At 43.9% G+C, this 72,089-nt stretch overlaps 1 protein-coding gene and 1 long non-coding RNA gene across 2 annotated transcripts; one reads left to right on the top strand and one right to left on the bottom strand.

Moving 5' to 3' along the window:
- Window positions 1–26,214: 26,214 nt before the first annotated feature.
- On the bottom strand, window positions 26,215–34,994 carry LOC123994894. Its single transcript, XR_006831749.1, has 3 exons — window positions 34,715–34,994; window positions 33,589–33,718; window positions 26,215–26,275 (listed from the first exon to the last, which is right to left on the bottom strand). It is a non-coding gene; the product is annotated as an uncharacterized LOC123994894 (long non-coding RNA).
- Window positions 34,268–61,117, top strand: LOC123994893 (bifunctional protein GlmU-like). The gene is made up of 3 exons (XM_046297967.1): window positions 34,268–34,560; window positions 46,312–46,497; window positions 55,974–61,117. Exons 1-3 carry the CDS (start codon window positions 34,558–34,560, stop codon window positions 56,223–56,225), a joined length of 441 nt encoding a protein of 146 aa, XP_046153923.1. The 5' UTR covers window positions 34,268–34,557; the 3' UTR covers window positions 56,226–61,117.
- Window positions 61,118–72,089: the final 10,972 nt, after the last annotated feature.

Here is a 72,089-nt window from a genome sequence, read left to right as displayed (position 1 = left end):
ACCCTAATAATCATTGTTGCACTTTTCGTCACAGATGATAGATGCTTGCTCCCTATATAGGTTGCATTATTGCGTCAATGAGATCATTAATGTTGACCCTTTATACTGGGGGTAAATAGGATGTTTTCGCAGAGGCAACATAACAGGGAACATAAAGCAGTTCATTTCTCCTTTATTACAGCATTTCTACCTCCCTGGCTTGCTTCCCTGCCTGTGTTTATGAGTTCCTCTACCTGCCTCCCCTTGTGAACCTTTGTGTTCAGAGAATCTCCCTGGGGTATCGATGCGCATACACTGAGTGTACAAAACATTATGTTGAGAAGCACCCCCTTTTGCCCTCAGAACAGCCTCAATTCGTCTGGGCATGTCCTCGACAAGGTGTCGAAAGAGTTCCACAGGGACGCTGGCCCATGTTGACTCCAATACTCCCCACAGGTGTGGCACCCTCTGAACGGTACACATACCTGTCTCAAATGTCTCAAGGCGTAAAAATCCTTCTTTAACCGGTCTCCTCCCCTTCGTCTACACTAAATTGGATTGTACAAGTGACAACAGAAAGGGATCCTAGCTTTACACCTGGATTCACCTGGTCAGTGGATGTCGTGGAAAGAGCACGCGTTCCTAATGTTTTGTGCACTCGGTGTAGGTCCCTTTGTTTGGGAGACTGGATTAGTGATGCTCTGGGTGACTCTGCATCACGGAGGGGCAGTTATGGAACTCTGCGACGGTTTGCATGAGGAGGTTCCAATTCCAAACCACATGCCATCCCAGGACTAGCAGACTGGAGCCCCCACTGTCATGGCTGTTAGGCGTGGACACACACACACACACACACACACACACACACACACACACACACACACACACACACACACACACACACACACACACACACACACACACACACACACACACACACACACACACACACACACACACACACACACACACACACACACACCCCGAGGAGGCCCAGGCTATGGGTTTCTAAAGTTACAGTATCTGTCCAAGCCAGGCCAGACTCAGGAGCAGCTGGTCAGTTAGCAGGCCACATCAGCGTCAGGCCGCTTGACTGGTAATGGGATTAGTTTAAGCCATGCAGTGGGGGAAAGCAGAATCAGGGAGACAGACAGGGGGGACAGACAGCGGGGACAGGGAGGGAGGGCAAATAGGGGTACTACAAACCCCCCCATCCACCCATCCCTTTCCCCTTGTTCCATCCCTCTTTCGAAATCCATACCATAACTATACCACCCTGGATTGTAGAGAGACACTACAGGTATGCCAATCATTACCAAGCCCTTTGCGGGGCTTCTGGGGTTCACAGTGATGTGGTGGTGCCAGTGTTAGAAGGTGAGCCAAAAGGAATTGGTCACGCAGGATCAGCCTAATGGCATTTTCACTCATCTCAGATTTACTGGCCTAGAGCAGAGAAGAGCCTCTCTTTCTTTCAGCACAACGATGCCATTTGAACTTGTATTCTACTTTCAAATCTGATATTTGACGTGTTTAGCACGAATGAAACCTGTACATTTATACAACTTCTCGTGTCCTGTTTCTGGTGTCTCCCTTATAAGGGAATCCTTATTTGAACATAAGGTGGGCTGTTTAGACACATAAGGGTTTGTGCTTATATGGTGAAAGGATCAGAGTCATTCCGAACAAAGAGGCGGACCAGCAGACGGACAACATCACATAACCCAGTGGTTCTCAACCAGGGGTACTAGGACCCCTGGGGGTACTTGGCCTATCCACTGTGGGTACATGAGAAGCATAGGTGTACTGGTAAAATACACACGAGGGGGTACTTCAGGGGTACTCCGGGCAGAGCAAAATTCAGTTGTCGGTACAGTAACCAAAAAAGGTTGGGAGTCACTGATCGAACTAACCAATCCCCCCCAGACCCACTTCTCTGTTCTCGCTCTGATTACTACACTACCCTCTACAGGTCAATCTGTTGTTTTTGTAGTCATTATAGGGGTTCTTATGCAGCGCAACGGAGTTTCAACAGACAGGTGAGACTACGAAGTGCTACCACTTACACCCCGACAACCTGTTCCCTTCTTAGTGCATTACGTTTGGCCAGGGAATAGGGTGCCATTTGGAACGCAGCCCCTGAACGTGCTACAAAGGCCCATGAGCCACCGCACCCCGCCCCTCCCTTAAATGAACGACTGCGGTAAGCACTTCTACAGTGGAGGCAGTTCAAACACTTTAGGACTTAATGGTTCTTCCAGCACCAGAAGGTAACAACCACTTTCTCGCTGTGAGGCTATTATCACAACCAATCTCACTGATCCCCGTCCTGATATTCCACGGCCACAGACAGGGTTTTTGATGGGGACGGAGAAAGCCTTTGCTCTCTGCCTGGAGAAGTGCTTGCAGCAGCAGCAGCAGCATTAATACCAACAACATGTTAGCACTGTGAGAAAGCCCTGAAGTGCACAACGCATGATTTCTCTCTCCAGCTATGCGTGTGTGTCTAGACATCTCTCCACCACCACCACTACCGCCTCATAATTCCAGCTAAAAGCCCCAGGTGAATGCTGTGGGGTTGGTGATGATTGTGGAGATCGATCTGTGCCAGGAGATGGCGGTGGTGATGGCTGATGTGGTCGTTGTGGGGGGTGGGAGTGAAGGCCCCAAAGAGCTATCGATCACAGAACCAAGGGAACCTCTATCAACCGAGGTCACACCACCTTAATCCACCACCGTTCAATCAAGAGAGGAGTAGCCTCCATCCATCAAGCCGCACGTACCACTTACTTACAGAATACAGGCTGAAGGACAAGACAGACAACTGTCCATCTACCATTCCTTCTCATCACTACCCACAGAGACTCCAGTTGTAGGATGGACAACTGTTGACCGCACTGGTGGCGTCTGAAAGTCATGTATTATCTCCCTTCTGTAAACATGAAGCTCAGGATTTAGAACCGCTTTCAGAGTACAAAATGAAAGTGGCCCTCGGAACCCAGTGAAACATGCAGAGGGTTGAATCCCTTGGTGTGGAGATTGGAGTCGCCAGACAGAAGGATTGTTTGGAGCCAGTCGCCCGGGTGAGAAGACGGAGGTTCTGGCAGAGAGGGTCCCACCATGGCGATGGCCATCTACTCCCTCCCAGCACAGAAGGTCTGAGGATCCTGTCTTCCAGGCTGATGGCACACACTGATTGAATCCCAAATGGTACCCTAATTCCCTACATAGTGCACTACTTTTGACCAGGGCCCTCTGGTCAAAAGTAGCGCGGTATGTATGGAATAGGGTGCCAGTTGGGTCGTCGCCACAGAAATGAGCAGATAGAGGCCCCTCAGCCCTGCTGGCCGCTGGGGAGGGGCCTAGGACAGAGCTGGCTGGGCGCTTACCTACTGATAAATCACTTGGCTTCCTGTGACCGACAGCTGCCTACACTCCAATCACACCAGAACCCCAGGGGTCCGCAGCAGACAAATGGAACAAGCAGCACTCTGCGCTTACATACAGAACACAAAGCTGAGGGGCCTGTCATATGGGACTATGGGGCGAGAGAAAAGCCCCCACTGATCCAGTGACTTACAGATGAGTCCTCTCAAGCAGAAACAGTCACTCACTCAGTCCCCATTCCATTGAAGCAGAGAATATGATTAGAATTGTCTTAAAACATTGCATGGTGGTTCCACAACCACGTTGGAAATGGAAAGCACCACCCACTCATTGCCATTCACCGTAGCTTTCGCGGTCCCAACCAAGATTGCCGCTAGTCTTATTAGGCCATCTCCTCGTCTCCATTGGCAACGGCCCACCATCCATATCCTTTCCATAATTAAGATGCAAATACATCTCCATTGAGTGATTATATTGTCCTTCAATCCAGGGATTTGCACTGCTGTAATTGGGAATCAACAACATGCCATATTGGTGAAAGAGGGGGTTATTACAGCTATTAAGGGCACTGGAGAAAAAGCAAGAAACACCCAGACACAACACAGTCATAGCTGAGAAACACACCCAACACACACATAGCATTATCTAATCATTCCATGCTTGTGAGCTGCAGATTACCAGAGGCCTCATGGCTTGATGTGTGTCATTCCCAAGAGGAGAACATATTTAAATGCTGCTATCGAAGCGTGTAAATGCATAACACAAATGGCAGAAGCAGGTCCTCTCAGGTGCAACGCACTTTGCCAAATTTCAGATGATTGCCGCTTTCTAATAACAGAATGCAATGTGAGAGTAGTACAAATATGCTGAATACGATTTCTCAGAATTCATAGAGCACGAAATTCACCAAAGTTACAAGGATTCTCTGAACCAAGACATTCAAAGCTCTGTTTCACATTGATTAAAAAAGTGGCGGATGAGACCTTTTAAAGTACCCTGCATAAAGCCATAACACACACACACACACCGCACAGAGTCATAGCGAGAACAAAAGCGTTTTGCACGGCCCTGATTTTTCATTACGATGTTGGACAGAGCAGAAGAGGGAGGTAGTGGAGAGAGGATGCAGGCATCAGTTGAGCTTCCCTGGGATAGGAGGGCAAGACCGGGCACTGTTCTGCTGGCATTACCCACTGCCCCCGCCCTGCCAGGCATCATCCTCCAGGTTTGGCCACGGAGGGAGGGGGGGGGGGCACAGAGGGAGGGAGGAATAATGAGCTCCATGCAGTAAGGGATTCCACTGACTAAAGGCGACATTCACACACACACATACATACATGCACGGACGGGTACACACACACACACGCGGAGGCACACACACACACAAACAAACAGACAGTGCGGTCCTCATCAGGCACTTGACAGAAGCAGCTGTCGCTAACAGTGGCATGTTCATACACGGCACGTCATTCCAACGTGCTGCTGGTCTGATACTGGCAGGTAGGACAAAGCACAACACATTGTCCCACAACAAACACTTCACTAACTGCATTGTTGATAGGGTAGAGAGAAAACACTTTAGAGAATAGCACCGCTTGCCCATTACTTGAGCAGTTTTATTCAATGGGTATGCTGTCGTGTTACTGTTATTATGTGTGCCATTCATTCATTTATTCATAAAACACAGGGTAAATAGGTTAGAGTAAAGGTTCGGAATGACAAATGTCCTCTGCCAACGTACATTTTTTCCCACCAAATCTATTGTAAAACATATAGCCTACTACAAAATGCAGGACTGACGGTCCATTTTAATCCATGCTTACAATAGCTCCACCTATTTGGACCTGGTTCAGAAAGGCCTTTAGGCAGTTGGCCTGAAACCCTGCCCCTGCTGTTCACTATTCATTTCAAATGTATTGGCAGAGATGCTCTGTAATCTATTTAATGTATATTGTCGACAAAGTGGAATTTCTTCTGAATTAAAACGGTACTGATTAAAATACCCCCTACCTCCATTCTCATTCTTTGTTATATCTAACCATAACCTACAAGTTAGAAAATCAAGTTGAAGAATCCACAGCATATTCATGGTCTGGTCCTGCCGTCTTCACCAGAACACGGTCTGCGTCCCGAATGGCACCCTATTCCCTTGGTAGTGCACTACTTTTGACCAGGGCCCATACGGGCTTTGTTCAAAAGTAGAGCACTATATCAGGAATAGGGTGCCATTTGGGAGGCACACACAGTCTAGATGACTTGCTACGGAGCCAGAGAGCCAGAGTCAGACATCCATTAGCAGGCTGGGCCTGGCACTGCAGGAGTTTTGACAGGTCTGCGTGTGAGCATTAGGGCTGGGGATGCAGGGGGCTGCTGAGACCCACTGGTGCCGTGGAGCTGGGCCTGGCCAGCCAGCAGCACTCCTCCACGTCTGTGTCGGACGCAAGCTGCCGTTCGCCTGGGCCCCTGCAGCCCCTCCGCCCCACAGCACTTGGGCATCCACTTGGCCAGCCGTGCCATTGTCTGGGGTGTCCACACGCATCTGTCATGCATGGGCAACATTGGCACTGACAGACAGCCTATTGTCCCCAGTCCGAGGGGAAGACGGAGACACAGTTTGGGGTAGTTGCTGGTCCTAATTAGTCCACACACACTCTAACAAACACAGGGTCGGTCGCTCACACACACACACACACACACACACACACACACACACACACACACACACACACACACACACACACACACACACACACACACACACACACACACACACACACACACACACACACACACACACACACACACACACACACACACACACACACACACACACACACACACTTGAATGGTTAGCATTCAGGTACTGCTTAGTTTCAGATACCACCTTCTGCTTATCACACACACACATACATATAGAGTCATATGGTCTAAAATCTCAAGAACAATACATCCATTTCAAATGATCAGGGAGTAGCAGGGATGTTGCTTCCAGCTAGAAACAGAGTCGTCGCGTTGCCATGGATGTGGTAACCTGATAGTAGGCTGTGGGAATAAACGTAAGCGCCTCCACCTGGCCTAATCAGCAGAGCAGGGCCCTGTTCTCCCTCCCAGGGGCCACAGCTCTATCACAGCCTCCAAAGCCTCAGATTTAATCTGCTCATAATCAGGTGGAAAAATAGCACATACTGGAACAAGTTATAACCAAAGACAAACAGGGACAATGGTCCAGTCTTACGCCATTAGGTTTCAGTATCATATTTGTTACTTTGGTGAACTGGTATACTCCTTTTTCGACTTGTTTTTTTTAAAAGGTGTAATGTGAAGGGAAGCTGTTTCCTTGCAAACCTTGTGGACCTCCGTCTCTAGACAAAAGGTGTGACCTCACAAAACAGTGGTGCTCGGACGTACAGCACACCCACACGTGGGGGGGGGAGAGAGAGAGAGAGAGAGAGAGAGAGAGAGAGAGAGAGAGAGAGAGAGAGAGAGAGAGAGAGAGAGAGAGAGAGAGAGAGAGACTCATCTACTTTTTATGTACATTTGTTACTGTAAGTAAGGCAACCAGCTGTTTGCTCAACAAAATAGCATTAAAGCTGATTCAATGTACAATTGTAAGGCAACCAGCTGCGATAAGAGCGTGAGCTTGTTCAACATTTGGACATGTAGCTAAGCCAACATACATTCTCAAGTTGAATTGCATTTTCACTTAACTTTTAACTTCAGTTCGAGTGAACATACAATTGAACTTGAGAATTTATTCAACCTTATTTGCATATTTCCCTGTGTGCCTATACTTTTCGAGTGAATAGTAGTTACCACCCATGACTGTATTTGTTAGAGACAGAGACATGGTTGTTGTATTCAATGGCTTTCAGTCCTGCAGCATTCACCAAGTGAGTGTGTAAGTGATTATGTTATCTTTAAAATCAAACTCTTTATGACAATACATTACATAAAGTTCCTTCAGAGTCTAAGAGCTTTGCACGCCTGGATTGTGCAATAATTGCATATTCTTTAATTAAATAATTATTCAAGCTCTGTCAAGTTGGTTGTTGACCATTGCTAGACAGCCATTTTCAAGACTTTTCAAGATTTTCAAGCCGATTTAAGTCAAACCGAACTAGGCCACTCATGAACATTCAATGTTGTCTTGGTAAGCAACTATAGTGTATATTTACCCTTGTGTTTTAGGTTATTGTTCTGCTGAAAGGGGAATGTTTGTTGGAAAGCAGACTGAACCAGGTTTTCCTCTAGGATTTTGCCTGTGCTTAGCTGTATTCTGTTCATTTTTAGTTTTTTTAAACTCCCTAGTCCTTTCGATGACAAGCATACCCAAACATGATGCAGCCACCACTATGCTTGAAATTATGAAGAGTGGTACTCACTGATGTGTTGTGTTGGATTTTCCACAAACATAACACTTTGTAATCAGGACATAAAGTTGATTTCTTTGCCAATGTTTTTGCAGATTTACTTTAGTGCCTTATCGCTAACAGGATGCATGTTTTGGAATATTTGTATTCTGTAGAGGCTTCCTTCTTTTCACTCTGTCATTTAGGTTAGTATTGTGGAGTAACTACAGTACAACTCAGTTTTCTCCCATCACAGCCATTAAACTCTGTAACTGTTTTAAAGTCACCCCTGGCCCCATGGTGAAATCCCTGAGTGGTTTCCTTCCTCTCCGGCAACTGAGTTAGGAAGGACGGCTGTATCTTTGTAGTGACTGGATGTATTGATACACCATCCAATGTGTAATTAATAACTTCCCTATGCTCAAAAGGATATTCAATGTCTGCTATTTTTAAATTCACTCATCTACCAATAGGTGCCCTTCTTTGCGAGGCATTGGAAACCTTACTGGTCTTTGCAGTTGAATCTGTGTTTGAATTCACTGCTCGACTGAGGGACCTTACAGATAATTGTATGTGTGGGGTACAGAGATGAGGTAGTTGTTCAAAAACCATGTTAAACACTACTATTGCACACAGAGTGAGTCCGTGCAACTTATTTAGGCTTGCCATAAGAAAGGGGTTGAATACTTAGGGTTGAATACTTATTGACTCCAGACATTCCAACATAATTCCACTTTGACATTATGGGGTATTGTGCTTCGGCCAGTAACACAACATCTACATTTAATCAATTTTAAATTCAGGCGGTAACACAACAAAATGTGGAAGAGGTCAAGGGGTGTGAACACTTTCTGAAGGCACTGTATATCATAAAGGCTTTCTTTGAGGGCCTAGTTACACCCTAACACAGTGGTCAGAAACCCCTGGTTTACAGGTCATATCAAGCCTGCAAGTCACATTATGCTGGCTTGCAAAGTGATGTGTAATTCCCATTGGAATCCAGCCTGAGTGATGATATACAATTGGAACTTTGAATCACCCGTAACCTGCATTGAGAATGACTGCCGGGGTAGGGTAGATTGAATATTGAGACAACCTAAATCATATAAACTGGATCAAACATCTCAGTAACGGGTGCAATATTGGATTAGTTTAGAAAATCAACCAACCAATCATGCAAAACACAGGTATTGAAACAAACAATTGTGAAAATCAACCTGCAATTGAGCATGTTGGGAAATATGATTATGATTGGTGTGGTTTTGAGAGGTTTTGAGCAAACATTAGTTTGTCATTATACTCAACTAGCTTAGTCAAATTCAACTCACTTTGAGAAGAGTTTGCTGAGTAAAAAAACAACACATTCTTGTCATTTTGAAGTACACTCCACTCACAGAATAATGCTCATTAAGCAATTGGTTAAGTTTTTTATACAGTGTGCCCTTGTTCAATGAACCATAAACAATTAATGAACATGTACCTGTGAAACGGTTGTTAAGACACTAACAGCTTATAGACGGTAGGCAATTAAGGTCAATTATGAAAACTTAGGACACTAAAGAGGTGTTTCTACTGACTCTGAAAAACAGCCAAAAAAAAAAGATGCCCAGGGTCCCTATGCATGAATGTGCCTTAGGCATGCTGCAAAGAGGCACAAGGACTGCGGATGTGGCCATGGCAATAAATTGCCATGTCCGTACTGTGAGACGCCTAAGACAGCGCTACAGGTAGCTGATCGTCCTCACAGTGGCAGACCACGTGTAACAAGACCTGCACAGGATTGTTACATCCGAACATCACACCTGCGGGACAGGTACAGGATGGGAACACAACTGCCCTAGTTACACCAAGAACGCACAATCCCTCCATCAGTGCTCAGACTGTCCGCAATAGCCCGAGAGAGGCTGGACTGAGGGCTTGTAGGCCTGTTGTAAGGCAGGTCTTCACCAGACATCACCGACAACAACATGGCTTATGGGCACAAACCCACCGTTGCTGGACCAGACAGGACTGGCAAAAAATGCTCTTCACTGACGAGTAGCGGTTTAGTCTCACCAGGGGATTCGCGTTTTTTGTCGAAGGAATGAGCGTTACACCGAGGCCTGGACTCTGGAGAGGGATCGATTTGGAGGTGGAGGGTTGATCATAGTCTGGGGCGGTGTGTCAGAGCATCATTGGACTGAGCTTGTTGTCATTGCAGGCAATCTCAACGATGTGCGTTACAGGGAGACACCTCCTCCCTCATGTGGTACCCTTCCTGCAGACTCATCCTGACATGACCCTCCAGGATGACAATGCCATCAGCCATACTGCTCGTTCTGTGCGTGATTTCCTACAAGACAGGAATGTCAGTGTCCTGCCATGGCCAGCGAAGAGCACGGATCTCAATCCCATTGAGCACGTCTGGGACCTGTTGGATCGGAGGGTGAGGGCTTTCCCCCCAGAAATGTCTGGGAGCTTGCAGATGCCTTGGTGGAAGAGTGGGGTAACATCTCACAGCAAGAACTGGCAAATCTGGAGCAGTCCATGAGGAGATGCACTGCAGTACCAGATACCGACTGTTACCCCCTTTGTTACCCCCTTTGTTCAGGGACACATTATTCAATTTATGTTAGTCACATGTCTGTGTAACTTGTTCAGTTTATGTCTCAGTTGTTGAATCTTTTTATGTTCGTACAAAAATGTACACATATTAAGTTTGCTGAAAATAAACGCAGTTGACAGTGAGAGGACGTTTCTTATATGAGTTTAGAGAGAGCGAGCGCGAGAGCGAGAGAGAGACAGAGAGAGAGAGAGACAGAGAGAGAGAGAGAGAGAGAGAGAGAGAGAGAGAGAGAGAGAGAGAGAGAGAGAGAGAGAGAGAGAGAGAGAGAGAGAGAGAGAGTGAAAGGTTCAAGAGGACTGAGGGAGGGCAGTTAAAAAAATGTTTTTTTTAGAATCTTGCATCTCAGAAAATAATAGAGTTATTCTGATGATATCCTGTCTGCAGAATAATCACAGTATAACTTTAGAGTTATATGGGCAAATACTATATGCAGTTTGTGTAATACATCACAAGTTACCAGGTGCACATTAGAGCTAGACCAGAGAGTACAGTAGGAAAGATGCTCCTCCACAGCTCATAGTAATTAGCAGGTTTCAGAGCAGAGCCTATTGATTGGTCTGTATGGAGTGTGTGTGTGTGTGTGATGAGCTGAGCTGAGAGCAGAGCAGCTGCTTTCATCAGAGTGGATGGATGCTGTCCTTTATTTCACAATGGTCTTATAGAAGCTGCTCTGCACCATCACTCTTATCAGCCTGGTTGTATCCATCTGCCTCTACTGCCTTATGCGGTGGGACATTAAGTTACTAAATACACCAAGGCCAGGCTCCTTTACTTATCTGAGCCGTCTGGATCTTGGTTAGTTAATTAACATGTACTTTTCCTGTTTTTGATCGAGCCGTTGTTTCCTGAACGTTTTCAATGACTGACTGCCGTTCGAGACCGAAGGAGTTCAATCAATTTAGTTGCAGCCAAATCATCATGCCGGGTTGAATAACCCACGGTGGGTGAATAAATTCAATAGATTTCTTAAGTCAGAGATTGCTTCATGGTTCATACTGTGTGATGACAGGAATAGGTATTAACAGCTCAAGGGGAAGACAGACAGAGAGCTCTCGGTGACATTGCATCAAAGTCTGAAGAGACAAGGAGAGCACGGGTAGACGCATTAGGGCATCACAAACCCTCGAAGTGAAAGAGCACAAGTGCTAACACTCCATAGGCTTAATAACTGTAACTGGCTGCCTACGGTATGACAGAGAACGAAGGGGATATTTCACATTAGAGGATTGTATGTTGAGCGGAAGGTAGACTAGCGGTTAAAGCATTGGGCCACTAACTGAAAGGTCACTGGTTTGAACACCCGAGCCGACAAGGTGAAAAACCCGTTGATGTACCCTTACGCAAGGCCCTTAACCCTAATTTGCTCCAGGGGCACTGTACTACTACGGCTGACCCTGTAAAACAACACATTTCACTGCACCTCTTCGGTGTATAGTATGTGATAAGAAAACGTGTTTTAATTTTTTTATTCCATAAACTCAGATGTAAAGGTTTAATTAACAGAAAAAAAAAGCTAGGTGCTACTTCAAAAAGTGGTCATTGCCATAAATGTGCTGTATATTTCTTAGCGAGTGTTTCTGAGAGCTTACAGACATTCTTGACATTGATCACAACAACTTCCCCCATTATCATCAGCTACCCAGGGTGAGGGGTCATAAACCACCTAACTGACCACATATCTTATCTCAGGCTGTTATGTGCAAGCCCCATCTGCCCCTGCCTCCGCCCTGCCTTCCTCCTGCCTCCTGGCTCTATCCACCCTGCCTCCATCCATCCGCCCGCTCAAATCAGGCTGTTTAAACACTGACCAGTTTTACTGCCCTGCTCTGTAAATACCTGCCACGTTCTTTTGCTCCCCACCTGGAAAATCAATCAATTGCATGTTCACTGGGTAAACACCTGGCTATCGCAGAAATCACTTAATGTCTTTTACTACTTTCTTTACTGTAATTATAGATAGAAGGAGAAAGAGAAAACAGCGTCTGGCGAATGGAGGCAAGAAGAGGGGAGGGGAGGGGCTGTTGTGTGATGTTTAAATAGTGAGCTTTTATTCTTCTTCATTTTCCATTCAGCTTACCGTTTCACTTGTGTTTGTTAAATGTACAAACTCCATCTGAAAAGACTGCGTGGACAGACCCTCCCCTCTGAGTTGGCAGCTGCTTAGGATGCGTCCCAAATTGCACCCTTCTCTCTTTATAGTGCATTACTTTTAAAAGTTCCATTTGGAACAGTAGGCACTCTTAGTCTTTACTCCAACAGAAAGCCAATCATAGGGAATAGGGTATAGGGCTCCATTTGGATTACAGAATTAGTATTTTCTCCATGAGAAAGCCTATTAGCTATTAGGAGAGGGCTACTAATCCTATACCTTACCCAAAGAGGGAGCTGCATTTGGAGATTGAGGTGCCCCAAATGACACCCTATTTTCCATAGGGCCTTGGTCAAAAGTAGTGCACTATGTAGGGAATAGAGTGCCAATTGGGACATAACTAAACACACTACATGACCAAATGTATGTGGACACCTGCTTGTCGAACAGCTCATTCCAAAATCACAGGAATTAATATGGAGTTGGTTCCCCCTTTGCTGCTATAACAGCCTCCACTCTTCTGTGAAGGCTTTCCACTAGATGTTGGAATATTGGACTTGCTTCCATTGAGCCACAAGAGCATTTTGTGAGGTCGGGCACTGATGTTGGGCGATTAAGCCTGGCTCGCAGTCGGTGTTCCAATTCATCCTAAAGGTGTTCGATGTGGTTGAGGTCAGGAGTCTGTGCAGGCCAGTCAAGTTCTTCCACACTGATCTTGACAAACCATTTCTGTATGGGCCTCACTTTGTGCAGTGGGGTTTGACCTCGCTTTGTGCCAAAAAGTTGGAAGCACAGAATCATCTAGAATATTGTATACGGTAGCGTTAAGATTTCCCTCCACTGGAACTAAGGGGCCTAGCCCAAACCATGAAAAACAGCCCCAGACCATTATTCCTCCTCCACCCAACTTTACAGTTGGCACTATGCATTTTGGGCAGGTAGCGTTCTCCTGGCATCCTCTAAACCCAGATTTGTCCGTTGGACTGCCAGATGTGAATCATCACTCTAGAAAAATGCGTTTCCACTGCTCCTGTAACGATCGTCATAATGGGTAGATGGGTAGACCAAGGCACAGCGTGATTTGGGTTCATCGTCATTTATTTAAATGTGAACCAGCAACAAATCAATATAGAGAAACAAACAAACGAATGTACAGCCTTGTAGGGCTCAAAAGCAACAATACAAAAACAAGATCCCACAAACAACAGTTGGGAAAAGGCTACCTAAATATGATCCCCAATCAGAGACAATGATAGACAGCTGCCTCTGATTGGGAACCATACCAGGCCAACATAGAAATACAAAAACTAGACTACACATAGAAATAATAAACCAGAACAACCCCCAGTCACGCCCTGACCTACTCCACCATAGAAAATAAAGGCTTTCTATGGTCAGGACGTGACAGCTCCAGAGTCTAATGGCGGTGAGCTTTACACTACTCCAGCCGACGCTTGGCATTGCGTATGGTGATCTTAAGCTTGTGTATGGCTGCTCGACCATGGAAGTCCATTTCATGAAGCTTGGAACTTCGGGTAGCACTTGACGGTCCCATTCTGTGAGCTTGTATGGCCTATCACTTCGCGGCTGAGCCATTGTTGCTCCTAGACATTTCCACTTCACAATAAAAGCACTTATAGTTGACCGAGGCGGCTCTAGCAGGGCAGAAATTTGACGACTTGACTTATCGGAAAGGTGGCATCCTATGATGGTGCCACGTTGAAAGTCACTGAGCTGTTCAGTAAGGCCATTCTCCTGCCAATGCTTGTCTATGGAGATTGCATGGCGGTGTGCTCAATTTTATACACCTGTCAGCAACGTGTGTGGCTGAATTAGCCGAATCCACTAATTTGAAGGGGTGACCACATACTTTTGTATATAGTGTATATACAGGTAGCTCAGCCATATTGATATATGAGTTAACCTTATTAATGTTTCCTGTAATTTTCCCCAACCTCTAGAAATAGCTATCCTCATTGACAGTTGTCCAATATAAAGCAATATAGTAAGCAGTGGCACTGTACTCTTATAACGCCATGACAAAGGCACTCTGACAAAACCTTGTCATTGTTAGTGAGGAAATGAATGGCTGGCATTCAGGAGGAGCCTGATGTTATTTGATGCGGATATGACTTTATTTGATCTCACTGAGTGACTGGCTAGATGGTTTATGGCATTGTGTCAGAAGAGGAGAGGCGGATAAAGTGACCTCGGAAGGAAATGAGTGCCGTGTAGTGGAGTAGTCTTTTTGTGTCCTTTGTTTTCTGTCAACCACTCATATGAGCACTAGTGTCCTATCGTAACATTTTACAATAAGGTTCCTTTTGTAAAAGGGGTTATAATGACATTATTAATGGTTATTTCATCATTTGTAAATGCATTATAAACCATTAAACGTTTGCATTGGTCAAAAAAGTGCAATAATTTTTTATTTAACCTTTATTTAACTAGGCGAGTCAGTTAAGAACAAATTCTTATTTACAATGACAGCCTACACAGGTCAAACCCGGATGACGCTAGGCAATTGTGCGCCGCTACATTGGACTCACAATCACGGCCGGTTGTGATGCAGCCTGGAAATGAACCATGGTGTCTGTAGTGACACCTAGAGCACTGAGATACACTGCCTCAGACCGCTGTGCCACTCGACTGGTCAGTGTTTGCCAAATACTGCGCCAATATTTACCTCCAGTTATTAATCATTTACATAGAAATCCTTAAAAGATGAACCCTTATGTATCATCATGCTCCCTTTTTTTTCAATAGTTTCAAAGATGAAAAGTAGTTATTTTCTCACTTTTGGGTGTGATGGATTGTTACTCGGTCCCAGGAACAGAAGAGGTTGGTTTTCATGATGTGTCTTGACAGACTATTGAAACCCTTATGCCCTGGCCAAATTTACATCCAGGACATTATAAAGTTATCAATACTCCTTACCAGATTATATAAACACACTTACCACTTCTCTGTGAGTATGGTGAACACTCTGGTGTGAAATGATAACTGTAATACCTTTGGAGGTATTTCCTCTCACAACACTGAATGTTTTGGTCTTCATACCTCCCATTGACTGAACATGATTAACAAAGTGTTGAATCGTCTCTTATGTATGTAATGATGGATACCCAACACTGCCTATAAATATGTCTAAACTCTGAGTGAATTCTCAAATCATCTACAAATGATGTACATGTATAACTGCTAAAGGTATACATTATTTTAAAGTGACAGACCTACAAACATTTATAACACAGTTATAAACATTTATAACTGCTAAAAGTACACCTTAAGTACACCTTAAGTGACAGCTCTATGAACATTTATAACTGGAGTTATCAACATGTATAACTGCTAAAAGTATAATATAATAATATAATATTATTTTAAAGTGGTGTCACACCCTGACCGTAGAGAGCTGTTTATTCTCTATGTTGATTAGGTCGGGGTGTGATTAAGGGTGGGTTATCTAGGGGAATTGTATATCTATGCTGGCCTAGTATGGTTCCCAATCAGAGGCAGCTGTTTATCATTGTCTCTGATTGGGGATCATATTTAGGTAGCCATTTCCCCATTGTGCTTTGTGGGATCTTGACTATGGATAGTAGCTTGTTAGCACTATTATTAGCGTCACGTTTAGTGTTTCTTCTGCTTTGTTTGGTGAGTTTATTATTTATTAAACATGTGGAATTCTACACACGCTGCGCCATGGTCCAATCATTATGACGAACGTGACAAGTGGCAATAAACTGACCATTAACAACGAGTTACCGATTGCTGAAAATATACTTTTAAAAGGTGCAATATGCAAAAGTCGCTCCGCCATTTCCTGGTTGCTGCAATTCTAATATTTTGCCTAATATCAGTTTATGTGACAAAACAAGCAGTCATTGTGTAGAGAATCATTGTGCCATCTTAACTGCTGTGAAACATATTTTCCCTAACCAAAAAAATTGTATTTTCAGCTGTTTGAAGCTGGTGTCGAAAACTGAAAGCAAAAGAGGCAAAAACCAATCTTAACAAAGGGAAGCATAGAAATAGAAAAAACGCACTTAGAACACATCTACCACTTCGTAGACTTGCTTTCAATGAGAATGACAGATCTATAACCTTTAAAGAAAATGGAAACCTACTGACCATTTATTAATGAGTTAGGCAACCAATATTTATTGATGTTCCCGAGTGGCGCAGCGGTCTAAGGCACTGCATCTCAGTGCTAGAGGTGTCACTGCAGACCCTGGTTGGAACCAGGCCGTGATCGGGAGTCACATAGGGCGGTGCACAATTGGCCCAGCGTTGTCCGGGTTAGGGGAGGATTTGGCCAGGGGTAGGCCGTCATTGTAAAATAAGAATTTGTTCTTAACTGACTTGCCTAGTTAAATAAATAAATGTTAAGTTATCAACATTTATAATAGTATATCATGTCAAACATGCAATACGTAGTAAGAAAAAAATGACATTTAATAAAAGGATACATTGGGGAAACCGTTTAATTTCAATGACTCTAATCTGTAGCCTATCTTTGGTATAGTGAGTAGCCTAGCTAATTCAGATAAAAACATTACAAGTCAGAATAAAAATTGGTAACAGATTAATTTAAAATACAACATAGGGTCTCATGGTCCCCTTCTGTGTCATCTGTTTCTTTCTTGTTAAGCATTTCCCATCCTGGAGTCAGACTTTATGGGAATGTGTAGGAGAAATGAGGACACAGAAGAAGGGGTAACCCAGACACAGTCACAGGGGCTATAAAGCTGAAGCATCTGTTTAGAACGTTTTCTCACCACCAAATATGGTAATGAGAGAAAGTCCAGTCGTAGTTAGTGGGAGTGGATGGAACTAGGTGAAACTGGGACAGCATTCTGCAGATTTTCTCATCAATAATTGTGTCTGTTCCCAAAACTAGAATATGTTACGAACACAGTGCACTAAGTGCTATAGACTTGACCCTTTGCAAAGTTTTTTTTAAATTGTCGTTTAGAAGGAATGAATGGTTGAATTAAAGTTGTGCACAAGCTCACTTCACAGAGGAGGCGTTCTCTAACGGAAACATCCTACAACCGGGCCAATAGGATCTCGCTAGCTCGTGCTTGGCTTTGCCCACCTCCTTGCTTGTTCTGCACACTTTGCTTAATTTGCTCCCACTGTAAATGACACAGCTGAACTATCTTGAGTTAGTTATAAATATATTTGACACTAGTTAGCTAGCTAGTGAGTCTTAAAATTGGAACCACTCATGATAGCGTGCTGAAAAAAAGGATGTCATATCATGTCGATGTTAGCTAGCTAGCTGGGAGCTTGTGTTTGCTAGCTAGTGAAGCTAACTATCCAGCAAACGTGATCTACTTAGCTAGTTAGCTATATCATGCCAATGATGTGTTAAATCATCTAGCAGAATATCTATTTAAAAAAATACATTTTAGGTTTTACCTAATGCTGTCGAGCTGGAAGTAAGAAGCCTAAGTGTTGTTGTCCATTAGTGTACTACAATTAAGGGATGGGTGGTAGGGTTAGGGGGAAATAATTATGTAATATATATTTATATATTTTTTTTTAATTACATTGATGAAGCCACAATCTATATGCAATATTAAAGCTGATACATTGATTAAGCCACAATCTATATGCAATATTAAAGCTGATCTGCCCGCATTTTTATTTATATTTTATAAATACAAAAATATAAATGCTAGCTAGTTGGCTAGCTAACGTTTCCTAGCTAGCTAGGTAGGACAGAGGTGCTAGCAAACTTAGCTGAGCAGTGTGCTAAATCATCCAGCAGAACGTCTGTATTCAAAAGTGAAACAAACGGCATAAAATAACTTACCCTCTCCCCTCTGTCAACATTTGTATCTCGTGAACAACATTCATTTTGCGCAATCTCTTCTGTCTGGCCTTTGCACCCTTCTCATAGCCACGTCCCATCATGATTCTTCATGAGGCACTGTCACACGAAGTCAGTGTCAACATTCAGGGCACATTCCAGGTCATCATTTTTTCAAGTGCGTTTCACAGATGGACAGATCTCACAAAGGTCGGGTCATTTTTCAGAAACCCGCGAACCACACCAATAATATGGCTTGAGATCTTGAGATGAAGCCTTCATTCTTGGAATAAATAAGTGTACCAATGTATCATCAGGGTTTAAAACGTGGGGCAAGATACATCATGGGAATTGACCATTTTTTCTGTTCCTGGGACAGAACAACAATGCATCACACCCAAAAGTGAGAAACTAACTATTGTATAAGCGTGAGATCATTGAAAAATAAGGTTGCATGATGATACATAAGGGTTCAATATTATACGCATTAGTAAGTGCATTTATAAATGCCTAATAGATGGCTCACTAATTTGCAAGCACTGACTGGCTTTCACAAAATTTTGACCAAGTTTTTAGAACCCATTTATTACTAGTTTATAATACATTTACAAATTATTAAATAACTGTTACTAATGTAACTGCAAACCCCTTTACAAATGGAACCTTAATGTAAAGCGTTACTCTGCTTTTCTTTGTCTCCATAACACTCTTTTTTGATTTGGATGTTATGGAGACAAAGAAAAGCAGTGCAATGCAGCATTGTTGGTCTTTGATCACCAAAGCCACCTGACTCACCCTAGATGCTGGGTTTAAGTGTGCTAATACATATCTACTGTTTCATTTTAGACTCACTGTGTGAGTTTACAAAGGTACTGCTGCACAGGCTGGTCTCATGGACTAGACGTAACATAGTAAAAAAAAGAATCCGGGACACTCAAAAATATGCTACGTTTGGTATGGTTACATAAGACAGAAGGTACTTAAGGCAAAAATTAAAGGAGGGGGGTTGATAGGGTGGATGGGTATGTGTATAACACAAATGTCTTGCAACCAAATGGTTGCATGTTCAAATCTCATCACTTTAGCATTTGAACAACTTTACAACTACTAGCTAACTTTGTAGCTACTTTGCAACCACTTAGCATGTTAGTTAACCCTTCCCCTAACATTACCCTTTAACCTAACATTAACCCCTAACCTAGCTAATGTTAGCCCCCTAGCTAACAATTCTAGGGAGAGAGAACGTTTTTGTTCCCCTAATGTTTGAGTGTCCAGTTTTCCATTAATTAGGGGAACATTCTATGTTAAGCAAAAACCTTTAGATAACTTTTTTTTGCATGTTTTGTTTTTAATATCGTTCCCTTAATGTCGAACAGATCTTATCTAGAACATGGTTGCCATTTCTCAGAAAATAAGTTACCGATTAACTTCCGGGTTGGAGCGAGCGGTCACATCGGCACTTCATTACATTTCATTACATTTCATTATAGCACAACGGTTTGATTTGTCTAATCTTAGCAATTTCTTCTTAGCTAGCTACAAAGCCGTCTTTGTATCAAAGATAATTGCGTAATTATCGTATTTCGCCGTCCTAACGTAGTCTTCACTAGCCAGCTAGCTAACGTCCACTGATTAGCTGCACTGGAGAAATTATTACACTCAACTGAACGACTTGATTAGTGTAGTGTTAGCTAACTACATAGCTGTCTTTGCTGTCTTCGTATCCAAGATAATTGTGTAGTTTAGAGTGTGTAGTCTTAGAGTGATTATCTTAATTTACAGAGGTTAGCTAGCCAGCTATTTGTCGTCCTTAACGTAGGAGACTCTGCTAGCTAGCCAACAGCTAGCCAACGTCTTCTGAATAGAACTCAACTACCCGGTCGCATTCACAGGTAGTATCACATTTTCATTTCATTTCATTACAGTACAACGGTTTGATTTGTTTGATCGTAGCTAGCTACATAGCTAACTACATAGCCGTCTTTGTATCAAAGATAATTGTGTAGTCTAGAGCGATTTTCTAGGTTAGCTACCCAGCTATTGTCGTTCTTTTAACGCAACGTAACGTAAACAACACTGCTAGCTAGCCAGCTAGCCCCCGAATAGCAGCACTGTCGAAACTATTACACTCAACGGAACGACTTGATTAGTGTAGTGTCAACAACGCACCCACTGCCAGCTAGCCTACTTCAGCAGTACTGTATCATTTTAATCATTTTAGTCAATAAGATTCTTGCTACGTAAGCTTAACTTTCTGAACATTCGAGACGTGTAGTCCACTTGTCATTCCAATCTCCTTTGCATTAGCGTAGCCTCTTCTGTAGCCTGTCAACTATGTGTCTGTCTATCCCTGTTCTCTCCTCTCTGCACAGACCATACAAACGCTCCACACCGCGTGTCCGCGGCCACCCTAATCTGGTGGTCCCAGCGCGCACGACCCACGTGGAGTTCCAGGTCTCCGGTAGCCTCTGGAACTGCCGATCTGCGGCCAACAAGGCAGAGTTCATCTCAGCCTATGCCTCCCTCCATTCCCTCGACTTCTTGGCACTGACGGAAACATGGATCACCACAGACAACACTGCTACTCCTACTGCTCTCTCTTCGTCCGCCCACGTGTTCTCGCACACCCCGAGAGCTTCTGGTCAGCGGGGTGGTGGCACCGGGATCCTCATCTCTCCCAAGTGGTCATTCTCTCTTTCTCCCCTTACCCATCTGTCTATCGCCTCCTTTGAATTCCATGCTGTCACAGTTACCAGCCCTTTCAAGCTTAACATCCTTATCATTTATCGCCCTCCAGGTCCCCTCGGAGAGTTCATCAATGAGCTTGATGCCTTGATAAGCTCCTTTCCTGAGGACGGCTCACCTCTCACAGTTCTGGGCGACTTTAACCTCCCCACGTCTACCTTTGACTCATTCCTCTCTGCCTCCTTCTTTCCACTCCTCTCCTCTTTTGACCTCACCCTCTCACCTTCCCCCTACTCACAAGGCAGGCAATACGCTCGACCTCATCTTTACTAGATGCTGTTCTTCCACTAACCTCATTGCAACTCCCCTCCAAGTCTCCGACCACTACCTTGTATCCTTTTCCCTCTCGCTCTCATCCAACACCTCCCACACTGCCCCTACTCGGATGGTATCGCGCCGTCCCAACCTTCGCTCTCTCTCCCCCGCTACTCTCTCCTCTTCCATCCTATCATCTCTTCCCTCTGCTCAAACCTTCTCCAACCTATCTCCTGATTCTGCCTCCTCAACCCTCCTCTCCTCCCTCTCTGCATCCTTTGACTCTCTATGTCCCCTATCCTCCAGGCCGGCTCGGTCCTCCCTCCCGCTCCGTGGCTCGATGACTCATTGCGAGCTCACAGAACAGGGCTCCGGGCAGCCGAGCGGAAATGGAGGAAAACTCGCCTCCCTGCGGACCTGGCATCCTTTCACTCCCTCCTCTCTACATTTTCCTCCTCTGTCTCTGCTGCTAAAGCCACTTTCTACCACTCTAAATTCCAAGCATCTGCCTCTAACCCTAGGAAGCTCTTTGCCACCTTCTCCTCCCTCCTGAATCCTCCTCCCCCCCCCCTCCTCCCTCTCTGCAGATGACTTCGTCAACCATTTTGAAAAGAAGGTCGATGACATCCGATCCTCGTTTGCTAAGTCAAACGACACCGCTGGTTCTGCTCACACTGCCCTACCCTGTGCTCTGACCTCTTTCTCCCTCTCTCTCCAGATGAAATCTCGCGTCTTGTGACGGCCGGCCGCCCAACAACCTGCCCGCTTGACCCTATCCCCTCCTCTCTTCTCCAGACCATTTCCGGAGACCTTCTCCCTTACCTCACCTCGCTCATCAACTCATCCCTGACCGCTGGCTACGTCCCTTCCGTCTTCAAGAGAGCGAGAGTTGCACCCCTTCTGAAAAAACCTACACTCGATCCCTCCGATGTCAACAATTACAGACCAGTATCCCTTCTTTCTTTTCTCTCCAAAACTCTTGAACGTGCCGTCCTTGGCCAGCTCTCCCGCTATCTCTCTCTGAATGACCTTCTTGATCCAAATCAGTCAGGTTTCAAGACTAGTCATTCAACTGAGACTGCTCTCCTCTGTATCACGGAGGCGCTCCGCACTGCTAAAGCTAACTCTCTCTCCTCTGCTCTCATCCTTCTAGATCTATCGGCTGCCTTCGATACTGTGAACCATCAGATCCTCCTCTCCACCCTCTCCGAGTTGGGCATCTCCGGCGCGGCCCACGCTTGGATTGCGTCCTACCTGACAGGTCGCTCCTACCATGTGGCGTGGCGAGAGTCTGTCTCCTCACCACGCGCTCTCACCACTGGTGTCCCCCAGGGCTCTGTTCTAGGCCCTCTCCTATTCTCGCTATACACCAAGTCACTTGGCTCTGTCATAACCTCACATGGTCTCTCCTATCATTGCTATGCAGACGACACACAATTAATCTTCTCCTTTCCCCCTTCTGATGACCAGGTGGCGAATCGCATCTCTGCATGTCTGGCAGACATATCAGTGTGGATGACGGATCACCACCTCAAGCTGAACCTCGGCAAGACGGAGCTGCTCTTCCTCCCGGGAAGGACTGCCCGTTCCATGATCTCGCCATCACGGTTGACAACTCCATTGTGTCCTCCTCCCAGAGCGCTAAGAACCTTGGCGTGATCCTGGACAACACCCTGTCGTTCTCAACCAACATCAAGGCGGTGGCCCGTTCCTGTAGGTTCATGCTCTACAACATCCGCAGAGTACGACCCTGCCTCACACAGGAAGCGGCGCAGGTCCTAATCCAGGCACTTGTCATCTCCCGTCTGGATTACTGCAACTCGCTGTTGGCTGGGCTCCCTGCCTGTGCCATTAAACCCCTTCAACTCATCCAGAACGCCGCAGCCCGTCTGGTGTTCAACTTTCCCAAGTTCTCTCACGTCACCCCGCTCCTCCGTTCTCTCCACTGGCTTCCAGTTGAAGCTTGCATCCGCTACAAGACCATGGTGCTTGCCTACGGAGCTGTGAGGGGAACGGCACCTCAGTACCTCCAGGCTCTGATCAGGCCCTACACCCAATCAAGGGCACTGCGTTCATCCACCTCTGGCCTGCTCGCCTCCCTACCACTGAGGAAGTACAGCTCCCGCTCAGCCCAGTCAAAACTGTTCGCTGCTCTGGCCCCCCCAATGGTGGAACAAACTCCCTCACGACGCCAGGACAGCGGAGTCAATCACCAACTTCCGGAGACACATGAAACCCCACCTCTTTAAGGAATACCTAGGATAGGATAAGTAATCCCTCTCAACCCCCCCCCCCTTTAAGATTTAGATGCACTATTGTAAAGTGACTGTTCCACTGGATGTTATAAGGTGAATGCACCAATTTGTAAGTCGCTCTGGATAAGAGCGTCTGCTAAATGACTTAAATGTTAAATGTTAATGTATGTTCTAGACACGTTTCATGTGACGTTGCAACATCATTCACGTGTCCAATTTTCTGAGGGCGAGGAGAATATCACATCAACGTCCCACCAAACATACTTAGAACATGGTTGGCATGTTCTCAGAATACAAAATATGAATGTTCTAGACACCTTTCATGGAAACATTGCAAGAACATTTATGTGTATCAGTTGCCAGAACGTCGTCTGATCGTCCCAAGAAAACATTCTCCCAACAAATTTGTTGCCAAGCCCATCAAGGCCACATCAGCTCGCCATTGCATTTCTATCTATAACATTCATCATTTGTTGACAAAATATTGCCCAGGTGGTAGTGTTGCTTATGATAGAAACATACCAATAACCCAGAAGGTTTCCACGTTCTCAGGACATCATAAATGTGTGTATTTACATAAGCATATCTGAACATCTAAGAAAGATGCAGTTACTTCGCTTACTTTCCTTGTGCAAATGCTCCTATTATTTTGAGTTGATCGAGGAGAAAAACAACATTTTTGTAAAATGCAAACTCTGCAAAGGCAGCATTGATCGCTTCATCCACAAATACCACATCAAACTTGAAAAAGCATCTGGAGGCTGTGCACAAAGACACAAAGCTGGTAGCCACATTTCCAGAAATTCCTGAAACAGGAGAAATCTATGCACATTATGGTACGAAACAAAGATGCATGAATAATATTTTCAAGTGTTCTAATTAAATTTCCATATAACAATCTAAATGTCTGATAAATGCAATTAAAAATGGCAATAATGACATTAACATATAGTTCTAAGAATGTTAGAGTATGGTGATTCCCCTTGTAGGTCATGAACCCAGGACACCAGCACCAATGCCAAACAGCCTATCCACTGTCCCAATAATGGGTATCTCAGGGGCATGTGCTTATTGGGCCAGTATAGTTAGGCCTTGTCCAGAAGAAACCCTACCCCTCCTCACTAGGCACTTGTGTCAATCTAAAACAACGTGATAGGTGCAGTGATGACCCTTCATTAAGGGCATGTGGGTCAGAGCCCCACCTGTTTTGAGCCCCACCTGATTAGCAAAAAAATATATACATTATATCAAGCTCTGTGCTGGAGGGGTAGCCAGCGGAAAATACAGAGCATAGGGGTTGGTGATCTTCTCTAGCGTTCTGTCACTCATCTACGTCACCCCGAATCTACAGGCAGGCTAGAAGTTTTTTTATCCGTCATTTTACCAAGTAAGTAGACTGAGAACATGTTCTCATTTACAGCAACGACCTGGGGAATAGTTACAGGGGAGAGGAGGGGGATGAATGAGCCAATTGTAAACTGGAGATTATTAGGTGACCGTGATGGTTTGAGGGCCAGATTGGGAATTTTGCCAGGACACCAAAAGACGGCACCCTACACAGGGCAGTGTCCCCAATCACTGGGGCATTTTTTAGACCAGACAAAAAAGTGCCTCCTACTGGCCCTCCAACAACACTTCCAGCAGAATCTGGTCTCCCATCCAGGGACTGACAAGGACCAACCCTGCTTAGCTGTGGGCACCGTTTGTCACCGTTTGTGTAGTGTTGTGTAGTGGCTTTGCTGGCATGCATAAAAAATCTAATAAAAAGTTTGCCTGACCAGGATTTACATGCTAAAATCGCCACTGGATAGGTGTACGCAATTGGGTGAATTCACTTTGAAGTAAATCTCAGTTCTGCTAAATGTATACTCAAGAAAACGATTTTATTTATCCTAGTGATTCAGGAGCATCATTAAAACAGGCTAATATGCCCCACCAACATTAAACAACTATACAGAAAGACCTTCAATTGCTGAAATAAGTACATAAAATCAATTATGAGAAAATAGTCAGATTAATTGATACCTGGCATGGATATGGTGGTGTAGCAGGAAGTGCTGGAGTACTGTGAACCAAGAGGTTGTGAGTTCAAAACCCAGGTGAAGACATATTGAATAATACAGCTGGTGTACATGCTCAATGTAATTATGTATGTCAAAAACATAAGTTAAAAGTGTGTGAGTATCCTTGCCAACAGACAAAGAGTTATGAATGGATCATCAACCACACTTATTTATAAAGCCTTTTTTTTACATCAGCCGATGTCACAAAGTGATGTACAGAAACACAATCTAAAACCCCAAAAAGCAAGCAATTCAGATGTAGAAGCACAGTGGCTAGGAAAAACTCCTTAGAAAGGCCAGAACATAGGAAGAAACCGAGGAAGAAACCTAGAGAGGAACCAGGCTATGAGGGGTGGCCAGTCCTCTTCTGGCTGTGCCGGGTGGAGATTATAACAGAACACGGCCAAGATGTGCAAACGTTCATAGATGACCAGCAGGGTCAGATAATAATCACAGTGGTTGTAGAGGGTGCAAAAGGTCAGCACCTCAGGAGTAAATGTCAGTTGGCTTTTCATAGCCGATCATTCAGAGTTAGAGACAGCAGGTGCAGTAGAGAGAGAGTCCAAAACAGCAGGTCCGGGACAAGGTAGCACGTCCAGTGAACAGGTCAGGGTTCCATAGCCGAAGGCAGAACAGTTGAAACTGGAGCAGCAGTATGACCAGGTGGACTGGGGACAGCAAGGAGTCATCAGGCCAGGTAGTCCTGAGGCATGCTCCTAGGGCTCAGGTCCTCCAAGAGAAGAGAGAGAGAGGAGAAAAAGAGAGAGAATACTTAAAATTCACACAGCAAGGAGTCATCGTGCCAGATATTCCTGAGGCATGATCCTAGGGCTCATGTCCTCTGAGAGAGAGAAAATTAGAGAGAGCATACTTAAATTCACACAGGACACCGGATAAGACAGGAGAAATTCTCCAGATATAACTGACTGACCCTAGCCCCCCAGACTAAAATTATTGCAGCATAAATACTGGAGGCTGAGACAGGAGGGGCCTTGATTGGTTCTGAAAAAGTAACAAGATGTGTAATTACAGTTGAAGTCGGAAGTTTACATACACCTTAGCCAAATACATGTAAACTTAGTTTTTCACAATTCCTGGCATTTAAGCCTAGTTAAAAAAAGTACATGGCTTAGGTGAGTTAGGATCACCACTTCATTTTAAGAATGTGAAATGTCAGAATAATAATAGAGAGAATAATTTATTTAAGTTTTTATTTCTTTCATCACATTCCCAGTGGGTCAGAAGTTGACATACACTCAATATGTATTTGGTAGCATTGCCTTTAAATTGTTTAACTTGGTTAAAACATTTCAGGTAGCCTTCCACAAGCTTCCCACAATATGATGGGTGAATTTTGGCCCATTCCTCCTGACAGAGCTGGTGTAACTGAGTCAGGTTTGTAGGCCTCCTTGCTCGCACGCGCTTTCAGTTCTACCCACAAATGTTCTATAGGATTGAGGTCAGGGCTTTGTGATGGTCACTCCAATACCTTGACTTTCTTATCCTTAAGCCATTTTGTCACAACTTTGGAAGTATGCTTGTGGTCATTGTCCATTTGGAAAACCCATTTGCGACCAAGCTTTAACTTCCTGAATGATGTCTTGAGACGTTGCTTCAATATATCCACCTAATTTCTCATCCTCGTGATGCCATCTATTTTTCCTCCAGCATCTTCACAAGGTCCTTTGCTGTTCTGGGATTGATTTGCACTTTTCGCACCAAAGTACATTAAATCTCTAGAAGACAGAGCACGTCTCCTTCCTGAGCGGTATGACAGCTGCGTGGTCCCATGGTGTTTATACTTGCGTACTATTGTTTGTGCAGATGAGTGGTACCTTCAGGCGTTTGGAAATTGCTCCCAAGGATGTACCAGACTTGGGGAGGTCTACAATTATTTTTCTGAGGTCTTCGCTGATTTCTTTTGATTTTCCCATGATGTCAAGCAAAGATGCACTGACTCTGAAGGTAGGCCTTGAAATACAGCCACAGGTACACCTCCAATTGACTCCAATATAAGAAGCTTCTAAAGCCATGACATCATTTTCTGGAATTTTCCAAGCTATTTAAAAGGTACCGTCTTGTGATAGAGTGAAATAATATGTCTAAACAAGTGTTGGAAAAGTTACTTGTGTCATGCACAAAGTAGATGTCCTAACCGACTTGCCAAAACAATATTTTGTAAACAAGAAATTTGTGGAGTGGTTGAAAAACAAGTTTTAATGACGCCAACCTAAGTGTATGTAAACTTCCGACTGTATGTGCAACATTTTCATAAAAATGTGTCTAACAACATGTTCTGAGAACATGTCAACCATGTTCTTTGTATGTTTGGTGGGACATTTAGTTTTTGAAATATTTAGGACTAACATATTCCTTGCCACCCATTCTGAAACTGCAGCTCTATGTTAAGTGTTGCAGTCATTTCAGTCGCTGTAGTAGCTGATGCTTTATTCAAAGCCAGTGACATGTTGTTAGTAAAGATTGAAAAAAGCAAGGGGCCTAAACAGCTACCCTGGGGAATTCCTGATTCTACCTGGAAGTGCTTGAGAGGCTTCCATTTAAAAAACACCCTCTGTTAGACAGGTAACTCTTTAGCCACAATATAGCAGGGGGTGTAAAGCCATAACACATACATTTTTCCAACAGCAGACTATGATTGATAATGTCAAAAGCTGCACTGAAGTCTAACAAAACAGCCCCCCCAATCTTTTTATCATCAATTTCTCTCTGCCAAGCATCAGTCATTTGTGTAAGTGCTCTGCTTGTTGAATGTCCTTCTGTTGTCAATTTGTTTACTGTAAAATAGCATTTTATCTGGTCAAACACAATTTTCCCAAAACTTTAATAAGGGTTGGTAACAGGTTGATTGGTCGGCTATTTGAGCCAGTAAAGGGGACTTTCCTATTCTTAGGTAGAGGAATGACTTTTGCTTCCCTCCAGGCATGAGGGCACACACTGTCATGTTTTGTCATTGATTATCATGTCTTGTCCCTGTGCTTCCCTTCTATTCGTTTCCCTCTGCTGGTCTTATTAGGTTCTTTCCCTCTTTCTATCCCTCTCTCTCCCCCTCCCTCTCTCCCTCTCTCGCTCTCTCTCTCTTTCGTTCCGTTCCTGCTCCCAGCTGTTCCTCATTCTCCTAACTACCTCATTTACTCTTTCACACCTGTCCCCTATTTTGCCCTCTGATTAGAGTCCCTATTTCTCCCTCTGTTTTCCGCTTCTGTCCTTGTCGGATCCTTGTTTGATGTTTTCTGTTCTGTGTCCTTGTTCCGCCCTGTCGTGTTTTTGCCTTCTTCAGATGCTGCGTGTGAGCAGGTGTCTATGTCAGCTACGGCCTGTGCCTTCCCGAAGCGACCTGCAGTCTGTGGTCGCGTCTCCAGTCGTTCCTCTCTACTGATGAGAGGATTTCAGTTTTCCTGTTTTGTATTTACCTAAGATAATATCCAGGATTATCGTTTTTGTTTAAGACTGGAATAAAGACTCTGTTTCTGTTAAGTCGCTTTTGGGTCCTCATTCACCAGCATAACACACACTTTCTAGTAGAAATTTAATGGAATATATGGCAAATAGGAGTGGCAATATCATCCTCTATTATGTTCCATCCAAGTAGTCAGACCCCGGTGGCTTGTCATTGTTGATGGACAACAATTTTTTCACCTCTTCCACACTCACTTTACGGAATTCAACATTACAATTCTGGTCTCATAATTTGGTCAGATATACTTGGATGTGTAGTTTCATTGTTTGTTGCTGGCATGTCATGCCTAAATGTGCAAATCTTGCCAATTGAAAAAGCATTAAAGTAAATTAGCAATAGGAGTCGGTTTTGTAATGAATGAGCCATCTAATTCAATGAATGACAGAGCTGAGTTTGCCTTTTCCCCCAAAAAATTATTGAAGGTGCTCCAAAGCTTTTTACTATCATTCATCTTTTTTTCATAGTGTAGTTTCTTCTTTTTATTTAGTTTAGTCACATGATCTGGATACTGCTTTCAAGCAAATTTCTGCAGCACTAGTAAAGCTGTGATCAATACATGTTGATGATTTCATTCCTGCGCTGTTTGTAACTACGCTGGTAGGTTAACTGATAACCTGAACCAGGTTGCAGGCACTGGTTACAGTTTGAAGCTTTTTCTTGAGTGAGCAGCTTGATGAAAGCCAGTCCAAAATGTTAATCACCCAGAAAATATGCCTCTGTTGATATCACATACATTATCAAGCATTTCACACATATTATCCAGATACGTACTGACTGTTAGCACTTGGTGGTCTATAGCAGCTTCCCACAAGTATGTGCTTTAGGCTGTATGTTACTGCTTATATAGTAATAATGTCATTTAGCAGACACTTTTATCCAAAGCGACTTGTGTGCATACATGTTGTTACGTATGAATGGCCCTGGGAATCGAAAACACAACCCTGAAGGTGCAAGGGCCATGCTCTACCAACTGAGCCATATAGTACCACCAATTTTTCACACAGGCCACCTTCCCTTCGCCAGGCGGGCCATTTGGGAAGTTTTGGCCAAAATTAGAGTGTACCACTTCTCCAGGCACCATCCACTGGATGGACATCCACAAAATAATACACACAGTGCAGTCGGAAAGTAATTAGACCCCTTGACTTTTTTGTTACGTTACAGCCTTACTTTAAAATGGATGAAATCGTTTTTTCCCCCCTCATCAATCTACATACAATACCCCATAATGACAAAGCAAAAACAGGTTTAGACATTTCTGCAAATGTATTTTTTTTTTATATTTAAAAAAATGCAATATCACATTACAGCCTCAACTCTTCTTGGTTATGACAATACAAGCTTGGCACACCTGTATTTGGAGAATTTCTCCCATTCTTCTCTGCAGATTCTCTCAAGCTGTCAGGTTGGCTGGGAACATCACTGCAGAGCTATATCAAGATATGTTCGATCGAGTTCAAGTCCGGGCTCTGACTGGGCCTTTCAGAGACTTGTCTCGAAGCCACTCCTGCGTTGTCTTGGCTGTGTGCTTAGGGTCATTGTCCTATTGGAAGGTGAACCTTTGCCCCAGTCAGAGGCCCTGAGCGCTCTGGCGCAGGTTTTCATTAAGGATCTCTCTGTACTTTGCTTCGTTCATCTTTCCCTCGATCCTGACTAGTGTCCCAGTCCCTGCCCCTGAAAAACATCCCCACATCATGATGCTGCCACCACTATGCCTCACCGTAGGGATGGTGCAAGGTTTCCTCCAGACACGACGCTTGGCATTCATTGCCAAAGAGTTCAATCTTGGTTTCATCAGACCAGAGAATCTTGTTTCTCATGGTCTGAGAGTCTTTAGGTGGCTTTTAGCAAACTCCAAGAGGGCTGTCATGTGCCTTTTACTGAGGAGTAGCTTCCGTCTGGCCACTCTACCATAAAGGCCTGATTGGTGGAGTGCTGCAAAGATGATTGTTCTTCTGGAAGGTTCTCCCATCGCCACAGAGGAACTCTGGAGCTCTGTCCGAGTGACCATTGGGTCCTTGGCCACCTCCCTGAACAAGACCCTTCTCCCCTGATTGCTCAGTTTTCCTAGAGCTGACCGCCTGGCCAGAGTTTTGATGTTTCCAAACTTCTTCCATTTAAGAATGATGTAGGACACTGTTCCTGGGGACATTCAATGCTGTAGAATTGTTTTTGTACCCTTCCCCAGATCTGTGCCTCGACACAATCCTGTGTCGGAGCTCTACGGACAATTCCTTCAACCTCATAGATTGGTTTTTGCTCCGACATGCACTGTCAACTGTGGGACCTTATATAGACAGGTGTGTCCACCTTTCCAAATCATGTCCAATCAATTGAATTTACCACAGGCGGACTAAAATCAAGTTGTAGAAACATCAAGGAGGATCCACGGAAACAGGATGCACCTGAGCTCAATTTCGAGTCTCATATCAAAGGGTCTGAAAAGGTATCCGTTTTTTAAATACATTTGCAAACATTTCTAAAAAACCTGTTTTCGCTTTGTCATAATGATGTATTGTGTGTAGATTGATGAGGAAAAAATGTATTTAATCCATTGTAGAATAAGGCTGTAACGTAACAAAATGTGGAAACAGGGATGGTCTGAATACTTTCAGAATGCACTGTACCATAATACCATGTAAGATATTATACTAATTTCAGTGTCCAGGATTTGTGTTTACTGTGTTACGTCTACCCCTGATTGCAGGTTGCACTGTTACTCTAATGAAACAGCTATCATTTATGATGCAATTCACAGTTGAGGGACACATAGATGAACGCACACAAATGCTGCTACTCCATCACAATATGATATGGCCAATATTTAATCATTTACAAATAACCTGTTTTGGTTTGTGGGCAGATTATGTTTATGTTATGAATACAAACACCCAGCCAGCTAGCGTTGGGTGAATTGCTAATAATGATAAAGGGATCTGGTAATTACAATCATATTTTAAGCCTGTCATTGTTTTGGGGTAGGATTGCGTTATCCCTTTACAAAAGGTTTTTTTTGGACTGGCACTCGGCCAAACAAGTAATGAGTTGGAGCCAAATCTCTGTTGGCCAGCTTTAGCAAAGTGGCACCACAGAGAATGCTGCCCAATCATGCCCATAAGGAGGGTCTTTTATACTGGAGACATTTTAGAGGTAGACTTGGGTTGCGTCCCAAATAGCACCCAATTCCCTATATCACTTCTTTTGACAAGAGCCCTATGGGAGAATAGGGTGACATTTGGGACGCACACTTGTGGTGTGGGTAGAGCACTGCTGATGCTGAACCTGTCTTGCTAAGGTTATTTGCTGTGCTTTGGTATAGCAGCCAAATCCTTTGGCACATCTTTGAAATACTATCACCGCAGCTATTTGTTAAATAATATATATAGTTCCTTTCCTCTATTTGAAAGGTGGGTTGAAGTGTGTTTTGAGGTGCTTGCTCTCTCACAATCACAATAGTTTGCCACTCTTCAATTAATATGATTATTATTATGATACCGGTGTAACACATTTGAAATGGAGAGAATCCCTGTTACACCTCAGCCTCGTGTCTTCTCAGTTGACTTTCATAATCAAACGCTTGATTTCTTTCACCACAGTGCCATCTAGAGAGTAAACAACGACAGAGCACCCTACCACAACCAGATTAAATGCATATGGCCAACATCAACATGCATGGCCCAGTAAACTACACGTTGTATATAGCTCTTTGATGACATTTGATAAAAGGCATATAAAAACATTAATCTCACTCAAATTAAATTGTCACGTTTATTGCATAAGCATTATTTTACCCCTGGAGTATTATGAATTGAATGTAGCCTACTATAAATTTGAATGGAGTCAAATATGTTCATAAATTAAATTGCTATAGTAAACATATGCAGAATGCTTAGAGACTACACCTAAGCCTAAATCACTACTCCTCTCATGTTTATCAAGACAGGCAGTCTAGAATGAATTGACCATTGCATTAAATGTATGAGACAGGATCAAATTCAGTGTTTCCTTAGATGTATTTTAGCAGCGGTGGCAAAGGTCGCTTTAGCCATGGCAACAAAAAAAAAGTTTGTTTTTGCCATGGCTAATTCTGTGTTCCTATTCTCAAACATTATAATAAATTCAATGGGAACCCCAATCGGGGGCCCTGGGTATGCCCAGTCGGTAATCCAGCTATGCCAAATGTACTCATAAATGTATTCTTTTCTTTTATTGGTTTACCTTTTATTTTTGTGATTTCTAGTTCTCAAAGATCGTATTATTATTATTTTTAAACATATAAGTCCATTTTTCCATCGTGAAATGCATTTCTAAAATTGGTATGGCAGCAGGAATTTAGCAGCAGTAGTGTGCCGCTGATAAACAAAACACAGGAATTGTGGCCGCTAGTGCATTAGTGTAACAAATGTAATACATTGTATTGCATTAGTTAGTCTCCATAGGCCACAAGGACCATCAACTGCCAACCTTCAGCTCAGTAAACACTTAGAGGGCAACAGCTTTCAAATTCACTTCATCCCCATTCCAACATAACAACGTGTTTTGCACGCTGGAGCACAGGTGTTTACCTTTACGTCCAAGGACACATAGCACAGCCCACACAAAAGGTCACTGCCAAGATGATTAGTGAAGAATGTGTTCTCTGCAGTGGAAATCTTTCTCCCTGTGTCTGAATAACACGTTTTCACAATTGATGCCCTTCGGTAGCATAGCAGGGGTGAGGAGGTCCGTGTGTGTGGGTATGAGAGAGAGAGAGAGAGAGAGAGAGAGAGAGAGAGAGAGAGAGAGAGAGAGAGAGAGAGAGAGAGAGAGAGAGAGAGAGAGAGAGAGAGAGAGAGAGAGAGAGAAATAAGTCAAACAATTGAGTTGGGTGTTGATTTTACATAGGAAATAAACCACTAGAATTGTAGGCTGACTGTTCAATTAAAAACGATTACATTGCAGTAGGCTATTTCCCAGAGTGTAATAAAATACTGAATAAATACCCTCTCTATGTAAGTTAGCCTACCTACTAGGGTATATTCAGCTTGCAGGCCTGTGTCTGGGGGGCCACAAAGACTCTGTCTAGTAATTATCAAGCAGGTTTGAGGCCATATGCGTGAAATAACATTATGATGAAGAGTACGTGATAACTGAGCAGTTTCAATAACATTAGGTCCGCCTATATTAAACGCAAAATGAATGGCTCTGGCACCAACTATTCAACAGCAGGTGGCAGTAAAAGCCAATAAATTGGGGCAGAAGAAATACGCTACGGGCAATAATATTATGTTTATCATGTAGCGTAGGCTACTACGTAATGCACATTTAATTACCAATATTTGGGATTTTAAGGGGTAGACTACATAAAACAGCAGTGGGGTGTGTGTTTTTAACTGCAACGTTCAGCAGTTCATGCACCGGAACCTGTGTAACTTGACCTACTGCTTTATCAAAACAAGGGAAAGTTAACCTTTTATTAAAACAGTGCCACGTTATGCAAGTGGCAGGAAAAAAATACACAACTTCAAACCTAAACTGACGGTCTATTTGAAAGTATGGTGAGTTGACCGACTGTCTCCTGCTTTAATACATGTCTTGTTTTACATCGGTTTTCAAGGTATTTAGATTCATAAATACACTAGTTCGGCTACTAACTTTCCTTCGTTCTAAGGCTCTCCGCGGGAGCAACATATCACCCACCGTACAAAATACCTTGAACATAGGGTCTTCTCATTAGCGATGTGTCGAGATCGGGTGAGCGGGAATGTGAGCATCCGAGTTGCTGCGTGTGATGTTCATAGGCCTTTATCCTATAACTAGCCCAATAATGTACTCGTAATGACTGTAGGCCAGCCTACTGTTACTCCTTAAGGTCTAATGACTTTAATGTTATGGTCCCCCACGATGAAATCGGGAAGGGGACTGTGGATCTGTCTCCGTTCGTAAATTCGTTCATGCTGCGTTTAGACAAGGGACACAGAGGGTGACGAGTGTTGGTAAAAACAAGCCAGCACCTTGGAATGCGTTGTTAAATTACACTGATTGGCCAGATGGTAGCGCCATAACAAGAGATTGAAAATGAAAACTTGGGAAGATGACGGCCCTCACCCATTGACCCAAGTCACCTTGGTCCCTCTCCTCACAAGGAACAAATTTGCCTCAGGGTCCGCCATTTAGAATTTTGTGAAAAACACTAAATTAACCATTTGCACAACTTGAAATGTGGCACCTATGGAGAAAGGTCTCAACAGTGGAGCCTCCTCAGAGGAGGAAGGGGAGGACCATCTTCCTCTGTGAATTGCGTAGATAAAACTGTACTAAATATCATCACACGTCACCAAATAATTGATTAAAAAACATGTTTTTGCAATAAAGGTATAGAGTAGCCTCAACAGCGCAGTAAGGTAGCACCATGGTGTATTAGCTGGAGGACAGCTAGTTTCCGTCCTCTGGCTTCAATACAAAACCCAGGAGGCACATGGTTCTCATCCTCTTCCATAGACTTACACAGTAATTATATCAACTCCTGGAGGACGTCCTCCAACCTGTTAGAGCTCTTGCAATATGAACTGACATGTTGTCCACCCAATGAAAGGATCATGGAATAAATCTCATACTGAAAGCATATGCTACAGCTAGCTAGCACTGCAGTGCATAACATTTGGTGAGTAGTTGACTCAAAGAGAGAGAAACACAATAGTTGAAGAGTTTAAGAAATGAATGTATTCAAAAATGAAGGTGACGCAAGAGAGCTATATTTGTATTTTTTTTCTTTCATTTTCACTTACTGCGAATGCAGCTAGCTAGTTTAGCCTACTAAAAACATCCGGCTCAAACAGAGAGGAATGTTACACCCAGCTCAAACAGAGAGGGATGCAAGCTGGTTAGAGCTTTTACAACACTGGAACTCTTCCAAGTCAAGGTCAGTTTTATTAGTTTATTGCCACCAGGGCCAACCGGTGTAACTGCTAAACTGCTGCAGGATTGTAGCGGGTTTACTAATGTGTTAGTTCTAGTAGCTATATTGACTATGATGTTGGCTAATAATGGTGACAACGATTTAGGCTGCATGTAGCAGTTAGCGGTTATGATATAAAGGTTTGGCTTGTTAAGATTTTTTCATCTAGTCAGACAGCTGAGGTGTTGTGCACTGAAGTCCACAAGCTAAGGGAAAAGGTGAGAGGAGGAGAGCGCATAGATGCAAGAAGGAATTATAGCTACAAACATAGCTGCAACAAAATGTTGCCCGCACTACAGACAGCTATGTCGGTCCTCTAATACAGGACTAGTAAAGTTCCAGTGCACTACATTTGTGAGATGAAAAACAAAATGTAATACTGATTTTTCAGGGCGTGCTGCAGCACCCTCAGCATATGCAATGAAACTGGGATAAACATACCCAAGTTTGTCAAATAGAAACTCTCAATTGCAACTGTTGGACTAATTATTAGACCCTAGATCAGCTAGATGCAGGCCAGAGTGTGCAAGGCGGTATTGAATGTGTCACTGTCTGACACCTTGATTACTCACATTTCTGTCGACCTGTGCACCTACGTTCTAAACTTTCATTCATAGGCTAGGTTGTTATAACGTCATGATGGGTATTGAGAAAATTTGAGTATCATGTTGTAGCCTTACATTGAGTTGGGTGAATGGAATATGAATGACAGTCATCCAATATGCTGTAATATAAATAAGGTCATGCCCATAAATTTAAAATATATATATATATATATATATATATATATATATATATATATATATTTAAAGTCCTCCCTCATCTTCAATGGTGCTGACTGCCACTGCTTTCAACGCAATATTGTCCAGGGCCCAGTTTCTCGATAGCGATAGAACTTAGGCGTATAGGTGTTTTAACGATGCATCTTTTCTACAGCAGCCAATATGTAACGTGTTTCCCAAAACACCACGCAGAGAGAACAGTCGCTAAGTGCGTCTTTGGAGCGTTTGTTGATACTGCTAGAATCGAAAGAAAGGCAGTGCTGCTCTCAGGTCAGCTTTATCATTTAAAATCTTACCTTATCATTAGAATTATTTCACAATACTGACGACGGATCAGCTCCTAGAGAGATGGCTTATTCTAATGCTTACCCAATAAAAATGCACTAAATCACCGATTTGGCACATCATTGCGCACACGTCATAAAATATATTGAGACAGATGATAGACAGTACTCTAAAAGTAGCAAAATAGAATGATTTATTGAACATGAAATAGGGCTATATCATACTGTATTTCGAATCAAAATTATTTTTTTATTTCACCTTTATTTAACCAGGTAGGCTAGTTGAGAACAAGTTCTCATTTACAACTGCGACCTGGCCAAGATAAAGCAAAGGACACAAGCAACAGAGTTACACATGGAATAAACAAACATACAGTAAACACATGCGCCGAATACAACAGTGAAATGCTTACTTAAAAGCCCTTAACCAACAATGCAGTTAAGAAAATACCTTTAAAAAGAGATAAGAAAAACTCATAATTAAAGAGCAGCAATAAATAACAATAGCGGGGGTATCAGTTAAAGTGGCTATGCATAGATAATAACATTGAGTAGCAGCAGGGGGGGTGCAAATAGTCTGGGTAGCCATTTGATTAGCTGTTTAGGAGTCTTATGGATTGGGGGTAGAAGCTATTTAGAAGCCTCTTGTAACTAGACTTGGCGCTCCGGTACCGAACAGTCTATGACTAGGGTGGCTGGAGTCTTTGACAATTTTTAGGGCCTTCCTCTGACACCGCCTGGTATAAAGGTTCTGGATGGCAGGAAGCTTGGCCCCGGTGATGTACTGGGCCGTACTCACTACCCTCTGTAGTGCCTTGCGGTCGGAGGCCAAGCAGTTGCCATACCAGGCAGTGATGCAACCTGTCAGGATGCTATCCATGGTGCAGCTGTAAAACCTTTTGAGGATCTGGGGACCCATGCCAAATCTAGTCGGTCTCCTGAGGGGGAATAGGTTTTGTCGTGCCCTCTTCACGACTGTCTTGATGTGCTTGGACCATGTTAGTTTGTTGGTGATGTGGATGCCAAGGAACTTGAAGCTGTCAACCTTCTCCACTGCAGGCCCGTAGATGAGAATGGGGGCGTGCTCTGTCCTCCTTTTCCTGTAGTCCACAATAATCTCCTTTGTCTTGATGACGTTGAGGGAGAGGTTGTTGTCCTTGCACCACATGGTCAGGTATCTGACCTCCTCCCTATATGCTGTCTCATCGTTGTCGGTGACCAGGCCTACCACTGTTGTGTCATCATCATACTTAATGATGGTGTTGGAGTTATGCCTGGCCGAGCACTCATGAATGAAAAGGGAGTACAGGAGGGGTCTGAGTACGGACCCCTGAGGGGCCCCCGTGTTGAGGATCTGCGTGGAGGATGTGCTGTTAACTACCCTTACCACCTGGGGGTGGGTCGTCAGGAAGTCTAGGATCCAGTTGCAGAGGGAGGTGTTTAGTCCCAGGGTCCTTAGCTTAGTGATGAGCTTTGAGGGCATTATGATGTTGAATGCTCAGCTGTAGTCAATGAATAGCATTCTCACATAGGTGTTCCTTTTGTGCAATAGAGATTGCATAATCTGTGGATCTGTTGGTGCGGTATGTAAATTGGAGTGGTTCTAGGGTTTCTAGGAAAATGCTGTTGATGTGAGCCATGACCAGCCTTTCCAAGCATTTCATGGCTACGGACGTAAGTGCTATGGGTCGGTAGTCATTTAGGTAGGTCACCTTAGTGTTCCTGGGCACAGGGACCATGGTGGTCTGCTTAAGCATATTTTATACGTCGCTTGTTTCTATCAATTGCAAAGACATTGGTTGGCAACATTGTATGTGTAGTCAACTTTGTTCTGAAGTTAAAAGTGTTCACAGAGGGCCGATAAACCATGTGAAAGGTAAACCATAGCTTCTGGTAGAAGCTAGCTAGCTTACAAAGAATAACAACAAAAAATATCTAGTTAACAGAAGAAAGGAAGACAAAATAAGGACAAAAGAAGGACAGAAGAAAAAGGAAAAGAAAGAGGACAACAAAGTGAAACAGTCAGCACTTCTATTGCAACTTCGTATTTCGTCGTCCTAACGTAGTCTACACTGCTATCTGCCCAGCAGCTAGCCAGCTAGCATACGTCCACCGTCTACCGAATAGCAGCACTGTAGAAACTATTACACTCAACTGAACGACTTGATTAGTGTAGTGTTAGCTAGCTACATAGTTGTCTTTGCTGTCTTCGTATCCAAGATAATTGTGTAGTTTAGAGCGTGTAGTCTTAGAGTGATTATCTTAATTTACCGAGGTTAGCTAGCCAGCTATTTGTCGTCCTTAATGTAGGAGACACTGCTAGCTAGCTAACAGCTAGCCAACGTCTACTGAATAGAACTTCCGCACTCAACAACCCGGTCGCATTCCGCTTCGCTCCACAGGTAGTATCACATTTTTCATTTCATTTCATTACAGCACAACGGTTTGATTTGTTTGATCGTAGCTAGCTACATAGCTAGCTACATAGCCGTCTGTGTATCAAAGATAATTGTGTAGTCTAGAGCGATTTTCTAGGTTAGCTAGCCAGCTATTGTCGTTCTTTTAACGCAACGTAACGTAATCAACACTGCTAGCTAGCCAACTAGCCCCCGAATAGCAGCACTGTAGAAACTATTACACTCAACGGAACGACTTGATTAGTGTAGTGTCAACAACGCAGCCACTGCCAGCTAGCCTACAAAGTCAACAACGCAGCCACTGCCAGCTAGCCTAATTCAGCAGTACTGTATCATTTGAATCACTTTAGTCAATAAGATTCTTGCTACGTAAGCTTAACTTTCTGAACATTTCGAGACGTGTAGTCCACTTGTCATTCCAATCTCCTTGCATTAGCGTAGCCTCTTCTGTAGCCTGTCAACTATGTGTCTGTCTATCCCTGTTCTCTCCTCTCTGCACAGACCATACAAAGCTCCACACCGCGTGGCCGCTGCCACCCTAATCTGGTGGTCCCAGCGCGCACGACCCACGTGGAGTTCCAGGTCTCCGGTAGCCTCTGGAACTGCCGATCTGCAGCCAACAAGGCAGAGTTCATCTCAGCCTATGCCTCCCTCCAGTCCCTCGACTTCTTGGCACTGACAGAAACATGGATCACCACAGGTCCCCTCGGAGAGTTCATCAATGAGCTTGATGCCTTGATAAGCTCCTTTCCTGAGGACGGCTCACCTCTCACAGTTCTGGGCGACTTTAACCTCCCCACGTCTACCTTTGACTCATTCCTCTCTGCCTCCTTCTTTCCACTCCTCTCCTCTTTTGACCTCACCCTCTCACCTTCCCCCCCTACTCACAAGGCAGGCAATACGCTCGACCTCATCTTTACTAGATGCTGTTTTTCCACTAACCTCATTGCAACTCCCCTCCAAGTCTCCGACCACTACCTTGTATCCTTTTCCCTCTCGCTCTCATCCAACACTTCCCACACTGCCCCTACTCGGATGGTATCGCGCCGTCCCAACCTTCGCTCTCTCTCCCCCGCTACTCTCTCCTCTTCCATCCTATCATCTCTTCCCTCTGCTCAAACCTTTTCCAACCTATCTCCCGATTCTGCCTCCTCAACCCTCCTCTCCTCCCTTTCTGCATCCTTTGACTCTCTATGTCCCCTATCTTCCAGGCCGGCTCGGTCCTCCCCTCCCGCTCCGTGGCTTGACGACTCATTGCGAGCTCACAGAACAGGGCTCCGGGCAGCCGAGCGGAAATGGAGGAAAACTCGCCTCCCTGCGGACCTGGCATCCTTTCACTCCCTCCTCTCTACATTTTCCTCCTCTGTCTCTGCTGCTAAAGCCACTTTCTACCACTCTAAATTCCAAGCATCTGCCTCTAACCCTAGGAAGCTCTTTGCCACCTTCTCCTCCCTCCTGAATCCTCCTCCCCCTCCCCCCTCCTCCCTCTCTGCAGATGACTTCGTCAACCATTTTGAAAAGAAGGTCGACGACATCCGATCCTCGTTTGCTAAGTCAAACGACACCGCTGGTTCTGCTCACACTGCCCTACCCTGTGCTCTGACCTCTTTCTCCCCTCTCTCTCCAGATGAAATCTCGCGTCTTGTGACGGCCGGCCGCCCAACAACCTGCCCGCTCGACCCTATCCCCTCCTCTCTTCTCCAGACCATTTCCGGAGACCTTCTCCCTTACCTCACCTCGCTCATCAACTTATCCCTGACCGCTGGCTACGTCCCTTCCGTCTTCAAGAGAGCGAGAGTTGCACCCCTTCTGAAAAAACCTACACTCGATCCCTCCGATGTCAATAACTACAGACCAGTATCCCTTCTTTCTTTTCTCTCCAAAACTCTTGAACGTGCCGTCCTTGGTCAGCTCTCCCGCTATCTCTCTCAGAATGACCTTCTTGATCCAAATCAGTCAGGTTTCAAGACTAGTCATTCAACTGAGACTGCTCTTCTCTGTATCACGGAGGCGCTCCGCACCGCTAAAGCTAACTCTCTCTCCTCTGCTCTCATCCTTCTAGACCTATCGGCTGCCTTCGATACTGTGAACCATCAGATCCTCCTCTCCACCCTCTCCGAGTTGGGCATCTCCGGCGCGGCCCACGCTTGGATTGCGTCCTATCTGACAGGTCGCTCCTACCAGGTGGCGTGGCGAGAATCTGTCTCCCTCACCACGCGCTCTCACCACTGGTGTCCCCCAGGGCTCTGTTCTAGGCCCTCTCCTATTCTCGCTATACACCAAGTCACTTGGCTCTGTCATAACCTCACATGGTCTCTCCTATCATTGCTATGCAGACGACACACAATTAATCTTCTCCTTTCCCCCTTCTGATGACCAGGTGGCGAATCGCATCTCTGCATGTCTGGCAGACATATCAGTGTGGATGACGGATCACCACCTCAAGCTGAACTTCGGCAAGACGGAGCTGCTCTTCCTCCCGGGAAGGACTGCCCGTTCCATGATCTCGCCATCACGGTTGACAACTCCATTGTGTCCTCCTCCCAGAGCGCTAAGAACCTTGGCGTGATCCTGGACAACACCCTGTCGTTCTCAACTAACATCAAGGCGGTGGCCCGTTCCTGTAGGTTCATGCTCTACAACATCCGCAGAGTACGACCCTGCCTCACACAGGAAGCGGCGCAGGTCCTAATCCAGGCACTTGTCATCTCCCGTCTGGATTACTGCAACTCGCTGTTGGCTGGGCTCCCTGCCTGTGCCATTAAACCCCTACAACTCATCCAGAACGCCGCAGCCCGTCTAGTGTTCAACCTTCCCAAGTTCTCTCACGTCACCCCGCTCCTCCGCTCTCTCCACTGGCTTCCAGTTGAAGCTCGCATCCGCTACAAGACCATGGTGCTTGCCTACGGAGCTGTGAGGGGAACGGCACCTCAGTACCTCCAGGCTCTGATCAGGCCCTACACCCAAATAAGGGCACTACGTTCATCCACCTCTGGCCTGCTCGCCTCCCTACCACTGAGGAAGTACAGTTCTCGCTCAGCCCAGTCAAAACTGTTCGCTGCTCTGGCTCCCCAATGGTGGAACAAACTCCCTCGACGCCAGGACAGCGGAGTCAATCACCACCTTCCGGAGACACCTGAAACCCCACCTCTTTAAGGAATACCTAGGATAGGATAAAGTAATCCTTCTCACCCCCCTTAAAATATTTAGATGCACTATTGTAAAGTGGCTGTTCCACTGGATGTCATAAGGTGAATGCACCAATTTGTAAGTCGCTCTGGATAAGAGCGTCTGCTAAATGACTTAAATGTAAATGTAAATTATATGTGATTATATTGTATAAAGTGATGAAGAAGGGCAAAAAAATCTAACGATCTAACGATGCACTTCGCTGATCTACATTTAAATGCAACGTTAATAACGATGGTTTTGGAAAACAGCTCGAGATATTCTGATGCTCCTACGAAGGCTCTAATGATGAATTTAGCCTAACGATGCTTTTGGGAAACTGGACCCAGACTACTACCTAATTTCCAGAGGTAGACTGGCTCTGTCAGCCAAATACCCCATCTAAACATGAATCGAATCTCAATTGCGATACTGTTCTCGAAACATAAAGCCATTTACTTTCATATCTCCTCAAAAATATTTTCAAAATGCACACTTACTGTACGCTGTTATAAATCAGCCTTATCACAGTTGCAGCCAACAGTATTTGTCAGTTACAACACGTTTCTGGTGGCCTTCTGTTACACACAGGTATGCGGAGCATGCTAGATAGTTAATTAGCCCAGGTGGTTGCCTCTAACATAGAGGTATGGCTGTATGGGCGGTGTGTAGTAATTTTAAGCTTTTTTTGAAAATTATTATCTGATATGAAAGATACATGTTGGAAACATAAGGAACTTCCCACAATCAATGCACATTTAAGATACCATCAATAGGTGCTAATGAACGGGGTAACCTATAACAAACATAGCAATATAAATTAATTGTAACGTCATCTGCCCATACGACATTGCATTATCCCTGTATGTATGAATACACGCTTTGGCATCTTCTCTTTTGAGCTCATTTAAAGTTTCCCCATAAATAAATGTGCATTAATTGTCATTGTCAAACCAAAATGTCCTTGCATAATCAAGCACACTACAGCTACTCCAAACATGTATTCATCACCTGAAATATTTGGGTTCTCTTGATCACTTGGTTGTACAAGTGTTTATTTGTGGTGATCCAATCCAGGGGATTTTAAGTAGTTAGATGAGCAGGAGAGAGTGACAGAGAGGTGCTTCACAGAGGTTTGATAATTATGTGCTTTAAAAGCGTGCAGTCATCAGAGCCTCTCTCTGCTCTGTGACAAAGCTGGAAGTTGCTTGTTCAAATCCAGGGTTACAATCACTGTTTTGGTTCGAACAAAAGTCCCCTGATTTTGTTTGTGGCAGGTTAGATACTAACAAACCTTGTTCCAAACATTATAGACCATCAGGGCCTAGAAATTAACACCTGCCATATGCGGGTAGATTTTGTCATTGGAGGGTAAAAGGTGCTTAGTAGTCAATCTGGAATCTGCATTGGGCTGTGCAGAACTTACGGGGATACGGCCTCAGCAGAAGTCAGGGCATTCATACTTCTTGCGTTTCGCGGAGCAGCACAGACCTGTTGTGAAGGAAGTTGTCAAGGACGTGTGTTTGTGTTTATACAGGACCTCCCGTCCCCGCCTAACATCAACCAATCATGTAAATTATGGAGCTTACATGGACCCATCCGTATTGTTACAATATTTGGGAGCAGCGGCCTAAGACACTGCATCTCAGTGCTAGAAGCATCACCACAGACACTGGTTCGATTGCGGGCTGTATCACAACCGTCCGTGATTGGGAGTCCCGTAGGGCGGCGCAAAATTGACCCAGCGTCGTTAAGGTTTGGCTGGGGTAGGCCGTCATTGTAAATAAGATTTAGTTCTAAACTGAATTGCCTAGTTAAACAAATACAATTTTAAAATGTGCATCAATAACGCAAATGTTTCTCCTTTCATTCTTGTCCACCAATCCAGTCTGACTCCTCCCATCATCCTCCTCTGGCTGTTGCATTCTGGAATCTCCTCCCCTGCTGGGAGAAAAGGATGATACCAGAGCTGCTGGTTTGAATGAAGGATTTGGAGAAAGAAAGACAGACAGAATATCCTCCCTTTCCTTTATTGTAATGAGCTACTTGCCAGGTGGTGCTTGTGGTTGTGGATTTCTGAGTTGAACCACACACGTACCAGTCCTGAAGACTGGCTCAATTTCAAGATGAAGCCCAACTTTCCAATACAAACTCATTGGTTTATGGTCATACTGCATGATTTGTCTCAATTTAATTATTGATAAATTGTTGATTAGTCTCATGAAACCGACCGACCTCTACGCTCCCATTGCCTTTCAGTTTGTGTAACTTGAATGTGTAGTTCATGTTGGTTGAACGAGGCAAGCCGTGGATAACTTTAAGAAAAATCATGATGTTATGGTTTACTTCTGTAATGCAGAGCTGCTCTGTCAGGCGGTTGACGACCAGCAGGGTGAACACTGAGTAAATGAGAATACGATATGGAATCCGTTGGAAAGAACACCGAGGTGGTGATAAACTCATTTGCATACACCGGCTGGGGCCCATGTCTTTACTGCAGGTTATGGGGTCTGGCTCGTATTTAGTTATAAATAATAATAATAATAAATGACATTTGTAAAGCACTTTTCATTATACAGAATAATCTCAAAGTGCATCAAATAAATTTTTAAACAAATAACGTTTTTTGGGACAACTAGACCAGGCAACTGACACAAAGAACACAGTTGACGCTACAAGGGACAAGGACAAGCCCAGCTTTCTTTATCTAACTCTGCATTGTTGGAAAAGGACCCGTAAGTAAGAATTTCACTGTTAGTCTACACTTGTTGTTAACGAAGCATGTGACAAATAAAATTGGATTTAAAAGCCTTCCTAAAGAGAAAGGTCTTTAGGCCCATTTTAAAGGAGCACAGAGTCTGTGATGCCTTCAGGTGGTCCGGGAGGGCATTCCAGAGGCTGGGGGCGGTCGAGCTGAAAGGCTGATCTCCCAAGAAGCTGAGCTTGGTCCTGGGGGCGTGGAGTCGCTTGTCCTAAGGGTGCAGGTGGGGTTATGGAGGGAGAGTAGTTAGTTTTAGATAAAGGAGGGGCATTGCCATGAACACACTGGAATGTCCGCAGGAGGATTTTGAATTCAATCCGTAATGAGATGTGGAGCCAGTGCAGAGAGATGCCGCGATGGGGTTGATGTGATGGCGTTTCCGCACTCTCATCAGGATCCTGGCAGCTCTATTCAGGATGTACTGGAGCTTCTGGGGACTCCTGCCTGGGTTCCCGATGAAGAGTGTGTCGAGGTAGTTCAGCCGTGAGGAGATGGAATGGCGCTTTACGCGGTTGTTTGACGTGGCTGTCAAAGGTCAGGGAGGAATCAAGCTTTTACACCCAGTTAACCGTGATGATCCTGTTAAGATCCTGTTAAAGAACTGAATGGACCACCATCCTAGCGAGTGTGCCTCGAGTCTATACCTCTATCCTCCTACCCTCTCCTCTCCCTCTGTTCCCCTTTACCCAACATCTGAACTATGATTAATGGACTTCTTGGGCTCAATGACTGCGGGAAACCATAATTGTGTCAAGCCAGGCCTGGAGCAATAGAGAGCAGCCCCAGATTGAGAAGGAGAAAGAAACGATGGCTGTTAGGGGTTGGGAGTGAATAAAGTTTGGGAGCTTTGCAATGCTACAGCTCGCCACCAGCCCAGTACCAAACATGCTCATGTCTCGGTTTACCCCCCCCCTCCCTTTCTATGTCCACTGTGCCTAGGCATCTGCAGGCTCTGCCCTCAAGGTCCACGCAGTACGCTTTGGGCCGGGACAGGAGCTGCTGTGCACCCTGCTGGCATTCGTGGAGGAGAGAAACCTCAAAGCGCCATTCATCATCACCTGCGTGGGCAGCGTAACCAAGGCAACACTCCGGCTGGCAAACACCACTGCAGGGAATACCAATGAGGTACTTGGCAGAGATGTTGGCTGGCAACCAGCCATCATGCTTCTGGTGAAGTGTCTGAATTGTTGTTGTAAATGAAAAGACAATGTCGGCATCCCAAATGGCGCCCTATACACTGCATAGTCCACTACTTTTGAACAGGCTTCTGATGGCTCTGGTCTAAAGTAGTGCACTATTTAGGGAATCGGGTACCATTTGGGACATAGCCAAGTCTTGTAAGTGCCTCCACAGAATTCACAGGGGTTTGGGTTGGGACTGAGTGGGATTGGGAGGACATCTGGCAAGATGTCAAAGGACATGATGAAAGGGCCTTTGAGCACTGTTGTACACACAGCAAATCTCTCATTAATGGGTACGTGTTGTGTTATAGTACGACAATATACTACAGTAATACTACACTACAGTCTCCCTTGGGAAAGAGGTCCTCTGAGCTCATTTGGACTACCTGCTTAAAGTGGAACTGACAGCGTTTTAGCAACAACAATCTTATTAAAATCTGTTCATACATTTAAAAAAAAAAACGTAGTCATTCTTCCTGGTGGTGTATCAGTATACAAATGCATGCTTGTTTCCAACCCACGTTTTGACAACTGAATGGGAACTTGTCTGCCCGTCTATTTGATCGATGCCAAATAACTAAGATATGCTAACATATCTAGCTAACTTCAGCTAGCAAAGTGATGGACATTTTTCTAGCTAACCAAATGGCACCTGCATCTCTAGCTGTAGCCACCAAAAAAAACGATATAACATTTAACATTTTAACATTTAAGTCATTTAGCAGACGCTCTTATCCAGAGCGACTTACAAATTGGTGCATTCACCTTATGACATCCAGTGGAACAACCACTTTACAATAGTGCATCTAAATATTTTAAGGGGGGGCGGGGGGTGAGAAGGATTACTTTATCCTATCCTAGGTATTCCTTAAAGAGGTGGGGTTTCAGGTGTCTCCGGAAGGTGGTGATTGACTCCGCTGTCCTGGCGTCGTGAGGGAGTTTGTTCCACCATTGGGGAGCCAGAGCAGCGAACAGTTTTGACTGAGCTGAGCGGGAACTGTACTTCCTCAGTGGTAGGGAGGCGAGCAGGCCAGAGGTGGATGAACGCAGTGCCCTTATTTGGGTGTAGGGCCTGATCAGAGCCTGGAGGTACTGAGGTGCCGTTCCCCCTCACAGCTCCGTAGGCAAGCACCATGGTCTTGTAGCGGATGCGAGCTTCAACTGGAAGCCAGTGGAGAGAGCGGAGGAGCGGGGTGACGTGAGAGAACTTGGGAAGGTTGAACACTAGACGGGCTGCGGCGTTCTGGATGAGTTGTAGGGGTTTAATGGCACAGGCAGGGAGCCCAGCCAACAGCGAGTTGCAGTAATCCAGACGGGAGATGACAAGTGCCTGGATTAGGACCTGCGCCGCTTCCTGTGTGAGGCAGGGTCGTACTCTGCGGATGTTGTAGAGCATGAACCTACAGGAACGGGCCACCGCCTTGATGTTAGTTGAGATATGAGGGAAACAAGTCGGTCACTCACCCACATTTCCCAGCAGCTAGCTAGCTAAAGTTAGTCTCCCTTGTTTTTAGCATTCTAAATAAATAGCTAGCTACGTAAATGGATACGCTAGCCCAGGTGTGTCAAACTCGAATCAGCGCACAGCCATATAAAAAAAAAAACACAAGGATTTCGCGGGCCAGACGTAACCTAGTTGTCTTTACAAAAATTGCAACTTGTGACCCAAACTGACCATTGTTTTATTTGATTAAATATAGCCCTTGTATAATGTCCACGTACGAAAAATATACATCATTTGTGCAGAACATGCTGCGACCTTAATCGAGGAGTATTTAATAACTCCAACTAACAAAGACGTAGATAAGTTGAAATGTTACAACAACCTAATGTATTCATATTTTTTTGCACTGCATGGATCACCTGTGCGAATTAATGAAGCGTTACTGTATCGGGCACACAACATGTATTGTAGTTGAGTAGCCGGCCTAGGCTACTTCTCAAATGTTGTTGTAATAGGCCTACATATTTCTCCTTTGCATGCTGTTTTGTTGATTTTTTTGTGGGTTATTCATTGTTAACCATTAAAAACCCAAGCCAGACTGCAACATTTTAGTAGCCTAGCTTGGACCGTGGCATGTCTGTACACTTTCCCTCCGCTGTGCGCTGTAAACGGGACACATGAAAGCCACGCATATTGAAGTTGAATTCACCTACTTATTTATACTTGCTTGTGTGTCCTATTCGGTCCCAGGGCCTTGTTTGACACATGTGCGCTAGCCTATTAGCCACTACTTGTGATCATTGCCCTTGCTAGGTTGATTGTATTGACATTACTTTCCTAGTTAATCGTCCGTTTTTTGTTCCAAATATTTAATTGAAAGAATAAACGTCTTGTTTTCGAGATGATGGTTTCTGGATTCGACCATATTAATGACTTAAGGCTCGTATTTCTGTGTGTTATCATGTTATAACTAAGTCTATGATTTGATAGAGCAGTCTGACTGAGTGATGGTAGGCACCAGCAGGCTCGTAAGCATTCATTCAAACAGCACTTTCGTGCGTTTGCCAGCAGCTGTTTATGACTTCAAGCCTATCAACTCCCGAGATTAGGCTTGTGTAACGGATGTGAAATGGCTAGCTAGTTAGCGGGTGCACGATAATAGCTTTTTTCAAACGTCACTCGCTCTGAGACTTGGGGTAGTTGTTCCCCTTGGGTAAGGCTGCTTCGAGGGTAGCTGTTGTCGTTGTGTTCCTGGTTCGAGCCCAGGTAGGAGCGAGGAGAGGTACGGAAGCTATACTGTTACACTGGCAATACTAAAGTGCCTATAAGAACATGCAATAGTCAAAGGTTAATGAAATACAAATGGTATAGAGAGAAATAGTCCTATGATTCCTATAATAACTACAACCTAAAACTTCTTACCTGGGTATATTGAAGACTCATGTTAAAAGGAACCACCAGCTTTCATATGTTCTCATGTTCTGAGCAAGGAACTTAAACGTTAGCTTTCTTACATGGCACATATTGCACTTTTACTTCTCCAACACTTTGTTTTTGCATGATATAAACCAAATTGAACATGTTTCATTATTTATTTGAGGCTAAATTGATTTTATTGATGTATTCATTTCAAATAAGTGTTCATTCAGTATTGTTGTAGTTGTCATTATTACAAATAAATTGTCCGATTAATCGGTAGTGGCTTTTTTTTGGTCCTCCAATAATCGGTATCGGCGTTGAAAAATCATAATCGGTCGACCTCCAAACAGGTTTTTGCAAATTTTTTCTAATAAATAAAAAAACATTGAAATATCACATTTACATAAGCATTCAGACCCTTTACTCAGTACTTTGTTGAAGCACCTTTGACAGTGATTACAACCTCGAGGCTTCTTAGATATGACGCTACAAGCTTGGCACACCTTTATTTGGGAGTTTCTCCCATTCTTCTCCGCAGATTCTCTCAAGCTCTGTCAGGTTGGATGAAGAGCGTTGCTGCACAGCTATTTTCAGGTCTATCCAGAGTTGTTCTATTGGGTTCAAGTCTGGGCTCTGGCTAGGCCACTCAAGGACATTCAGAGACTTGTCCCAATGCCACTGCGTTGTCTTGGCTGTGTGCTTAGGGTTGTTGTTCTGTTGTTAGCTCTCTGGAGCAGGTTTTCATCAAGGATATCTCAGTACTTTGCTCCGTTAATCTTTGCCTCAATCCTGACTAGTCTCCCAGTCCCTGCCACTGAAAAACATCCTCACAACATGATGCTGCCACCACCATGGTGCAATTTTTCCTCCAGATGTGATGCTTGGCATTCAGGCCAAAGAGTTAAACCTTGGTTTCATCAGACCAGAGAATCTTGTTTCTCATGGTCTGAAAGTCCTTTAGATGCCTTTTGGCAAACCCCAAGCGGGCTGTCATGTGCCTTTTACTGAGGAGTGGCTTCTTTCTGGAAACTCTACCTTAAAGGTCTGATTGGTGGAGTGCTGCAGAGATGGTTGTCCTTCTGGAAGGTTCTCCCATCTCCGTAGAGGAACTCTAGAGTGCTGTCAGAGTGCCCTTCTCCCCCGATTGCTCAGTTTGGCCGGGCAGTGACCTCTAGGAAGAGTCTTGGTGGTTCCAAACAGGTCAGGGTTCCATAGCCGCAGGCAGAACAGTTGAAACTGGAGCAGCAGCACGGCCAGGTGGACTGGGGACAGCAAGGAGTCATCATGCCAGATAGTCCTGGGGCATGGTCCTAGGGCTCAGGTAACTCAGATAGAGAGAGAATTAGAGAGGGCATACTTAAATTCACACAGGACACCGGATAAGACAGGATAAGTACTCCAGATATAACAGACTGACCCTAGCCCCCCGACACAAACTACTGCAGCATAAATACTGGAGACTGAGACAGGAGGGGTCAGGAGACACTGTGGCCCCATCTGATGATACCCCCGGACAGGGCCAAACAGGCAGGATATAACCCCATCCACTTTGCCAAAGCACAACCCCCACACCACTAGAGGGATATCTTCAACCACCAACTTACCATCCTGAGACGAGGCCGAGTATAAGCCCACAAAGATCTCTGCCACGGCACAACCCAAGGGGGGTGTCAACCGAGACAGGAAGATCACATCAGTGACTCAACCCACTCAAGTGACACACCCCTCCTAGGGACTGCATGGAAGAGCACCAGTAAGCAAGTGACTCCTGTAATAGGGTTAGAGGCAGAGAATCCCAGTGGAGAGAGGGGAACCGGCCAGGCAGAGACAGCAAGGGTGGTTCGTTGCTCCAGAACCTTTCCGTTCACCTTCACACTCCTGGGCCAGACTACACTCAACCATATGACCTACTGAAGAGATGAGTCTTCAGTAAAGACTTAAAAGGTTGAGACCGAGTTTGCGTCTCTCACATGGGTAGGCAGACCATTCATAAAAATGGAGCTCTATGGGAGAAAGCCCTGCCTCCAGCTGTTTGCTTAGAAATTCTAGGGACAATTAGGAGGCCTGCGTCTTGTGACCGTAGAGTACGTGTAGGTATGTAAGGCAGGACCAAATCGGAAAGATGGGTAGGAGCAAGCCCATGTAATGCTTTGTAGGTTAGCAGTAAAACCTTGAAATCAGCCCTTGTCTTAACAGGAAGCCAGTGTAGGGAGGCTAGCACTGGAGTAATATGATGAATTTTTTTGGTTCAAGTCAGGATTCTAGCAGCCGTATTTAGCACACATAACTGAAGTTCATTTAGTGCTTTTTCCTGGTAGCCGGAAAGTAGAGCATTGCTGTATCATTTTTGGACAGAAAGTTTCTGATTTTTGCAATGTTACGTAGATGGAAAAAAGCTGTCCTTGAAACAGTCTTGATATGTTCATCAAAAGAGAGATCAGGGTCCAGAGTAATGCCGAGGTCCTTCAGTTTATTGGAGACGACTGTACAACCATCAAGATTAATGGTCAGATTCAACAGAAGATCTCTTTGTTTCTTGGGACCTAGAACAAGCATCTCTGTTTTGTCCGAGTTTTAAAGTAGAACGTTTGCAGCCATCCACTTCCTTATGTCTGAAACACAGGCTTCTAGCGAGGGCAATTTTGGGGCTTCACCATGTTTAATTGAAATGTACAGCTGTGTGTCATCCGCATAGCAGTGAAAGTTAACATTATGTTTTCAAATGACATCCCCAAGAGGTAAAAACATATAGTGAAAACAATAGTGGTCCTAAAACGGAACCTTGAGGAACACCGAAATTTACAGTTGATTTGTCAGAGGACAAACCATTCACAGAGACAAACTGATATCGTTCCGACAGATAAGATCTAAACCAGGCCAGAACTTGTCCGTGTAGACCAATTTGGGTTTCCAATCTCTGATCGATGGTATCAAAAGCAGCACTAAGGTCTAGGAGCACGAGGACAGATGCAGAGCCTCGGTCTGACGCCATTAAAATGTCATTTACCACCTTCACAAGTGCAGTCTCAGTGCTTTGATGAGGTCTAAAACCAGACTGAAGCATTTCGTATACATTGTTTGTCTTTAGGAAGGCAGTGAGTTGCTGCGCAACATCTTTTTCTATTTGAGAGGAATGGAAGATTCGATATAGGCCGATAGTTTTAAAAATATTTTCTGAGTCAAGGTTGGCTTTTTCAAGAGAGGCTTTATTACTGCCACTTTTAGTGAGTTTGGTACACATCCGGTGGATAGAGAGCCGTTTATTTTGTTCAACATAGGAGGGCCAAGCACAGGAAGCAGCTCTTTCAGTAGTTTAGTTGGAATAGGGTCCAGTATGCAGCTTGAAGGTTTAGAGGCCATGATTGTGTCATCATTGTGTCAAGATATATAGTACTGAAACACTTGAGTGTCTCTCTTGATCCTAGGTCCTGGCAGAGTTGTGCAGACTCAGGACAACTGAGCTTTGGAGGAATACACAGATTTAAAGAGGAGTCCGTAATTGTCTTTCTTTTCCTCTAAGAAGTTCATGAATTTATTACTGCTGAAGTGAAAGCCATCCTCTCTTGGGGAATGCTGCTTTTTAGTTAGCTTTGCGACAGTATCAAAAATAAATTTTGGATCCTTCTTATTTTCCTCAATTAAGTTGGAAAATAGGATGATCGAGCAGCAGTGAGGGCTCTTCGATACTGCACGGTATTGTCTTTCCAAGCTAGTCGGAAGACTTCCAGTTTGGTGTGGCGCCATTTCCATTCCAATTTTCTGGAAGCTTGCTTCAGAGCTCGGGTATTTTCTGTATGCCAGGGAGCTAGTTTCTTATGACAAATGTTTTTTGTTTTTAGGGGTGCAACTGCATCTAGGGCATTGCGCAAGGTTAAATTGAGTTCCTCAGTTAGGTGGTTAACTGGTTTTTGTCCTCTGATGTCCTTGGGTAGGAAGAGGAAGTCTGGAAGGGCATCAAGGAATCTTTGGGTTGTCTGAGAATTTATACCACGACTTTTGATGCTCCTTGGTTGGGGTCTGAGCAGATTATTTGTTGTGATTGCAAATGTAATATAATGGTGCAGCGAGGTACAGCGAGAAATTTGCTATCGTAAATGTTAGCAACACCTCCACCTTTGCGATGCACGGGGGATATGGTCACTGGTGTAACCAGGAGGTGAGGCCTCATTTAACACAGTCAATTCATCAGGCTTAAGCCATGTTTCAGTCAGGCCAATCACATCAAGAATATGATCAGTGATTAGTTCATTGACTATAACTGCCCTTGAAGTGAGGGATCTAACATTAAGTAGCCCTATTTTGAGATGTGAGGTATCATGATCTCTTTCAATAATGTCAGGAATGGAGGAGGTCTTTATTCTAGTGAGATTGCTAAGGCGAACACCGCCATGTTTAGTTTTGCCCAACCTAGGTCGATGCACAGACACGGTCTCTGAAAGATTAGTGGAATCTGTGTGGGTAGCTGGACAGGTAGGATGACTGACAGTGAAGTTGAATAGGTGGTCACGTGTCAGGTGACAAAGGAATGGATGAGACTGAGGCAGGAATTCCTTTAACCATAAAGTGGTATATTTACTGAGTAGTGTGGATTCATGGACACACAGAACTTCTGGATCAGATAGAGTCAAGGAAGAGAAAGCAGCGAGATCAGGCGATGGCAATTTCCTCCTTTTATGGAGTTGAGATCTGTCGGACATTTCCACCTGACCTAATTAAAGCGCCCCTGGCCCAGCTGAGTAAATGGCAATGAATAAAAGGATTATTCCACCAACTCCATGGGCCTTTTCTACAGTCTCAATGAGGATAGGGGATAGCTGAGCTGACTCCACTAAGCTGGCAGGCTGGCTAACAGAACGATCCGAAATGTATTTTTGATACTGTCGCAAAGCTAACTAAAAAGCAACATTCCCCAAGAGAGGATGGCTTTGTGGAGCTAGAGGAGTTAGAGCCCTGTCTATGTTGGTAGATAAGATGAGAGCACCCCTCCAGCTAGGATGGAGTCCGTCACTCCTCAGCAGGCCAGGCTTGGTCCTGTTTGTGGGTGAGTCCCAGAAAGAGGGCCAATTATCTACAAATTCTATATTTTGGGAGTGGCAGAAAACCGTTTTCAATCAGCGATTGACTTGTGAGACTGCTGTAGAGCTCATCACTCCCCCTAACTGGGAGCGGGCCAGAGACAATTACTCGATGCAGAAACATCTTTCTAGCTGATTTACACGCTGAAGCTATGTTGCGCTTGGTGACCTCTGACTGTTTCATCCTAACATCATTGTGCCGATGTGGATAACAATATCTCTATACTTTCTACACTCCCCAGTTTTAGCCTTAGCCAGCAACATCTTCAGATTAGCCTTAACATCGGTAGCCCTGCCCCCTGGTAAACAGTGTATGATCACTGGATGATTAGTTTTGGGTAATGGAGTCACCAATGACTAGGGTTTTCAATTTGTCAGAGCTAATGGTGGAAGCCTTCTGCGTCTCAGACCCCGTAACGGGAGGAATAGAGACCAGAGAAGGCTTGGCCTCAGACTCCGACTCGCTGCTTAATGGGGAGAACCGGTTGAAAGTTTTTGTCGGCTGAATGAGTGACAGCGGTTGAGCATTCCTACAGCATTTCCCTCCAGAAGCCATGAGAAATTTGTCCGGCTGTAGGGACCGCGCAAGGGGATTTGTACTAACGTTACTATCTGTACTTACTGGTGGCACAGATGCTGTTTCATCTTTTCCTACACTGAAATTACCCTTGCCTAAAGATTGCGTCTGAAGCTGGGCTCGCAGCACAGCTATCCTTGCCGTAAGGTGATCGTTTTCCTATATATTATGAGTACAGCAACTGCAATTAGAAGGCATCATGTTAATGTTACTGCTTAGCATCGGCTGTTGGAAGTCCTGACGAACCTTGTCCGGAGTGAAAAAGTTGAGTGAGGGAAAAACTAAAAATATAAACGGTAATTAAAAAGTAAAAACCGTAAAGTTGTCAGGTAGCAAAGTAAGGTTGGCAACAGAACGCACAGCAACACGTCAACAAGTCTGCAAGTTGTGACCGGAAATGGCGAAAATAGACTGTAATCCTGTATAGTAAATAGACCTCATGGCTTGTTTTTTTTGGTTTGTTGTTTTTTCCCTGACGTGCACTGTCATCTGGGACCTTTATATAGACAGGTGTGTGCCTTTCCAAATCATGTCCAATCAATTGAATTTACCACAGGTGGATTCCAATCAAGTTGTAGAAACATCTCAAGTATGATCAATGGAAACAGGATGCACCTGAGCTCAATTTAGAGTCTCATAGCAAAGGTTCTGAATACTTATGTAAATAATGTATTTGGATTTGTTTTTTTACAAATGTATAAACATTTCTAAAAACCTGTTTTCATTTTGTCATTATGGGTTATTGTGTGTAGATTTTAAAAAATGTAATCATTAATGCATTTTATAATAAGGCTGTAACATTACAAAATGTGGGAAAAAGTCAAGGGGTCTGAATACTTTCCGAAGGCACTGTAATAACCTTGTGTTACCACCCTAAGTTGTTTTTTCCTCCAACCTGTTTCCAGGTGATCCATCTTGACGAGCGCTTTGAGATCGTGTCGCTGGTGGGCACGCTGAACAAGGAGGCTCACCTCCACATCTGCCTGGCCGACAAGGAGGGGAAGACGTTGGGGGGACATGTACTTGGAGACCTGGAGGTGTTCACCACGGCTGAGGTGGTCATCGGTGAGGCCTCTGATCTGCTGTTTGACAGACAGATGGACCATCGCACAGGCTTCCCTGAACTGGTCATCCAATCCCGCTCTGAAAAGAACTAGACGAAGGAGGAGGCCTTTATTCTCCTATACTCACCTCCATATTTATTTGGACAGTGAGGCATTTTTAAAATTATTTCTCTGTAATCCAGAATTTTGGATTTATGATCAAATCTTTCCTATGAGGCGACAGTACAGAATGTCACCTTTTCTGCTTTACTGTTAAGATATGAAAACACTTCATGTATCAAGTTGCCCCATTTTAAAGAAGTCATAAGTATTTGGACAAATTCACTTATAGGGTATTGAAGTGGTCTAAAGTTTAGCATTTGGTCCTATATTCCTAGTACACAATGATTACATCAATCTGGTGTAATCATTTGCAGTTGGTTTTGGATGCATTTGCAGTTGGTTTTGGTTGCGTTTTGCCCAATAGGAACTGAATGGTGAATGATGTCTGGAGTAGTTTTCTTTCTAAGTGAATAGATAAGATGTTTCTCAACACTTCTAAATGAATCCTGTAAATGCCACAATTAAGAAAAATCAGGAGAGAATCAGGAATAATGGTTACAGAAGGTTACAGAGGCTACAACAAAACATGCTAACCTCTCACCATTACCAATAGCAGGTTAGCATTTTTATTTATTAAACTTCTGTAGCGCTAATCATAGAATCTCAAAGTGCTTCAAGTAATATGAAACATTTGATCTCAAATCCAAAATGCTGGAGTATAGAGGCCCCCCCCCTCAAAAAAAATGCTTCACTGACTAAATTCATATGGATGGGAGTGTTTGGATGTCTAATAGAAATGATCTTCTCCACTAGCAGTTTGATATAAATAGATTGTAATGAGATTTAATTCATTCTGCTTGACTACAATGGCAGTGTAACACTTTATACCAGATATTTGGAGACAGCTTTGTCTTTGTCGTTTACTACACTCGCTTTTGTAATGTAGTATGCTACGTTCACCAAGACCAGCCTTAATACAGCACATCTCCCTAATCTAACCCACTTCTTGGTCATGTTCTTAAGCTTAGTGTTCTTATTCTCCCCCACACATACAGCCACCAGTGAACAGTGGTCTTCACCAGAGCAGGCCTTGGAGAGTGCTGACAATACCATAAGGATGTTTGTAGCATATGTCAATAGCTGACAGAACTGCCAACTGGAGAGAGCACTCTTCCATTTTGTTGTCTCTTACAGTTTCCACATGTAGATGTTGGGTTTGGCTCTTTTGTTCACTGGGAGGTTGTAAAATTGATAGGAAAACAGCCATTTCACAGTATTTATATTATTTTCTTCTACCTTTCCTCTGCTAATGTGAACTGACGATCCCCAAATACAGCCTCCATAGAGCGCCTTTGGACGGTAACACTTTCTATGGAGCAGATGACTAATGATGTAACACCGAACAGCTGTGGGAGAAATCGTTTCGAACAGAAACCCTCCCTCCCCTGAGCGTGGAGTCGTTCTGACCAATAGGAGAATCTCTAGGGGCCTGGGCAGTGTTCTGCTAATAGATGTTTAACCAAAGCATGTCTTTTTAATGGCTCTGATCGCCTGTTTGCTGAGACACAATATGAGAACTCCCCCAGGATTAGCTGTGACATCCACACAGCCGCCCGACTGAAGAAAGTAGGCTAGCGCAGGGCTGTCTGAGGGGACAGATACATGGTTGTATGTGGGCGGGGAGTGGTAACAACATTTTGATGGAGCAGGGTTCACACAGATCTATGTGCTTTAATTAGGCCCGATGGAGGGAGGGAGAGAGGGAGGGAGAGAGGGGTGACATTGAAAGCATACCTGTATGTGTTGTAAGTGCTTACTGAGCGAGTGCTACATTAAGTTGTTCTTCAGATCAGAGTGTTGATGATGACTCAAATAGGAGCTAGACGGCACATAACTAAGCCCTTCACCACATTTCCTGAAGGATTTTACAGATTTTTTAGCATGGAAATGTGTATCCATTTTATGCATCTTCTTTGGCTTTCCCTTCCAGGCACCTGCTGGTGTGCCTGTTGTCATTCTTAAATGTCAAATGGCTAGTGAAGGAGTGGGCCATCAAGGCCCTGTGTTGATTACCGGTCTTATCGTAATAGATCCCACAACAAAGTTAAATCAGGAATACAACATGGAATTGGGCTGGAAACAATACAGTAGATTATATAGCTTTTGTCGTTGGGTTCCTGCTTATGAGTCACCGCAAAGTCTTGGTAGGCTGCAGGAGGAAGCTAGACTGAGAATGCATTCCAAATGGCACCCGTTTCCCTATAAAGTGGGCCCATAGTGCACTACTTTTGACCAGAGACTATGTAGGGAATAGGGTGCCATTTGGTCCGAATCCTGATTCTAGAGAGACAGTTGATTGTGTTTCGGATTACAGTCAGAGGGCTAGAGCAGTAAAATTAGAGTTGGAATAAGCAAGCAGTTTAACATACTGTAACTAACCCGTTACATTATACTTTTTTTTAAAGCAGGAAACCATGATCAATATATTGTACATTTAACTGCATCACACAACTCAAAGTTTACATGGTGCTATTCTGAGAGAGCTGTATTTTGTGTGTACTATAGTTCATGTTCCAAATGAACTCAAAGTGTGCAGGACGGAAGAGTGCCTCAAAGCACAGCAATAGGTACAGCAAGGTTTTTGACATTGACGAAGGGACACATGGATACACACTTACTCACAGGGCAGCACTACAGATACATTTTCACAGTATGTGGACGAGAGGCTGAGCCTCTAAGTGCCCATTGAAATGAGCCGGAGCATCACTTACTACTGGGCTCCCAGTGCTTTCAGCTCTGAGCGGGCATGCTGAAGTGGCCATGCACCCCTCTCCCCAACAATCCCCGCTTTGGGGTGGAATGCTAATCCTGTCACAAAAAAAAATCCCATTTTAGTTTTTCATTTTTTCACAGACGAGCCATTGGTTCATGGCTTTTTTAATGTCCTCTCTTAAGCCATATTTGTAGTGTCACCACTCATGTTTTTTTATGTGGATTACTCTCAACACCAGGCGGTGTTCTTGTATGAATTTCTTTCCTTCAAGAGGTAGCTAACTCTTTCTCTCGCTTGGTATAATTTTAGAATGATAACACAATGTCATGTTAATGTAAAATTTCACTAAAGTATGCAGAAGGCTGACATAACGGTAAGAATCCAGAAAGACATGTGTATTGACACAGCTGCCCACTGGGAGTAGGGACAATCAACTGGAATATTCTCCCCAAAAAGGGCATTTAGTCACTGTTACTGTGTCACAATAATGGATGGTTCCAGTCCAAGGGGACACGGCTAGATGCCTACAGGGTAGAAGCAAATCAAGCCAGAGGTTGAGGGAACTATAGAGCTCCCGCGGCAAGCATCTTTGTGCTTCTGTTTTGATCTGTTTAAACAGCATGGTGGCCGAATGTGTTGGTGGTCTGCCCCCCGTGCCCACTGGGACTGCTTTAGCTACACGTACTGCTAAGCAGCTCAAAGTCCTCTTTTGTGACAAATGAGCAGGCCAGCACAGTGACCCCAAACGGATGTTTCTGGATTTGAAAGAGATATACTGTTTGATCTACATCCTGAGATCTAAAGATTTGCTACAGTTCTGCAGCATATTGATCTTGCCGTAAGTGTTCAGAGATCTGTGTTGTTGGTTTTCATTGCTCTCCGAGTCCAACGTGCCCTTAGTGTTTCTGAGTGAGAGAGACGGTGCTTAGTTTTCCACCCTCTAACTGTTATATGCTAATTCTGTGATTGGGGGTGGTCATGGTTGGAGCTCTCTCTGCTCTGGGGCACACTGTCTGGATTGTGGTGATCCTGCAGAAGGTTGCACTCTATCTGGAGACTTACACGAAACACCACAGGTGGTTGGTGGCACCTTAATTGGGGAGGATGGGCTCATGGTAATGGCTCGAGGGGAATGGTATTACATTCATCAAACACGTGATTTTGATGCCATTCCATTCGCTTCGTCGTAGTCGTTATAATGCCGTCCTCCCCTTAGCAGCCTCCACTGATGTACACGACAGTCTCTGTCTGAGGAGGAAGATTGTTATTGTTCCCCCACGACAAGAGAATGGAGCAGATAGAACTTGACCGAGACGGCTACAGTACTAAACTAAATGCTTTTGAGAGTCCACTGGAAAGCTATCTGTCCTTCTTTACTGACTGACAAAAATTATTTGTCTCCAAATATACAGTATAATGAAATGTACCTTGACATGTTGCACCTGTTAAATATATCATTTGTGTCTTGAAAATAGTTGGAAATGAATTGAATTGATGTGGAGGCACTATCCAATGATAATTGGTTGGAAGTATTACATATTTACATGGGACTAGATTAATGCTGGAATTTTGTTGGCGAAAAAAAAACACTTCAACGCCAAACCAGTGAGCTACAGTGAAATGGATGCAAATACTAAAAGCTATTTCACAAATGCATTTCAGGTGAGGTCAAGGAGAATTGTGATAAAGAAGAAATTTGATAAATGTAACGCTGTTCAATGTGCATATAAAATAACAGCTTGATAATGGAAGGCGTGCAATCTATGGTTTCGATTTAAGAAGCTCTTTATTTATTTTTGTACATCTTATGGTATAAGGGAGTAATATGATAATGGAAGGCGTGCAATCTATGGTTTCGATTTAAGAAGCTCTTTATTTATTTTTGTACATCTTATGGTATAAGGGAGTAATATGATAATGGAAGGCGTGCAATCTATGGTTTCGATTTAAGAAGCTTTTAAAAAATTTTTTTTTTTACATCTTGTGGTATAAGGGAATAATATGACAAAAAAAATATATGTTAAAAACATTTTAAGTACATTTACCCTAAATCCTACCCTACTTTAAACCCTCTACTAAAGACCTACATTCAAGGCTCACTTGAAAAATAACAATCTCAAAGTAACTTCCCAAGTTAAATAAAGGATAAATAAATAAAACGTTGTATTCATTTGAGAATAAACTGCACATACAGTAAGGAAACACTTTAGTAAATGAATGAGGCCTGATGTCACTATAGTACAGTTTTGTGCTGTGAAATCCAAAGGCATCAATCTCTCTACACTAAATGATTGATTGGCTTATCATCCTCCATCCGTTTCATAGCTTCCGGAATCGTGACACAGTCATCCGTAGATTCGGGTACACACAATGGCCTCTATCAATGGGACAAAGAGTAGCTTTGCTACTGCGGGCACTAAACAGTAGCATTCAGTCTTTCTTAATGAGGATGGAAAAAGCAATAGTTATTTGTGGACAATCTTCTTTTGTGTTGCTCTCTAGCATAAATTATCCCCACTGACAACATCATTAACCAGAGAGTATTTATTGGTTCCTATCACTCAATGCCCTGGCTAACAGAACTGAATGTGAATGCCCCCTTCACTGTGTCCTCATTTTACATCTGGATAGATTTCCTAAAAAAAAGGGGTGAATTCTTCCCTCCTGAATACACGGTTGTGCTAATGAATCATTTAAGAGCACCATTACATTTGAAGGATCTCTCATTCATTCACAGCAAACTGTGCAATAATCCCCCTTTCCTGTTCCATGTGTATAGAGAGGCAGCGGTGGCTGGCAGTCATAGTAGTGTGGGCAGATGATTAGGGATGAGGGCTAGGAGTGAATGAGTGGGACTGGAATAATTTGGCAGCTAGGAGGAGGCATAACAGAAGCCTCTGCTCTGCTAAATCGATCTCTGGCTGCCATTTTTCTTTTACAGCATTTGCATTGTTTGCCATTCTCAGAATGTGTAATAGGCAACAACTATCCGTGTTTCTTGTTAATATTGCACATACAGTAGGCCTGGATGTATAATTCCCCAAAGAAGGTCATGATTTTGTGATAAGGCAAAGTAGATAGATGGTATGACTCCTGGTTTCTCCTGTCCTGTCATTGGTCTATCGCCCTTTCTTCTTCAGTCATTGAAGGCTTTTTCTTTCCAGTTATTTATCATCAGTATTATTGTCCCTCTACAAGGGATAGATAAAGCTGCAGTAAGAAGAAGATAACGGAAGGCCTAAGTGAAATATCCTGCATTTTGTGTTCGTGTGTGTGTCGGTCAGCGTGTTGATGTTGTGTGTGCCTGTTGATGTTGTGTGTGCCTGTTGATGTTGTGTGTGCCTGTTGAAAGCAGCCAGGGCAGTTCAGAGAGCTCCTATTTAGCATTTGTTTTCTCATTAGTGACTTTTCCTTATCGATGCCTTTATTTGTGAGCCATATTAGTGAAATAATGAGATGGTCTACAGTTGCAGGTTCAGTAGCTTTGGCTGCTTAGTGCCCCACCTCCCCTGCCGTGGGCCCTAAACACAACCAAATCCATGTCATTATCGCACATCTGCTTAGCAGTCTCTGATCTAGCTGTGAACTGAGAGAACAAGAAAAACGTGCCAACTGAGCAGTACCAATATGCAAGTCCCCTAAGCTGGGAATATGGTCACCCCCCCCCCCGGGGTGCCGGCACTGATTGGGCAGAACTGTCGCTCTTACTGGTGTCACATAGCTTTCATGTCAAAGCCAAAGTCTCCCAGCCTAATGACAGGGAGATCTGTTTAGATCACAGCACGGGGCTTTGGCCTCGGGCTGAATAACTTAGTTGACAAATCACTTATTGGGGACAGAAGTTCTTATGGTGTCCGCCTGGTTCCGTCCCAAACGGCACCCTATTCCCAATACAGTGTACCACTTTTGACCGGGGCCCATGTGACTCTGGACAAAAGTAATGCCCTGTACAGTGGGTATTATTTACTGTGTACAGTACACACTCGGATGTCATGTTGATAAGGGCTGTTTGTTATAGCGGGCACACAGCGGCCATTCCTATTTCTATGCTAAAATCGTGAGATAAGCGGAATAATGAACTGTGGTTGTGGAACGCTTTCAAGCATGTGTCCATGATCACACTGCGGTCTCAAACGTTACATTCCCAGACTGCACAGCACAATCTACGTAAAAGGGGACTAGTAGAAGACCACGTTCAAAGAGCAACCTGTACACCCGGTCTCCGAAGCGACACAGCCGTGTTAACCCATGTTGGACCTTGTGCCCATACTTAGTTGTCTTTCGAAACATAAATCGTAGAAACCTGGGATAAATGTGTGCAGAAAGGACATTAAAGTATTGAATACTTGAATATAGAACATAACGATTCCACTGGGCTTAATGCTCCAAGGCCACCTGACTGGAGCTGAATGTGCAGGGCACACAGACGGGGGAAGAAAAGGGCCATTACAGCTTCGATAGATATGCAGCTGAAAGACCGTTATTGTGACCGACAGAGCGAACTTATCTGAGGCCTGAATGGATCCTATCGACTGCTGTAGAAAAGCAGCTAGGCACACAAAAGTTAATCAAGTGGATCGCACTACTATGCACAGATATTCATGAGTACACACAATGTGAAAGTAGGACTCGCATGCGCAAGCAGATACACAAGAACTCTCACCATGTATTGTGATCAGTTCTGCTTACTATTTTTTATTGTTTCTGTTACTTCCTGTAAAACGTCTGCTTAGCAGTCTGCTATTCTGTTTCATTCATATAATACGGCATATTATTTGGGGAATCCGTCACATTTTCCGACTTTACGATGTGGATTCCAACTAAAGCAAGATTCCTAAGGCAGGACCAAGACGATCCCTATTCATTTAGGTGTGTGGCCTCACTCGAGTGGGGTTGTTGCTTGTAATCTTCTATGTGATTTCACAGTTTGGACTGAGCCCTAAGCTCCTCCACAAACACATCCGAGAGAGGACATCTGGGCAGCCCGAGATCTGTTGACTCTGTGCCGTATATTGACTGATTCATTATGATACTGTTTTAGCAAGTCATCAACACTATACCCACCTCACATAGGAGATTTCCATTCATGACCTTAGACAAATCAAATCTGCCCGTCCTCAGGGAGAGCATCAGTGACTCCTCTGCTGGTTCAACACTCTACCAGGTGGGGGCAGTCTTGACCAAGGTTAGCCTATATGACTGCATTGACAATAACCACAGGCTCGTCTGGTATAAGGGAAAGGGATAAGGAGAGGGGGATACCAAGTCCGTTGTACAACTGAATGCATTCAACTGAAATGTGTCTTCTGCATTTAACCCAACCCCTCTGAATCAGAGAGGTGCGGGGATATATATATATATATAAGGCCAGAGTAGACAATCTTGTGAGCAGCAAAGCTCCTGCTTTTGTTGCTGAAAACCCCAACCTTGCCAGTGGCCGTGTAGTTCCCACACACCACCCTCTTTAAATGACTTGTCATTATTCATTATTGTTGGTAGTCAACCTTGTTTCAATTCGCACTGTAGAGGCCCAAATAGAAACTTAAATTAAAGGGATTTGCTCTCCGCCTCACAAGTCCCAAGGTCACAGTATTGAACGGGCTCAATGGGGAAAATGTAAGCCATGCTTTTTTCTAGGTCAGTAGTAACGGACTTACCAATAGGCAGAAGTGGCACTTGCCTCAGGCCTCACATCATCGAGCGGCGTCATGAGCGGGGCATAACCTCCCCTCCCCCCCAGGCAGAGGACATGTATGTGTAGCCCATAATTACAACATCCAAACAGTGTACTGTGCACCTACAAACTTTCCTTAATTTCGCAAGTGGCTGGAACGATCTCAACGGAGAAAGTGAAACAGTGCCCCTCTGTCTTACTATATGTAGACCATGTATCTGATGCTTTCTGGCCAAAAAGACTATGGCATGTCATACTCTTTTTGGCCAGACAGCATTTTGAAACATCTACATTTTAAAAAGCCTAATAAATCCATGTAATATAGCCTACACCATCGCAATAAATCCATTATTTCTTTTAGACGGGTCTAAAGAAGCATGAAATGAAGAAAATGTAGTCTGTTTCAGAAGAACAGAATAGCATACTCTGAGTTGTCCTTATGTTATCCAGTTGACACAATCTCAATCGCACTCCACACTGCCCTTTTTCACATGGACAAAAGGAACACCTATGTGAAAATGCTGTTCATTGACTACAGTTCAGCATTCAACACCATAGTGCCCACAAAGCTCATCACTAAGCTAAGGACCCTGGGACTAAACACCTCCCTCTGCAACTGGATCCTGGACTTCCTGACGGGCCACCCCCCCAGGTGGTAAGAGTAGGCAACAACAGGTCTGCCACGCTGATCCTTAACACTGGGGCCCCTCAGGGTTGTGTACTTAGTACCCTCCTGTACTCCCTGTTCACCCACGACTGCGTGGCCAAACATGACTCCTCGGATGGGGCCACAGTGTCTCCTGACCCCTCCTGTCTCAGCCTCCAGTATTTATGCTGCAGTAGTTTATGTGTCGGGGGGCTAGGGTCAGTTTGTTTATCTGGAGTACTTCTCCTGTCCTATTCGGTGTCCTGTGTAAATCTAAGTGTGCGTTCTCTAATTCTCTCCTTCTCTCCTTCTTTCTCTCTCTCGGAGGACTTGAGCCCTAGAACCATGCCCCAGGACTACCTGACATGATGACTCCTTGCTGTCCCCAGTCCACCTGGCCATGCTGCTGCTCCAGTTTCAACTGGCCTGGGCCCTAGGACCATGTCCCAGGACTACCTGACATGAGGACTCCTTGCTGTCCCCAGTCCACCTGGCCATGCTCCTGCTCCAGTTTCAACTGTTCTGCCTTACTATTATTCAACCATGCTGGACCTGAGCCCTAGGACCGTGCCCCAGGACTACCTGACATGATGGCTCCTTGCTGTCCCCAGTCCACCTGACTGTGCTGCTGCTCCAGTTTCAACTGTTCTGCCTTATTATTATTTGACCATGCTGGTCATTTATGAACATTTGAACATCTTGGTCATTTTCTGTTATAATCTCTACCCGGCACAGCCAGAAGAGGACTGGCCACCCCACATAGCCCGGTTCCTCTCTAGGTTTCTTCCTAGGTTTTGGCCTTTCTAGGGAGTTTTTCCTAGCCACCGTGCTTTTACACCTGCATTGTTTGCTGTTTGGGGTTTTAGGCTGGGTTTCTGTACAGCACTTTGAGATATCAGCTGATGTACGAAGGGCTATATAAATAAATTTGATTTGATTTGATTTGATTTGACTCCAACACCATCATAAAGTTTTCTGACGACACAACAGTGTAGGCCTGATCACAGACAACGATGAGACAGCCTATAGGGAGGAGGTCAGAGAACTGGCAGTGTGGTGCCAGGACAACAACCTCTTCCTCAATGTGAGCAAGACAAAGGAGATGATCGTGGACTACAGGAAAAGGTGGGCTGAACAGGCCCCCATTAACATCGACAGGGCTGTAGTGGAGCGGGTCGAGAGTTTCAAGTTCCTTGGTGTCCACATCACCAATGAACTATCATGGTCCATACACACCAAGACACTCGTGAAGAGGGTACGACAAAACCTATTTCCCCTTAGGAGACTGAAAAGATGTGGCATGGGTCCTCAGATCCTCAAAAAGTTCTACAGCTGCACTATCAAACGGTGATGGTTGCATCACCGCCTGGTATGGCAACTTCTCGGCATCTGACCTTAAGGCGCTACAGAGAGTAGTGCGTACGGCCTAGTACATCACTGGGGCCAAGCTTCCTGCAATCCAGGACCTATATAATAGGCGGTGTCAGAGGAATGCCCATAAAATTGTCAGAGACTCCAGTCACCCAAGTCATAAACTGTTTTCTCTGCGGTACCGGAGCGCCAAGTCTAGGACCAAGAGGCCCCTTAACAGCTTCTACCCTCAAGCCATAAGACTGCTGAGCAATTAATCAAATTGACTATTTGCATTGACCTCCCCCCTATTCGCTGTTTATTATCTATGCATAGTCACTTCACCCCTACCTACATGTACACATTACCTCAACTAACCTGTACCTCCGCACACAGACTCAGTACCGGTACCCCCTGTATATACCCTCGCTATCGTTATTTATAATTTTTTATTTGATAAATATTTTCTTAACTCTTCTTGAACTGCACTGTTAAGGGCTTGTAAGTAAGCATTTCACGGTGAGGTCTACACTTGTTGTATTCGGTGAATGTGACAAATAAAGTTTGATTTGATGTTTGGTCCTGATCTGGCTATGCCATATGCCTGTAGGCTACACTATTTCATTTAGCAGACAAGATTTGCTTTATATTATTTTATAGTATGAAGAATACAATTGAACATATCTGAATAAAACATAAAGGATGTTTTCTCCAAACGATTTGGAGAAGTGTGCACATGCGGCTATTCTGTATTGATAGGTTAACAAGGAAACAGGTACTCCTAAATGCTTCATTTAGAGTGATGTCACTTTAGTTGTGAAACAAACATTGTGCTATATACTTTACTTTATATACTTTTTAATACATTCTAAGGCTGCATGATGCAACTGTAATGAGGATTTGAAGAAGTCGCATGAAAGGCATGAGCTCTGCTTTGTGGGATGTGATAGATCCCAAATTAATACAACCACTAGCATCAAAACAACTTTTTTAGGTAATCAGGCTGTCGCAACAGATTAGAACATTTTAGCTGAAAATATTGATAAATGATTAGGCTATTTCTTCACATTATAAGCACAGTAATGCACACATGGCAGTAGGCTATAAGCGCAAATGTTCCATTAGCAGGAAAACACCATTCTCAAAAGTGACCACAAATGTGAATATGCATGTAATGCTATTCAAACTACTCTTGATTTAATCTTATCTTTACATATACTAAATAATATATATGTGATATTTTTGGGATTTAGAATGGACCATTACCATGCACCTGTCTGGAAACACAGGCATGGGGAAAAAATACTTGTGATCTATGCACTTAAATAGCGAATGGAGCATGCTATTCCCAACGTACATTTTCATGCCAGCCAGGTAGGCTATACTCCTGTTGTAAAGAGAAGCAATGACACACCATCCCCACTGTCAAACATGGTGGTGGCAGCATCATGGTTTGGGCCTGCTTTTCTCCAGCAGGGACAGGGAAGATGGTTAAAATTGATTCCACTTCATGATTGTGTCCCACTTATTGTTGATTCTTCACAAAAAAAAGACAGTTTTATATCTTTATATTTGAAGCCTAAAATGTGGCAAAAGGTCGCAAAGTTCAAGGGGGCCGAATACTTTCGCAAGGCACTGTATGTCTTAAAGTTGTATTGTCAATTTGGTTGTGTATTTAAATGCCACTTTAAACATGTACATGACACTGCAACAAAATTTCCCCATGGGGACAGTAAAGTCAGTATAAAGTATAGGAAGACTCACTGAATTGTTACTTTGATTATGCATTCACTTACTTTGTTCACATTTAATTCTGTATTGAATAGTAAGTACTGTGATGCACCTAGTAGGTCTCCTCTTTCTGTGGGACAAACAGTGAGACACTATCCTCTGTGCTTCAGACAGTCCTCCAGACAGTCACACAGGCCCTATTGTTGGTTATCGGCCAAGGGACCCAAGATGTGACCCAAAGATGATAACTCACATTTTGTTATCAGTACATGTTAACAGTGATATCAAAAGGGCACCCAGGACATCCATGGTATATATTCAAACATGAAAACAAGGGGATCTGTCATGTATCTTTTCATTTACATTTAAGTCATCAAGCTTAATTGAAAAGGGTGGTTTGTAATGCCGCACTGAAACACTCTCGGTGGGACGTAAAGCAGTTTAATTGGGCTAAATTGATCTGAATTGAAAGCACTCTGTTAAAAGCAAGGGAAGCCACTGGCAGTGGGCCTAGTGTGCCCAGTAATACGAACGCGTGAGGGCCCTTACCTGCCCATTAGTATGGAAATCCAGAGGATGAGATGTGAGTATAAAGCATTTTAATAACAAACATGTTTCCCCCAGTTAGCCTTTTAACTGGAGTGTGATTCAATTGTTTTCAAAGGAGTGTTTGGCATGCATTTGCAGTGCAGCATATAACTATTTTCTGATCCCATTCTCAATGTCTGCCTCCTAAATGGCACCCTATACCCTATGTAGTGCATTACTTTTGACCAGGGCCCATAGGGCTGTGTTCAAATGAGCCCTGGGCAAAGTAGTACACTACGAAGGGCAAAGGGTGCCATTTGGAACACTCCCCATCAATCACCCAGGCAGTCCGATAAGGGGATGCATGTGAAAAGGCAGAGGGGACGGCTCGAACCCTCCCCGATGATGGTCCAAACAGCAATGTTTAGTTGCCAGTGCTCAGCACCTATGAGACATAAGTATGTTGTGAATTCATATAGCTACGGTTTTAACACATTTATGCAGTGAATATATTGACATTTGTTGTTTGCTAGCATGTGCTCAAGGATTTCATCCTGCACAACAATGAAAACGTTATTTCTGGATTAGCGCTTAGCCTCCTAATTGACAATAGTCTTACCACATGTTGAATGTCACCGTAATTTAGTTTTACTTGAATGTAACCCCTGATACTATGTACAAGAAGCAGTTGGTGCCTCTGCAAAGAAAGCGTTATATGTTTGTGACAGATGTTGCTCAGTCAAATAAGTTTTAGTCTTTGCTAACTGTTCTCCAGGGAGGACCAGCAAGCGGCGCTGGATGGATGCTAAAATACAACCGGTAGAGAGTACTGTTCAAATTTGCTGAGTGTCAATGAGATAGAGGCTGATCTGTTATGCAGAGTATTAAATATTATTAGGACCAGACACAGCACAAGTGCCATTTTTCTAGAAATCACTTCACACTAATATCATCAAGATATGCAACAAACTATTTCAGATATTTAACACATTTTACCTGACCAGGAAAAAGCAAGCAAGGTTTTAGAGTACAATCGATGTATCAACGCAAGAAGCCTTGAGCCTTTTCACAACCGTACTGCTCAGCGTCGAAAGCAGAGCGTTTGTTCAGATAATTGGTCTTCCTTTTGTCGTCACAGAGATGGATAAATGGAGGGATTAAAGAATGTTAAGTTGAAAGGCAATGAGACATTATAGGTTTGTATTTTGCTACGAAGAGAGGAATGTGCAGCAGCTTGGTTCATCAGCACTGTAGTAACCAATGAAGCCACTCCAATGTATTCATTTCCATCAGGGCATTGCCAGAAATTGAATTCATGTTATAGTATAATTTAAATAATTTGGTGGGTGCTTATATTTGTCCTATTCCTGGGTACATCTTACCAACCTTCAAATAAATACTGTAGGTGAAAGATAAACATGATTCATGAACAGCAACACGTTGGGTGTGTTTCCTGTTGAAGAGACAGCGGTGAATGGCAAAGCCATCACAAATCTTATGTAAATTCCATCCACATGATTGCTACTCTTTAACCTTGGTCATAGTCACACTTGTAAGTCGAGCTGCCATTTGAGGACACCATTGAGAGGATTCAGATGCAAAATACACATGGGACAACTGTCTGTCTACATGATCAAAACAACATATCCCTGTGGATTGAATCCTGTGTTCGTCAAACTGCCGTCTCTACTCAAAAGCTGGAAATCTTTTTTTTTTTACGGAAATACTTGAGAAAGTAGACCGAGGGGCCAGGCTAGCTTTGATGTAAATACTGGTAAATTCACTTTGTGCTGCAGCACATTTAAGGGTTGACTCATTGAGAAAATGAACAGAAATTCCCACTCTTCTCTATTTGAAATGAACTTGTAATGCCATCCTTGCACTTACTGTATCAATTTAAAACTTTACACTGGCATGCTAGATTTGGCTTCCTGGTATTCCACATTTTCTTCCATGTAGAGTCTGGCTACACTTTTAAAACTGCTACACATTGAGGCCGAGGGGCTGATTTGATACAGTTTCTCTCTGGACATTTTATTGTACAGTAGTTCAAGTAGATCTTTGTAATGATGGTCTTGCATATCGGAAATCTAGTCTTTCCTCCTGCAGACCTAAACCATCCTCTGCTGCTGCAACCTATTGTACAGGTAACTGTGGCAACAGAAAAAAGGTGTAACGATGTACGCTTGAAAGTCAGGAAGCAAGTTTAGGGAGTGATAACATTTTATAAATGAACAGAACATGAACAGCGCACCGACATGATACAGGAACAATGACGACTGGGGAAGAAACCAAAGGGAGTGACATCAAGGAGGTGATGGAGTCCAGGTGAGTGTCATTATGCGCCTTACGCTGGTGATAGGTGTGCATCCTAATGAGCAGCCTGGTGACCTAGAGGCCGGAGAGGGAGCACACGTAACAAAAGAGTAATATGTGAAAATAGTATAATTCCTCCTACAGATGTAGGATCTTAATTTGAAAAATAATCCTGCAGAAACTAATCCTGAAAATGATCCTGCAGCAACAGGAAATTTGAATTATTATGTGGGTTATATGCATAACAAGACTTCAAAAGCTTTTTAAAATCTCAAATACACTACATGATTTAAATGTTCTGCCTTGCAGGAAAGTTCTTCTGAACAGGTTGGTCAAATTAAGATCTGTATTAGCAGATAATGACATTATTTTTATGAATCTTCTTATGATCCCACAAACATGATAACCAAGAAGAAACGGTATGAAAAGTATAGTGCGATGTAAAATAAAGGTTGCACAGGTACAGAGGATGATCAAGGTGTACTTTTTCTTTCTCCAGAGACATGTTTTGTTCTAGTAGTTGTTCAAAGTAGACTATAACTGTGTATGTGTCATGTAATGGAACATCGCCACTGGTTCTCTTTATCTTGGCGGAGCAATGAGCAGAAACCGATTCATAGAGGCTTGGATGTGTAGACATCTCGAAGGAGCTCGGGGCTCAAGGCCCCATCGGAACCTTGAAGACATAAATTAATTTTTTTGTACTATCTGAATTCACACTGAGCTTTTCATATGCAGGCATCCCAGCTCACAAATCTGCCAATCAAAAGAAGCAAGAAGAGAGAAATATTTCAATGAAAAACAGCTTTGAATAACATGTGCTCAACAAAATTGCTATCTAAAAAGACTGTACTGTATGTATAAAATGTACAATAAAGAATATAGAATTTACAGTTC

Source organism: Oncorhynchus gorbuscha, linkage group LG14, assembly GCF_021184085.1.
Source record: "Oncorhynchus gorbuscha isolate QuinsamMale2020 ecotype Even-year linkage group LG14, OgorEven_v1.0, whole genome shotgun sequence".
In the NCBI taxonomy this organism is placed as follows: Eukaryota; Metazoa; Chordata; class Actinopteri; order Salmoniformes; family Salmonidae; genus Oncorhynchus; species Oncorhynchus gorbuscha.
The sequence above is the reverse complement of the archived record's forward strand: the minus strand, read 5'-3'. Positions and strand labels throughout refer to the sequence as shown.

Excerpts from the sequence above, each read along its gene's own strand:
- LOC123994893 (XM_046297967.1), top strand. Across the intron at positions 46,498-55,973 it reads CTGCAGGGAATACCAATGAG|GTGATCCATCTTGACGAGCG; the intron begins GTACTTGGCAGA and ends ACCTGTTTCCAG.